The sequence below is a fragment of the Stenella coeruleoalba genome, assembly GCF_951394435.1.
Source record: "Stenella coeruleoalba genome assembly, chromosome: 14".
NCBI lineage: Eukaryota > Metazoa > Chordata > Mammalia > Artiodactyla > Delphinidae > Stenella > Stenella coeruleoalba.
The window spans coordinates 22,811,737-22,883,825 of NC_137160.1; the positions used below are offsets into that span (position 1 = coordinate 22,811,737).

Below are 72,089 nucleotides of genomic sequence, written 5' to 3' on the forward strand. Positions count from 1 at the left end.
GATGGGCACACTCAACGGTTATGATAATAAACAACGAAGGCTAAAGTCAGCTTCCAAACCTACACCATGTGTCTTCAGTATTGCAGCAGTAATACTGCTGTATACAGCAGTAATACTTTTGCCTTTTGTCTGAACCTCAAAATATTTAGTTTTATTATATATTAATTCTATTTTATTTAGTTTTGTCTAGGCTGTCAGTAACACTTACTAAGGGCTGCTTTACTATGCATGGCACTCTGCTAAACACCAAGGGGAATATAAAAGCAGCCAGGTTTGCCCAGGACACAATCAAGAGTCACCAGGTCAGTAAGTACTTGCTAAACCTAGATCAGACCCCTCCATCTCAATCCCTGGATCCCAGTGCCCCTGGACCTCTTCCTTCTGATCCTATGGGGTCCCACACAGGTTCATAAATGACCATGATCATTCTTCCTCCTACCTTATGGTGGCTCCAAATCTTTCATCATTTCATAAGGGCTCCTGCTTTCCCTGCTGCTACTGTCACACCTCCTGTCATCACCAGGTTGGGGTGGGCTTGATTGTAGCTACAAATTTATCATGTTCCAACTGAACAGCGGAATGCCCCCCCCCCACACACACACACACACACGCACACACGCACGCACCTGTAATATACTGTATTTCTAGGCCTCAAGATAACTATATCCCAGCCTCCATTTCTTAGACACCTCTAAAGATATAATTCTCTGCTCCACTTGCCTTTTTTTGTTTTTGTTTTTGTTTTTTGCGGTACGCGGGCCTCTCAATGTTGTGGCCTCTCCCGTTGTGGCCTCTCCCGTTGTGGAGCACAGGCTCCGGACGCGCAGGCTCAGCGGCCATGGCTCACGGGCCCAGCCACTCCACGGCATGTGGGATCTTCCCGGACCGGGGCACGAACCCGTGTCCCCTGCATCGGCAGGTGGACTCTCAACCACTGCGCTACCAGGGAAGCCCGCCACTTGCTTTTTTATGACAACCCTCCCACCAGTGACTCTGGCACAAGTCAATAGAAACTAACTTAACAATATAACACTGTTACTGTCTCTAGAGGCTGGTCCAAAAGACCTTGTGGAATCCTTCACCCATACCTTCCCTGAGCTCCTGCCCTTCCTGCCCCAGCTGTGGTCCTTGCACCAAGTTCCTGTGCACCCTCTCCCCACTCAGGTCTGTTGTTTCCCTTTCTGGTGTTCACTCTAAGTTGGCTCCTGGTTCCCCTAGTTGTTCAGAAGTCCTGGGCCTGGAGTTGGGGTAGAGAGGGCTGAGCCCCTCAGAGGGACCCACCCCTGTGTGAATTCACAGAGGGCAAACAACTTAAGCCTCTGCCCCTGAGGCTGCCTCTACACACAAACAGTTTATGGTCAATTGTTTGGAACTCAAAGCCATTTTCCTAAGGAAACAACCTTAAAGTAGTAGGCAGATGCCCAGAAGAATTCACACAAGTCCATTTGACTCACAGACCTCATCTGGAGTTCTAAGTGTACTCTAGAACACACCTAACAGTACACCTCGGTTTCTATGGCTTCTGCGGTTAAACGAGTTCTGAGTTCCAGCCACGAACATACCTCTGCCTCTGCCATCAGCAGGAACAACCCGGCTTTCACCTTCTGCAGCCTGCCAACCCTAAGGTAGGGAAATGCCGGAAGTCTAGAGAGCTTTAGTTTCAAGAAAGTGGAGTAGGAAGGGTGTGACTCTGGGAGGTGAAACCAGGCTGTATAGGGAGGAGAGTTCAGAGGGGCTGGGGTACAAGAGCCAAGCTGCCTCCGGGTTTCGGGGTCCTCCAGAGATCAGGCTGCTCCCCTGAACTTCAACCCAGCAGACAGGCCTGGTCTACAGCATTGCTGCTGCTGAGGGCAACGGAGTTGGGGGTTCTAGTAGAAGGGGGGTGGGGTCTAAAGAAAATGTGTCATGGGTTTCAATTTGGGGTCCAATATGGAGTTACAAAAAAAAAAAACAACTTTAAAAAACGAAAGTAGATCAGTATTGTGATCAGTGCTATGTTTGTTAATGAGGTCAAATCAAATCTAATACTCTATATCATGGCTTCTGAAATACTCAGCCCACAGAAACATTGTGTGTGTCAGTCCCACTGGACATAGCCGTTTGGTAGATTTGAGAGAAAACTTGACCTTAGTCTATGTCCAATCTCCCTCTCTTTTTTGCACTTTAATTAACCCTTGGCTTGTGTTGAGTCAGGGTAAATTTACCTACAAATAAAATATGTGTGGAGAAAACAAGTAGGAACCTCTATTTTTTTTCCCTTGGATCTGTTCAAAAAGGTCAAGAGAATAGTGTTTTCCTAGGTGGTCAAGTAGGGAAACAGGGAGAAAAGTTTTCTGTATTTTTAGTAACTATTGTTAGGAGGCTCAAAAAAGTAATTTTAAAATGACAACAGTAATATGAAAGTACGAATTCATTTTAAGTTTCAAATACAAGTACGAATGGATTTAAATAAGGGTTGTTTTATCTAAGTTCACTCTCTTACTCTACATTTTAGATATTAGATGTCAAATTACTTTCACATGACCACATACCACAAATGAAAAGAAAGAAAGATTTAGAAAGTTTACATCATTCGGGAAAGAAACGAATGGGCTATTTTAAATACCAGAATCATAGTAGTTCTGGTAATGAATTAACAGATTAGTTTTGTGATAACTACTTAAATTCAATCAATTCCACAATATTTTCTGAGATGATTATGTGCTAAACAATGTAGTATGTGATATGGGATATACACACAAAAATATACCGCATGGTCCCATCACTTGTAGAATTTGTAAGTCTTTGGGTAAATTCAATTTATATGTTCAGCAAAGTAAAGAATTCTGTTTAACTTGTAACCAACCTCCAAACCAAGTGCCTCTTGCCTCCTGAAATGAATGAAAGGGTGGGAACTGAGGTGTGCTCCAGGAAACAGTTATAATCTGAATACACTGAAAGGTCAGTTTGGATGTTGGAAATTGACTAGAGCCCAAGAAGGGTTCAGCTTAGCCTACTGTAAAGAAACTGCCCTACTGTAAAGAGACTGTAAAGAAATTGTCCTTGATTGAAGCTGGGGGTTGTTTTGGAACAGTCAGGAAGCAATGGAAGAATCCAAAGAGGAGAACATGTTTAGAGATGATGGTTCCATCAGTGGTGTGGATGTTGACAGGAGGAAAATACATCAATTATGAGGTCACTGCAGTCTTCTAAGGTGGAGGAGGAAGGCTCAGCACTAGCTGGTGGCATGAAAATGAAAAGAGGGAGAGATATAAAGGCATTTCAACAGAAATACAGTTATAACGTGCTCATTAGACTAAGTAGGAGATAATTCATTTCCCTTTTAAAATTTTGATCTTGGTTCTTCTCTTTTCTCTTGAGCCATTTCCTCTCCATCTTTCTTTTATTGATATATGTCTTTTATTATTCTTATAAAAGTGTACATGTTTTATTTTGGAAAATTTGAAAAATATAGAAACAAATATAAAGAAAGCATTAAAAAGCACCTGTACTCTCACCACTCGGAGATGATTTCAGATAACATTTTGGTGTGGTTTTTTTCCAACATTGATGGATGCGTTTAGGAGTGATGAGTAAACAGGACGGGCAAGACGGAGCACAAAGATGAAGGGGCTTGACTTTTTTTTCTGACCATTGCCATCCAGTTTGCTTCATCAGTTCTCCATTCTCTTCCCTTAGCCATGATCCAGAAGGAGCCCATAGCTTTCCTTTCACCTTCAGAGAGTGAAACTGTTTTGTGTGCAGGAAGGAAAAAGTCCCATTCGATCTAGATCAAGTCAATGTTTCTCTCTTCCCTGAGCCCAGGCCTTTCTGTACTTCGGGGACTTGGAGCACAAAAGGAGGCAATGAATGATCTGGTATTTCATTCTCCTTGTCCCACCCCACTCACCACATGGAAAAATCCACATACCCTTACCCCAACGGTGAAAGGAAGGCCTGTGTCCCACTGCTACCCCTTCTCTTAGCCTACTATTGCAGACTGCTCCAGCCAACTTCTCACCTTTGGATACCTCCACGGCAGTATCAGGCACAAGGGTCTATGCTGAAAAGCACATTCTGTCCCCCAAAATTCACCTCAAATAATCCTTTCTGAGAAATCTCATAGACTGTGCCTGGTAGGAACAGTGACGACTACACTTTTTCCTTTTTGCTTTTGTTTTTTAATTTAAATACTGTGAGACTGTGTCTAACTCCTTTCTTGAGAATGTAAGGATACTTATCAATTACTCAGCTTTGGGCTTTGGCCAAAAGTTCCAGACAACAGAAAAAGTCCCATTTCACATCCTAAAATATAAATACATATACACATACATAGAATAATAATAATTGGGACCATATCACATTATTTTACATCCTACTTGATCCATTAACATTATACAGTGAGCATTTCCCATGTCAAGGAGTATTTTCCAAAAATGGGATTTATATTGACTCATAATTTTTCATCATATGACTACCCATTCCTCATTATTTATTCAACCATCATGCAATTAGACACTTACAATTAGGCTAATATAAATATCACTGCAATAAACAACCCTGGATATATATCTTTGTGCACATCTTTGATTATATCCTTAGGATCATTCCTAGAGGAATATTTCAAGGGTTATGAACATTTTTAAGGCTCTTGATACATAAGCAGAAGAGCCCTTAAGAAAACTAGAATGATACAAACACCCACATTGTATCCAAGCATTTTTACCATATTTTTCACCTTGAAATTTGATTGGTGAAGTTGCATACTTTCCTGTTTTGATTTATATTTCTGTGATTGTTATTTAGGCAGATTCTTTTTTTATTATTATTTTTGGCTGCGTTGGGTCTTCGTTGCTGCTCACGGGCCTTCTCTAGCTGCGGCGAGCGGGGGCTACTCTTTGTGTGTTGCACGGGGTTCTCATGTTGCGGAGCATGGGCTCTAGGCACACCGGCTTCAGTAGTTGTGGCTTGCAGGCTGTAGAGTGCAGGCTCAGTAGTTGTGGAGCACAGGCTTAGTTGCTCTGCAACATGTGGGATCTTCTCTGACCAGGGCTCAAACCCATGTCCCTTGCACTGGCAGATTCTTGCACTGGCAGATTCTTAACCACTGTGCCAACCAGGGAAGCCAGAGGTAGATTCTTACTTGTTGACTGTATTTCTTCTTCTGCAAATGGTTTGTTCATGGCCTCTGCTCATTTTTTTCTTGGAATGATAATATTTTCTTATTGATATATAAACTCTCTCCGTGCAATAAGAATAGTTACGTTTTCTGATGTATTGTATCTGTTGCAAATGTTTCCTAGTTTATTTGACTTGATTTTGTTTATAATATTTTGTCTTGCAGAAACTTTATCATCTATCATTGTTTCTTTTGCATAACCTAGCTTAAACAGAAAGGGATTTGTTAGAAGGACCGTAGTTCACAGAAATTTAAAAAGAGATCCTACAGAAATCAGGGCAACTCTGTGGATCTTGGGAAATGAAACTAATATCAACATCACCAAACCTCCAAATCACGACTTCTGCTTCTCCTCTAATCTCCTGTGCTCTCCATTTGACTTCATATACTCCTACCATCAGCTCTCTCTAGATACCCTTCTAGCTTCTGCACCCAGAGAGGTCAAGAGTCTTTATCTTCACGTAGAAAACTCCTGGGGAAGGACTCTGACTGGCCCAGCCTTATGACATGCTCACCTCCAGACCAATCACTGTGCCAAGACAATAAATGGCTCTGATTTGCCAGATAAAGACATGTGTTCAAAGGGAGAAGAGAGCAGCTAACCAAAAGGAAAGAGTAGGATAAGGTACTGGGCAGACAAAGCAAAACAAAGCAGAAACAAACCAAATACAAACATCCATTAGAAGTTTTCAAACCTTGATACTTTCTTCTACTAGTTTGATACCTTTGTTTTCATCCCCAAATCAATTTTTCTTCTGGATTTCAGTTTTACATTTGGCTCTATTTTCACCAAATCCTTTCATTTCTCCCTTCTGACAATCACTTCATCATTTCTACCGGCTTTTCCATAGCCAGTATGTCTAGTTAGGACCTTGTGTCTTTGTGTTCGATCTACTAAGCTTGATTTCCTGGCTCCCCTCATCTCCAACACACACATGCTCCCCTTCTTCAGTTCACCGTGCACACCATCACAAAACCAGTATTTCCCAAACGCTACATTCAACCCTTTAATGATGTCATTTTCCTCTTCACAAGCACTTACTGTAGCCTCCCCGCCCTGCCCATTTACTAGGGAGGAGATAACAGCTAATGTGACAATGAAATGTTTTATTTCACACAGCCCTCCCAACTCTGCTTGGTAGACATAATCTCCATTGGATAGAGGGCAAATTGAGGTTCAGAGAAGTTAAATCACTAAGTAACATATTGTTCATATGTGGTGGAGCTGGGACTTAATCTCTATTCTGCCTGAATCCTTACACAAGTAACCAACCTACCCACAGCAGATGGGCCTCAGAGTAGAGTCTAAATGCCTTTGCCTTTTTCATATTACCAAGTTTTGCTTCCTCTCATTGCCAAAGATCTATCCCTCACTTTAATCAAACTTGTCTACTCACCTCCCAATCCTACCACCACTACTCCCAAGCCTGCAAGCTTCTCTTTTGACTTCATGTGGAGTATTTCTCACCAATACGCTGCCACACCCTCCTTTTCACCTCTTGAGAATTCACCTCCCCTGAATCTCTGGCTAATTCCACTTCTTCCATAAAGTCTCTTTTGATTAGCTCACAAAAATATTTCCTTTCAAAATGCCTAAAATATGCTTCTCTGATATCCATTTAATTTTTAGATTGTCTTCTCTGCCCATGTACGTTTTAACTTTTGACCACCCTGCCAACTAGATTATGAGCCTCTTGAGGTCAAGTCCATGATTTATGTTTCTTTGTATTTCCCCATGCTTAGTCTAAGGCCTTGTATGAAGAAATTAGTCGGGACTTCCCTGGAGGTCCAGTGGTTAGGACTCTGCGCTTCCACTGCAGGAGGTGCAGGTTCCATCCCTGGCTGGGGAACTAAGATCCCACAAGCTGTGCAGCAGCCAATAAAAATTTTTTAAAATAAGTTTTTAAAAAAGAAGAAATTAGTCAATACTTGTTGATCCATGTCTGTCTCCTCCAACCTGCTGTGTTAGGACATTTAAATAATGATTCTTAAAGAGTTTCCCCCTCTTGTCAAAATACCCATTTGACTTTAAAACTTTCAAATCTTTGGACTTTCCTGTTAGGATCAGTGATTTTCAGGAGTGAAGATAATAGCAATTGTAAAATTCTGAGATAAATAGATAAATATATTGGGTAATTTTCACTAGCATACATGTAGTTTACCTCCTAATAAACATGCAGAGGGAACTTATTATTACATTCCAGCATATGGAAGGTGTTATTGATATAATAATAGCTTATAGCATCTAGAGAGACAGGAAATCAATTTTAGAGGACATTACATTAAACTTTTTATCCATTACTCATCACTTTCTAGTAGATTTGACAATAGTATTTGATATAATAAATAGAAGTTACAGAGAGCAAAATGTTTTTGGAGACTATGCAGAAATCATCTAAAGATTGTTTTATTTTGGGGGTTTAGAGCATCTGTTTCAACTGACACTGCTTTGAAAACTGTATGAAACTTTGAGATGATAAATGTTTATAATTTGCATCTACATTGTTACTAACACAATAGCCTGTTAAATCCCTTGCCATGAATATGAACAGACTGTAGGCCATCCACATTATTTAGCAAGGGGGAAACAGACATTAGTCACAAATTTTAATTGCTCCTTTGGCACCAACAGGCTGAAAATGAAACATAAAAATGTAGCCTTGGGGAGGTTTTGCTGTGCAATGACTTTAGTGCAAACTTGACCATGGGGACCAATGACTCTATCACAATTACACAGGGACCTGACTAAAATAAGTTCATGGTTTCAACCCAGGTCCTAGTGGACAGCTGGCATATTTCAAAATTCATTCTGTCCACTGTAAACTCAACAACTCCTACACATGACCTACAATAAAGAGGTCAGGGATTCGATTGATAGAGAAAGCATATATTTTGTGCTCATCCTTAAGAGGAATATTTCCTGGTCACGGTTCAAATATTCTGCTAAAAACTGGAAGAAGAAATGCTTCCATATTCTCCTTACCTACAGAAATTAACCCTCTAGTACTGCAAAATGAGCATCAAATTCCCTTCTAAAAGTTAAAGTATTGTAAAATATAATTTTAAGAAAAAACATTTTTTTAATTAATCTTATGAAAAAAATTTACGGAAAAAATTGAAAGTATTAGTAGGGCTTGTTTGCTTTTTGTTTTTTTTCCCCCAACTAGGAGTCATTCACATCCCCTCTAGGACCAGTGTCCGGAGGGAGGATGTTTAGCAGAGAGATTTACAATTAAGCACTAAAGGAAGAGGAGCCAGCCAATAGGCTGCCTGGAAAACTAGGCTGTTCCTCCTCCTTAAAGCTAAGACTTCGAAGGTTGCAAAGCTGAAGAGGAGAACTGGCAGTAAGGATCATGAGAAACATCAAAACATAGAACAGGCCTTTGGACTCAAGCCACAACGGAGGCCACCAAGGTCGGTCAAGATCTCGGAGTCAGCTGGCACCATCTTCAAAAATATGTCCTGAATCCTACAGTTCCTCATGACTCCACTCCTATTCATGCCTCCTACAGTAAAGATTCTCCACACCTTTGAAAATATCACTTCTTTGCTGACAATTCACCAATGGCTTCGCATTTCACATAGAGTAAAACTAAAGCCTATTATATAAAACAGCCTACAAAGCCCTGCATGATCTGCTCCCAACTTAGACCTCTGCTCTAGATGTGACACTCTTCCTAGAAGGCACTGCTCCCAGATTTCCAATTGGCTAACTGCTTAACCTCTAAGTCTTTGCTCAGACATCACCTTCTCAACTGACCTACCCTGACCACCTTATTTAAAACTGCACTGTGCCCCAGTGGGTTAGAACTTAGTGGTAGAGATGCTGAATTCTGAACTGATGAACCTTGGAAGTTAGAAAAACCACCATTTCAGAATGATTAAATTTTGAAAACAGGTAGATAATCAGAAGCAGAGACTGCAGGAGAGTAAAGAATCCTAAGTTATGTTGATGTCATCCAAAATAAGGGCAGAAATTTAAGAAAAAAGAATGTAATTACTTATGTGTTTATTAATCAAATTTCTTTCTTTCTTGTTTTTTTTTTTTGTGTGTGGTACGCGGGCCTCTCACTGTTGTGGCCTCTCCCGTTGCGGAGCACAGGCTCTGGACGCGCAGGCTCAGCGGCCATGGCTCACGGGCCCAGCCGCTCCGTGGCACGTGGGATCCTCCCGGACCAGGGCACAAACCCGTGTCCCCTGCATCGGCAGGTGGACTCTCAACCACTGTGCCACCAGGGAAGCCCTAATCAAATTTCTTTACAGTTTATTATTTATTAAACATAAACTTAAGATGTATTCAAATCATGTTGTTTATTTGCAATGTATTATCAGATTTCCTTTTTAATCTTATAAAGAGATTTTCCTTGGCTTCTCTATCAGCTTTTATTTACTGATTCCAGATTCATTTCATTATTTTTCTCTTTCCCTGTTTTCTACAACTTGTATTTCATTTTCTTCTTTAGTTTTTCTAGTTTTCCTTTTTTAATCAATTATTACTGTTTCACATATTTTGTGTGGTATATGCCATAGCTTATCTTTCTGTTTCAGTGGGCTTAACTCTTTATTTAGCCAATTAGATTTTTTTCTACCTTTCTCAACTTTTTGGTGCCTATATGTTGCTTTTCTTTTTCTTTCTTTTTTTCAGTTCTCTTTTTTTATGTTGCTTTTCTTGACTGTACTTTTTTGTGATAACTACTCCTTTACACTGAGCTTTTTAGAATCAGTTCCATATAATTTGGGGGTCAATTCTGGTGATCTTTCTCCTTTTAGTTTGAAACTTGAAATTTTTCACTGAAATTGCCTTCCAGTGGGGAAGATGGCAGAAGAGTAAGACGTGGAGATCACCTTCCTCCCCACAGATACACCAGAAATACATCGACACGTGGAAAAACTCCTACAGAACACCTACTGAATGCTGGAAGAAGACCTCAGACCTCCCAAAAGGCAAGAAAGTCCCCAAGTACCTGGATAGGACAAAAGAAAAAAGAATAAACAGAGACAAAAGGATAGGGACGGGACCTGCACCAGTGGGAGGGAGCCATGAAGGAGGAAAGGTTTCCACACACTAGAAGCCCCTTCGCGAGCGAAGACTGGGGGTGGCGGAGGGGGAAAGCTTCAGAGCCGCAGAGGAGAGCACAGCAACAGGGGTGCGAGGGGCAAAGCGGAGAGATTCCCGCACAGAGGATCGGTGCCAACCGGCATTCACCAGCCTGAGAGGCTTGTCTGCTCACCCGCCGGGGTGGGCGGGGCTGGGAGCTGAGGCTCGGGCTTCGGTCGGACCGCAGGGAGAGGACTGGGGTTGGTGGCGTGAACACAGCCTGCAGGGGGTTAGTGCACCACAGCTAGCCGGGAGGGAGTCCGGGGAATAGTCTGGACCTGCCAAAGAGGCAAGAGACTTTTTCTTCCCTCTTTGTTTCCTGGTGCGCGAGGAGAGGGGATTAAGAGCGCTGCTTAAAGGAGCTCCAGAGACGGGCGCGAGCCGCGGCTAAAAGCGCGGACCCCGCAGACGGGCATGAGACACTAAGGTTGCTGCTGCCGCCACCAAGAAGTCTGTGTGCGAGCACACGTCACTATCCCACATCCCCTTCCGGGGAGCCTGTGCAGCCCGCCGCTGCCGGGGTCCCGTGATCCAGGGACAACTTCCCCGGGACACAGCGTGCCTCAGTCTGGTGCAACGTCACACCAGCCACTGTCGCCGCAGGCTCGCCCCGCGCTCTGTACCCCTCCCTCCCCTCAGCCTGAGTGAGCCAGAGCCCCCGAATCAGCTGCTTCTTTAACCCCGTGCTGTCTGAGCAAAGAACAGACGCCCTCAGGCGAATTACATGCAGAGGCGGGGCCAAATCCAAGGCTGAACCCCAGGAACTGTGTGAACAAAGAAGAGAAAGGGAAATCTCTCCCAGCAGCCTCAGAAGCAGCGGATTAAAGCGCCACAATCAACTTGATGTACCTGCATCTGTGGAATACCTGAACAGACAACGAATCATCCCAAATTGAGGAGGTGGACTTTGAGAGCAAGATTTATTATTTTTTCCCCTTTCCTCTTTTTGTGAGTGTGTATGTGATGCTTCTGTGTGAGATTTTGTCTGTATAGCTTTGCTTCCACCATTTGTCCTAGGGTTCTATCCATCTGGCTTTTTTTTTTTTTTTCCTTTAAAATTTTTTTTTCTTAATAATTATTTTTTATTTTAATAACTTCATTTTATTTTATCTTCTTTCTTTCTTTATTTCCTTCCTTCCCTCCTTCCTTCCTCCCTCCCTCCCTTCTTCCTTTCTTTCTTTCATTCTTTCTTTCTTTCCTTCTACTTTTTCTCCCTTTTATTCTGAGCCGTGTGGATGAAAGGCTCTTGGTGCTGCAGCCAGGAGTCAGTGCTGTGCCTCTGAGGTGGGAGAGCCAACTTCAGGACACTGGTCCACAAGAGACCTCCCAGCTCCACATAATATCAAATGGCAAAAATCTCCCAGAGATCTCCATCTCAACACCAGCAGCCAGCTTCACTCAACGACCAGGAAGCTACAGTGCTGGACACCCTATGCCAAACAACTAGTAAGACAGGAACACAACCCCACCCATTACCAGAGAGGCTGCCTAAAATCATAATAAGTCCACAGACACCCCAAAACACACCACCAGACGTGGACCTGCCCACCAGAAAGACAAGATCAAGCCTCATCCACCAGAACACAGGCACTAGTCCCCTCCACCAGGAAACCTACACAACCCACTGAATCAACTTTAGCCACTGGGAACAGACACCAAAAACAACGGGAACTATGAACCTGCAGCCTGCAAAAAGGAGACCCCAAATACAGTAAGATAAGCAAAATGAGAAGACAGAAAAACACACAGCAGATAAAGGAACAAGATAAAAACCCACCAGAGCTAACAAACAAAGAGGAAATAGGCAGTCTACCTGAAAAAATATTCAGAATAATGATAGTAAAGATGATCCAAAATCTTGGAAATAGAATAGACAAAATGCAAGAAACATTTAACAAGGACCTAGAAGAACTAAAGATGAAACAAGCAATGACGAACAACACAATAAATGAAATTAAAAATACTCTAGATGGGATCAATAGCAGAATAACTGAGGCAGAAGAACGGATAAGTGACCTGGAAGATAAAATAGTGGAAATAACTACTGCAGAGCAGAATAAAGAAAAAAGAATGAAAAGAACTGAGAACAATCTCAGAGACCTCTGGGACAACATTAAACGCACCAACGTTCGAATTATAGGGGTTCCAGAAGAAGAAGAGAAAAAGAAAGGGACTGAGAAAATATTTGAAGAGATTATAGATGAAAACTTCCCTAATAAGGAAAAGGAAAGAGTTAATCAAGTCCAGGAAGCACAGAGAGTCCCATACAGGATAAATCCAAGGAGAAATATGCCGAGACACATATTAATCAAACTGTCAAAAATTAAACATAATGAAAATATTAAAGAAACACAAAGAAAATATATTAAAAGCAGCAAGGGAAAACAAACAAATAACACACAAGGGAATCCCCATAAGGTTAACAGCTGATCTTTCAGCAGAAACTCTGAAAGCCAGAAGGAACTGGCAGGACATATTTAAAGTGATGAAGGAAAAAAACCTGCAACCAAGATTACTCTACCCAGCAAGGATCTCATTCAGATTTGATGGAGAAATTAAAACCTTTACAGACAAGCAAAAGCTGAGAGAGTTCAGCACCACTAAACCAGCTTTATAACAAATGCTAAAGGAACTTCTCTAGGCAAGCAACACAAGAGAAGGAAAAGACCTACAATAACGAACACAAAACAATTAAGAAAATGGGAATAGGAACATACATATCGATAATTACCTTAAATGTAAATGGACTAAATGCTCCCAGCAAAAGACACAGATAGGCTGAATGGATACAAAAATGAGACCCATATGTATGCTGTCTACAAGAGACCCATTTCAGACCTAGAGACACATACAGACTGAAAGTAAGGGGTTGGAAAAAGACATTTCATGCAAATGGAAACCAAAAGAAAGCTGGAGTAGCAATTCTCATATCAAACAAAATAGACGTTAAAATAAACACTATTAGAAGAGACAAAGAAGGACACTACATAATGATCAAGGGATCGATCCAAGAAAAAGATATAACAATTGTAAATATTTATGCACCCAACATAGGAGCACCTCAATACATAAGGCAAATACTAACAGCCATAAAAGGGGAAATCGACAGTAACACATTCATAGTTGAGGACTTTAACACTCCACTTTCACCAATGGACAGATCATCCAAAATGAAAATAAATAAGGAAACACAAGCTTTAAATGATACATTAAACAAGATGGACTTAATTGATATTTATAGGACACTCCATCCAAAAACAACAGAATACACATTTTTCTCAAGTGCTCATGGAACATTCTCCAGGATAGATCATATCCTGGGTCACAAATCAAGCCCTGGTAAATTTAAGAAAATTGAAATTTTTTCAACTATCTTTCCTGACAACAACGCTATGAGACTAGATATCAATTACAGGAAAAGATCTGTAAAAAATACAAACACATGGAGGCTAAACAATACACTACTTAATAACGAAGTGATCACTGAAGAAATCAAAGAGGAACTCAAAAAATACCTAGAAACAAATGACAATGGAGACACGACGACCCAAAACCTATGGGATGCAGCAAAAGCAGTTCTAAGAGGGAAGTTTATAGCAATACAATCCTACCTTAAGAAACAGGAAACATCTCGAATAAACAACCTAACCTTGCACCTAAAGTAATTAGAAGAACAAAAAACCGCCAAAGTTAGCAGAAGGACGGAAATCATAAAAATCAGATCAGAAATGAAGGAAACGATAGCAAAGATCAATAACACTAAAAGCTGGTTCTTTGAGAAGATAAACAAAATTGATAAACCATTAGCCAGACTCATCAAGAAAAAAAGGGAGAAGACTCAAATCAATAGAATTAGAAATGAAAAAGGAGAAGTAACAACTGACACTGCAGAAATACAAAAGATCATGAGAGATTACTGCAAGCAACTCTATGCCACTAAAATGGACAACCTGGAAGAAATGGACAAATTCTTAGAAATGCACAACCTGCCAAGACTGAATCAGGAAGAAATAGAAAATATGAACAGACCAATCACAAGCACTGAAATTGAAGCTGTGATTAAAAATCTTCCAACAAACAAAAGCCCAGTACCAGATGGCTTCACAGGTGAATTCTATCAAACATTTAGAGAAGAGCTAACACTTCTCAAACTCTTCCAAAATATAGCAGAGGGAGGAACACTCCCAAACTCATTCTACAAGGCCACAATCACTCTGATACCAAAACCAGACAAGGATGTCACAAAGAAAGAAAACTATAGGCCAATATCACTGCTGAACATAGATGCAAAAATCCTCATCAAAATACTAGCAAACAGAATCCAACAGCACATTAAAAGGATCATACACCATGATCAAGTGGGGTTTATTCCAGGAATGCAAGGATTCTTCAATATACACAAATCAATCAACATAATACACCATATTAACAAACTGAAGGAGAAAAACAATATGATCATCTCAATAGATGCAGTGAAAGCTTTTGACAAAATTCAACACCCATTTATGATAACAACCCTGCAGAAAGTAGGCATAGAGGGAACTTTTCTCAACATAATAAAGGCCATATATGACAAACCCACAGCCAACATCATCCTCAATGGTGAAAAACTGAAAGCATTTCCACTAAGATCAGGAAAAAGACAAGGTTGCCCACTCTCACCACTCTTATTCAACATAGTTTTGGAAGTTTTAGCCACAGAAATCAGAGAAGAAAAGGAAATAAAAGGAATCCAAATCAGAAAAGAAGAAGTAAAGCTGTCACTGTTTGCAGATGACATGATACTATACATAGAGAATCCTAAAGATGCTACCAGAAAACTACTAGAGCTAATCAATGAATTTGGTAAAGTAGCAGGATACAAAATTAATGTACAGAAATCTCTGGCATTCCTATACACTAATGATGAAAAATCTGAAAGTGAAATCAAGAAAACACTCCCATTTACCATTGCAACAAAAAGAATAAAATATCTAGGAATAAACCTACCTAAGGAGACAAAAGACCTGTATGCAGAAAATTATAAGACATGGATGAAAGAAATTAAAGATGATACAAATAGATGGTGAGATATACCACGTTCTTGGATTGGAAAAATCAACATTGTGAAAATGACTCTACTACTAAAAGCAATCTACAGATTCAATGCAATCCCTATCAAACTACCACTGGCATTTTTCACAGGACTATAACAAAAAATTTCACAATTTGTATGGAAACACAAAAGACCCTGAATAGCCAAAGCAATCTTGAGAACGAAAAACGGAGCTGGAGGAATCAGGCTCCCTGACTTCAGACTATACTACAAAGCTACAGTAATCAAGACAGTATGGTACTGGCACAAACACAGAAAGATAGATCAATGGAACAGTATAGAAAGCCCAGAGATAAACCCAACGCACATATGGTCACCTTATCTTTGATAAAGGAAGCAGGAGTGTACAGTGGAGAAAAGACAGCCTCTTCAATAAGTGGTGCTGGGAAACTGGACAGGTACATATAGAAGTATGAGATTAGATCACTCCCTAACACCATACACAAAAATAAGCTCAAAATGGATTAAAGACCTAAACGTAAGGCCAGAAACTATCAAACTCTTAGGAAAACATAGGCAGAACACTCTATGGCATAAATCACAGCAAGATCCTTTTTGACCCACCTCCTAGAGAAATGGAAACAAAAATAAACAAATGGGACCTAATGAATCTTCAAAGCTTTTGCACAGCAAAGGAAACCATAAATAAGACCAAAAGACAACCCTCAGAATGGAAGAAAATATTTGCAAGTGAAGCAACTGACAAAGGATTAATCTCCCAAATTTATAAGCAGCTCATGCAGCTCAATAACAAAAAAACAAACAACCCAATCCAAAAATGGGCAGAAGACCTAAATAGACATTTCTCCAAAGAAGATATACAGACTGCCAACAAACACATGAAAGAATGCTCAACATCATTAATAATTAGAAAAATGCAAATCAAAACTACAGTGAGGTATCACCTCACACCAGACAGAATGGCCATCATCAAAAAATCTAGAAACAATAAATGCTGGAGAGGGTGTGGAGAAAAGGGAACACTCTTGCACTGCTGGTGGGAATGTGAACTGGTACAGCCACTATGGAGAACAGTATGGAGGTTCCTTAAAAAACTACAAATAGAACTACCATATGACCCAGCAATCCCACTACTGGGCATATACCCTGAGAAAACCATAATTCAAAAAGAGTCATGTACCAAAACGTTCATTGCAGCTCTATTTACAATAGCCCGGAGATGGAAACAATCTAAATGTCTATCATCAGGTGAATGGATAAAGAAGATGTGGCACATATTTACAATGGAATATTACTCAGCCATAAAAAGAAACGAAATTGAGTTATTTGTAGTGAGGTGGAGGGACCTAGAGTCTGTCATACAGAGTGAAGTAAGTCAGAAAGAGAAAGACAAATACCATATGCTAACACATATATATGGAATTTAAGGAAAAAAAATGTCATGAAGAACCTAGGGGTAAGAGAGGAATAAAGACAGAGACCTACTAGAGAATGGACTTGAGGATATGGGGAGAGGGAAGGGTAAGCTGTGACAAAGCGAGAGAGATGCATGGACATATATACACTACCAAACGTAAGGTAGATAGCTAGTGGGAAGCAGCTCCATAGCACAGGGAGATTAGCTCAGTGCTTTGTGACCGCCTGGAGGGGTGGGATAGGGAGGGTGGGAGGGAGGGAGATGCAAGAGGGAAGAGATATGGGAACATATGTATATGTGTAACTGATTCACTTTGTTATAAAGCAGAAACTAACACACCATTGTAAAGCAATTATACTCCAATAAAGATGTAAAAAAAAAAAAAGAAATTGCCTTCCACTGTTTGTTTATATTTGATAATTCAAATATGTAAGTAAATATTATTTCCTTTCCAATCTGTGTATCTTTTATCTCTTCTTCTTGCTTTATTCCTCTAGTTAAAACTCCTAGTACTATTGTCAAATAAGAGTGGTAAGAGTGAACATCTTTGCCTTGTTCTTGATTTTAGGGGAAAAGTATTCAGTCTTTTACTATTAATTATGATAGTAAAGGTTTTTTGTAGATTTTATCAAGGTGAGGAAGTTCCCCTTTATTCTTCATTTTCTGAGAGTTTTTATCATGAATGGGTATGGGATTTTGTGACATATTTCTCTGCATCAATTGATAGGATAATATTATTTTTCTTTAGACTGTTGATATGGTAGATTATATTGATTGGCTTTTTAAGATATAATTAGCATACAATATAATTTACACATTTAAAGTATATAATTCCATGGTTTGTAATACATTTACAAAGTTTCAAACCATCACCATTAATCCCAGAACATTTTAATTACTCCAAAAATAATTCCATACTCTTCAACACTCACTCCCTTTCTCCTCACTCCCTAGTCCCTGGCAGCCACTAATCTGCTTTGTGATTTTTTGTATTTGCCTATTCTGAATATTTATATAAATAGAATTATACAATATGTGGCCTTTTGTGACTTACTTCTTTAAATTAACATAACGTTTTCAAGGTTCATCTGTGTTGTAGCATATCTCAGTACTTCATTCTTTTTATGGCTGAATAATATTCCATTATATGGATATACCACATTTTGTTTATCCATCCATCAGTTGAGAATATTTGGGTTGTCTCCACTATTTGGCCATTGTGAATAATGCTGCAATGAAGATTCCTGTCCAAGGTTTTGTGTGAACATATGTTTACCACTGATGGACTATTAAATACTAGAACAGCCTTAAATATATAAAAGAAATGCCACTTGGTGGTGGTGTATGATTCTTATTATGTGTTGCTAGATTTGATTTGATTATATTTTGTTGAGATTTTTGTGTCTATGTTCATGAGAGATTTTGTCTGTAGGTTTGTTTTCTTTGTATTGTCTTTGTCTGGTTTTAGCATCTTTACTGACCTCATAAAATGATTGCAAAGTATTCCCTCCTCTTCTATTTTCTGGAGGACACTGTATAACACTGGTCTTAAACTCCTCTTTAAATATTTAGTAGAATTCACCAGTGAATCCATCAGGTCCTGGAGATTTCCTTTTCAGGAGCTTTTCCTTATCTTTTCACGAGTTCAATTTTCTTAATCATTATGGGACTATTCAGATTGTCTTGGTTGAATTTTGATAGTTTGTGGGTTTTGAGGAATTGGCCCACTTCTTCCAAGTTGTCAAATTTATGAATGTAAAATTGTTTGTAGTATTCTCCTTTTATCCTTTTAATTGCTGCAGGATCTGTAGTGCTATACTCTCTGTTTCATTGCTGATATTGGTGATTTGTGTCTTCTCTCATATTTGTCACTCTTGTTAAAGATTTATCAATGTTATTGATTTGTTTTAGAAGAATCAGTTTCTTGCATTGATTTTCTCTACTGTTTTCCTATTTTCAATGTAACTGATTTCTGCTATTTATTAGTTCCTTCCTTCTGCTTTTTTGGGTTTATTTTGCACTTCTTTTTTTTTTCCTTTAAGATAGGAACTTAGATTATTGATTTGAGACCTTTCCTCTTTTCTCTCTTTTTTTTTTTTAACATTTTTATAATGTTTTTATTTATTTATTTATTTTTATTTATTTGGTCATGCCGGGTCTTAGTTGCAGCAGTTGGGCTCCTTAGTTGCAGTTCGTGGGCTCCTTAGATGCAGCTTTTCAGCTCCTTAGTTGAGGCTTTTGGGCTCCTTTTAGTTGCAGCAGTCAGGCTCCTTAGTTGTGGCTTATGGGTTCCTTAGTTGTGACTCACAGGCTCCTTAGTTGCAGCTCGGCAGCTTCTTAGTTGAGGCTTGGAGGCTCCTTAGTTGCGGCTCGCTGGCTCCTCAGTTGTGGCATGCGAACTCTTAGTTGTGGCATGCATGTGGGATCTAGTTCCAAGGCCAGGGATCGAAACTGGGCCCCCTGCATTGGGAGCGCAGAGTCTTAACCACTGCACCACCTCTTTTCTAATATAAACATTTAGTGCCATAAATTACTCTGTCAGCTTTGCTTTAGCTGTGTCCCACAAATTTTGGTATGTTGTATTTTCATTTTCATTCAGTTCAATGTATTTTTTTATTTCCCTTGAGACTTCCTCATTGACCTCATGAATTTTTTTTTCTTTCCTTTTTTTTGGCCATGCCCCACAGCATGTGAGATCTTAGTTCCCTGATCAGGGATCAAACCAACACCCCCCACATTAGAAGCGCAGAGTCTTAACCACTGGACCACCAGGGAAGTCCCAACCCATGAATTATTTAGAAGTGTATAATTTCCAGGTATTTAGATACTTTCTTGTTTTATTTCTGCTATTGATTTCTAGTTTGATTCTATTATTGTCAGAGAGCATACGGTATATGATTTCAATTCTTCTAGATCTACTTACAGCCTAGGTGTACGTATGTGAATGCTGCATGGGCACTTGAAAACAATATGTATTGTGCTGTTGTATGCAGCAATCTATAAATATCAATTAGATTCTGTTGGCTGACGCTGTTACTCTGTCCCTCTATGTTTTTGCTGATTTTCTAACAGCTAACAGCTCTATCAATTGCTGGAAAGGGATGTTGAAGGCCCCAACTACAATTGCGAATTTGTCTATTTCTCCTTTCAGCTTTATCAGGTTTTTTGGTTTTGTTTATTCATTTGTTTTCCATGTATTTTGAAGCTGTGTTGTTTAGTACACACACATTTAGGATTGCTATTTCACCTTGGTGGAGTGACAATAAATACTATCAGGCTCTACGCTACAAATTGGGAGAGTCCCAGGCAGTCTGTGATCAGAGCAAATAAGTAGTACAAACTACATGTCATAAATGTGTAAAACATTTATATGTTTTTGTGTATTTTTTTTCCTAAGTTAGAATTAGTTTTAGGGTCACAGCAAAACTGAGCAAAAAGTACAAAGAGTTCCATACATGCCCTGGCTTCAAATGACATAGCCTCCCCACCATCAACAACCTATACCAGAATGTACATTTGTTACAATCTACAGCCTACATTGATACACATTAACACCCAAAGCCAATAGTTCATGATAGTCTTCTTTCTTGGTACTGGGTATTTTATGAGTTTTGCCAAAAGTATTATGACATGTATCCATCATTATAATTGCATACAGAATAGTTTCACTGCCTTGAAAATCCTCAGTGCACCACCTATTTATCCCCCCTTCCCCCTTAACCACTGATCATTTTACTTTTTCCTTACAAACCAGAGGTTTGTTTTTGGTTTTTTTTTTGCAGTACGCGGGCCTCTCACTGTTGTGGCCTCTCCCATTGCGGAGCACAGGCTCCGGACGCACAGCCTCAGCGGCCATGGCTCACGGGCCCAGCTGCTCCGCGTCATGTGGGATCTTCCCGGACCGGGGCACGAACCCATGTCCCCTGCATCGGCAAGTGGACCCTCAACCACTGCGCCACCAGGGAAGCCCCAAACCAGAGGTTTTTAACCCAGCATTTTTTTTTAATTTTTATTTTATATTGGAGTACAGTTGATTAACAATGGCGTGTTAGTTACAGGTGTACAGCAAAGTGATTCAGTTATACCCATACAAGTAGCCATTCTTTTTCAGATTCTTTTCCCATTTAGGTTATTATGGAATATTGAGCCAAATTCCCTGTTAACCCAGCATTTTATATTAGTTAAGATATGTTAACTGCTGTAACAAATGTACACAAAAATATATAATACTTCAAACTCAATAAAAATATGTTTTTCTTTCACATAAAGTCTGATAAAACACCTATATCTAATTGGAGGGCACCTTTCTTCCATGTGGTGATGCACCTTTCATCTTGTGGCTCTGCCATTTTTAACATGTGGTCATCATACTCATCTACATCACAGATGGGAAAAGAATGTGGAAGATAATGTGTGAGGGATTTTTCAGGTCTAGATCTGTAATTGGTATACACTTGGTAAAACTCAGTCTATGGCTGCTCGCAACTGCAATAGTGGCCAGGAAATATAGTCTGGCTGTGTGCTCAGGAAGAAGAGGAAGTGAGTTAGTGAACATCTAGCCAGTCTGAGTCAGAGGTTTATGGAACCCGAAAAGATCCGTGGATAGACTTCTAAAGGGAGCTGTTTAAGCATTCAGAAGATACATACAAAATGTTGCCTTCGTGTGCATTTTCCTGGGGAGAGGGAGGGAAGGACTAGCCCTGATTGTACTGATTAGGAAAATATGTTGAAAGAAGTCAACTTTTTAAGCTGGGGCCTTAAAACAGGTAGAGATGGGGAGGGTAGGGATAAAAGGTGAGAGCAACCTGGGCAGAAAAATAGCACAAGAAAAGGCCCAAATATGGGAGACTACAATGCATGTTTGAAAAATGGTCAAAAGCTCAGACCAGCTGAAGTATTAAGTTTATTTGGAAGAATATTGAATTAGTCAGTAAGTACATACTGGCCTCTCTTAACCTGCCAGGGACTATGTAGGTACTGTCTTCATTGGAATGAAAATAGAAGAGAGACAATTAAACAAGGTATGTAGCTTGTGGCTAGGGACATGCAGGATGCAATTGGCTCCTACTACAAGGCCACGTAACCTTACCTAGAAGGTTAGGGAGGACATCCTAGAGGAAGTGATACATAAACTGAGCTCTGAAAGACAAGTAGGAGTTAGCTTAGCTAAGCTAAGAGTGGGCAAAGGAGAGCCATATTCCAAGCCTAGAGGCAGAATAGGAGTATGTAGAATACATGAATGGCTCCTAGAATGTCTCTATGGCTGAGGCCAAGAATGCAAGAGGAAGAATGGCATGAAATGAGGTTAAAGAGGTAAACGGCCCAGATGTAGAAGACCTTCTAAGTGATGTTAAGAAACTGGGATGTTACCCTAAGGACAACAACAAAGGTTTCAAGCAGGGAAGTGGGTGGAGTAAATTTGAATTAAAATCATTCCAGCTGCAGCATGGAAAATGAATTGGAGGAAAGCAAGGCTGGATGTAAGAATATTGTTTGGGGGACTACTGTAATAGATCATGGTCTAAATGATAGTGGCCTAGACCATGGTAATAGTGGTAAAAATGGACAAAGACAGATGGATTTGACAGTTGAGAGGTATGAGTCACAGGATTTGGCCTTGACTGGCTATGGAGGTTGAAGGAAAAGTCAAGAATGGCCACCAGGCTCAAGGCCAGAGGAACTGAATAGATAGTGGTGCTATCTAATACTAAGCTAAAAAGCATTTTAACTGAGATTTCGGTTTGGGAAGTTGAGGTTGAATTTTAATTGCCAAGTGGAGACATCCGTAGAACAGTGGATTTCTGGGTCTGGCGCTCATTGGAGAGATCAGGAATGACAATATAGGTCTGGAACTTGTCAACAAGGTAGCAGAAATCTTAGGAAAGGATAAGATGTTTAGGTGGAGAGTACGGAGTAAGCAGAAAGCAGGCCCAAGACAAATCCTAGATAAATAACCCAAGAGTGATAGGAACACTAAGCCTGCGAAGGAGACTGAGGCAGGACTATGGAATAGGAAAGAAAGCAGAATGAAGGCAAAGGAAGACAGTGCTTTGAGGAGCAGTCATTAGTGTCAGTCCTGCCATGGAAAGGCTAAGCGGAATAAGTATAAAAAGTGCTCATTGGATACAAGGACGAGATGAAGATCATTTCAGTGACGCGACAAGAGCCTGCAGGCACTCTGCAGTGTGCGGCAAAGGAGAGCAGGCAGCTGTTGGAGAAGTTGATTTGGAGTAGAGAAGAGTGGCCCCAAGAGGTGGATGTAGCATCAAGGAAGAGTTCCTATTTGTTAATATAGGAGAGATTTGAGTGTGTTTATGTAACAGTTTCGAGCACTTGGAAGAATGTCCCAGAGTGTGGAAGGCCTGGAATTCCAGGTAGGAAACTTTATTCCTAGACAACTGGGAGCCATTGCAAGCAGGAGGATGACATGTTCATTGAGGAAGACTTATGGAGCTGGGTATTGCTGTTCCCAAGGGACATTCTACCATAAAGAAACCCATCCTGCCTTAAAACAAAGCAGATGTTTCTTTTGGGGTTCTAGGTGAGGGTGTCAGCCAAATCTTTCACCATGCTTTTGTGGCTGTCTTTACAGCATTGCTTCAAAGTTAGTATCTAATTTTCTCGGTTTTCTTACTAGGACAAACATCTTTGTTAATGTCCGTTTAGGTTGCAAGTGGTCCAACCTTAATATCATTACAGTTCCAGTTTTAAACTAGCCTTAAGGCTAGTTTAGCAGTCAGCCTGCTAGTTGTTAAAATGTAGCCACTTCCGTAGTTTCCTTTTTGTCCTAAGATCTTCAAAGCAACTGTTCTACAGCAGTGTTATCAACCTATGTCATAACAGCATAGGAATGAAAGAGAAAACTAATTCAGGTGCAAATTAATATGCTGTGTGGTTGGGGGAGGGTGAAGGGGATTACTGTGTTTAATGGATTTAAATGAAAGAATCCCAGTCATATATTTAGAGCAAAAGAAAATCTTAAATTTGCTTCATAAGCAAGATTTAATACAAGACAATAAATTTAGACCCAAACGGGAAGGTCTCCAAGCTTCAATAACTCCTAGGTTGTTCATAAATCACAGTATTGATCAAATCTAAATTAATGCATGAATGTATACATTTGTGTATGGGAACTTATGAAACCTCATTTACTATATGAGAATGAAGCAGAAAGCAATTTTTATATTATGAACACATAAATTAAACCACTTGGCATTTTAAAAAATCTTAGCCAAATGGACCTTATCTACAGGAATCCATTCTTTACATCTCTCCCTCTCAAAAGGAAAATGTATGGGGAACTATCACTCCTGCTACAGCTTTTGCTTTGAGTCCTTGGGAAGAGAACATAAGACCAGGGGTGAGCATTAAATGACAACTCATGAAAAGAGGTAGAGAAAGGAACATCTGAGTTTCATTTGTAATTCTGCTATGCATTTCCTCCTGACAAAAATATCCTGGGAGTGCCGCTTTGTGTTTTAGTTTACTTTCTCCCTTGAAATGAGATTTGCTTTGCTAGAGAAATCTACCCTTCAAATAATGATTATTGTTTAAACAGAAATATCAGACGGCAAGCATATTTGCATATTATATAAGTAAATGTCTAGTTATACAAGCTATTCACTGGTAAATATAAAAAAAAATCAGTACCTTTATTAAGCTGCCATGAAACATTATGTCCTTGGGGTATATCACGAAAGGGATGTAGATATAGTAAATCAGTGAAAATTGTACCTAATTGGGAAGGTAGGGGAAAAAAAGATCACTTTTCAGTAAATAGCAAGATTACTCCTGTAAACCCCAAAACTCACACCCTGGATCAGTGTTCTCAACTCTGGGTGAGCTTCAGAACAGCCTGTGTAGTTCTCTAAAAACATGTCCAGGTTCCCACTCTAGATCCAGTTAATCCCAACATCCAGGGTTTGCTTCTTCCTGCTCTGCATTTACCATTTTTAAAAGCTCTTCTTGACTTTGTTGTACAGCCAGGGTTGAAATCACTGCTCCAGAGGCTACTGCTACAAATGAGTTGTTAGAAAAGCAACATACAGGGTTATAGAAGGACTAGGGAAACAGTGGAGTAACAGGAAAGGTTAATGTTAGCTAAATTCTCTATGCCTTTGGAGGGGTGGATAAACTGAAGTGGAATTGTGCACATGGCCATAAGGGCACAAAACTGAGAAATAGAAGGCATAGTTTCAGCCTTCTCTTGGACTCTCTCAGGGTGTCTTTGTAACACCCTAGACAATTTAGAAAAGTCGGTGCTCATTCAAGCTCACACATAAGAAACGATTTTGAGGGAGAAAGATATAATAAATCCAAAATAGAAAGGATCTCAATTTATAATTCAAAAATCAAGGTCTAGAGCTACTAGTACTCAGTACTTGAAACATGGCTAGTGTGAGGCGAACATACATTGAGATATCCTAGTGTAAAATACACACCATTTTCAAAGACTTAGCGCGAAAAAACTATAAAATATATCAATAATTTTATATCGATTGCATGTTGAAATGATAATGTTTAATATACAGAGCTCAGTATATTTATTAAAACTGTTTCCTCTTACTTTTTATAATGGGGACACTAGAAACCTTAAAATTACATTATGTTGTTCACATTCTACCTCTGTAAGACAACGCAGGTGATTAAGACTAACCTGGGGAGACCACCTGGTACTAAAGGGGCGGAGGTAAAGGGGAGCGGGGTGGGGCGGGCGGACGGTCAGAGCCTAAGGTGAAGTAAGGTAATAAGATTTGTTTTTAACACGCCATTTAAAAATAAACCCCTATAAAAGGCAGCCACTGTGTGGGATCACCCGGACAATACTGTGGGAAGAACGTCTTGGAGGAGGAAAAGATTATTTAATTTCCTTGAAAAGCCCCGAAGAACTCAAGTCCAGCATTTAAGGTTCCTGATGTAACCAACCGGCCTCGTATTGGAAGCCGGGCCAGCTGGGCGTGGGAGGGCCCTGCCCGGCGGGAGGAGCATTCCGGAGTGGTGCAGGGAAGGCCCAGGAGCCACGCGGCTCAGGAAACCACCCCCGCGGCTGGATAGGAGAACACTTCACTGGCCCCTCCTTTGATGACTCTCCCTAGGCCCTTACCCTGCAAGTGGGAAATCACTTCTTCAACAACGCCCTCTGGGCCCATGCCTACGCCACGCTCCAAGGCCGCTCTCACTGTGGGCTAAAAGACCCCACCCAGGTGGGCCAGAGGGATGCGGGGAACCGAGAAAACCCAGATGCCTGCTTCGACTGCACGCGCCTGCGCGAAAACCCCTACTGGCTCCTAGTTTCAGCCTCTGCTGCCTTGCCGTCGTCCCGCCTCCCTTTCCCCGCCTCCACCTGGTACGTCACAAAGAGTGACGTGTAAAGCGAACAACCACAGTCCCTCTCCTCGACAGCCAGTAGGGAAAGGGGAGGGAGGAGTGGGGGGAGGGCAGAGGACGGAAGGAGAAGGCTTGGCGGGGCTGGCTCATCTCGGTCACCCAATCAGAGCTCTGGGGAGGGGCGGGGCGGGGCACGAGAAGAGGGTGGGGGTGGGGCTAGGGCTAGGAGTTAGAAGGCTGCGGGGAGGAGAGGGCGGGCTCCCAGCAATTAAAAGCGGCCAATCAGGGCGTGCCGGCTTCATTCGGAGAGCGGCGTGGGGCGTCGCTGCCGCCGCCGCGCGCGCCGGGGGCTGGCTGAGGCCATGAAACAAAAGAAACCCTGAGAGGGGAGCCGCTGCCACCTCCACCAGCCCGCCCCGCTGCCGTCCCCACCCACCCACCTAGTTACCTACCTCTGCCACCTTCCCCTGCTCCTCCACCCCGCCCTCTCCGGTCTCCGGGCGGCCCTGGCGCTGCTCGGCCCGGGCCGCCAGCCCCGCCGCCTCCCCAGAGGAAAGGTGTTTGCGCGCTGAGCAGGGCCGGAGCCCTGTCCGCCATGGGGCTCGCCGCCTGCCGCGCCTGACCCGGCCGCCGCCGCCGCCGCCGCCGCCATTGACAGCGCGCCGCCGCGATGCCGAGCGGCAGCTCCGCGGCCCTGGCCCTGGCGGCGGCCCCGGCCCCCCTGCCGCAGCCGCCCCCGCCGCCCCCGCCGCCGCCGCTGCCACCGCCCGCGGGTGGCCCGGAGCTCGAGGGGGACGGGCTCCTGCTGAGGGAGCGCCTGGCCGCGCTAGGCCTCGACGACCCCAGCCCGGCAGAGTCCGGCGCCCCGGCGCTCCGGGCTGCGGCGGCGCAGGGCCAGGCCCGGCGGGCGGCGGGGCTGTCTCCGGAGGAGCGGACTCCTTCTGGCCGGCCCGGGGTCTCGGAGGCGGCCGAGCTGGAACTGGAGGAGGACGAGGAGGAGGGGGAGGAAGCGGAGCTGGACGGAGACCTGCTGGAGGAGGAGGAGCTGGAGGAGGCAGAGGAAGAGGACCGGCCGTCTCTGCTGCTGCTGTCGCCGCCAGCGGCCGCCGCCTCTCAGACCCAGCCGATCCCGGGCGGGTCCCTGGGGTCGGTCCTGCTGCCCGCCGCCGGCTTCGATGCCCGGGAGGCGGCCGCGGCGGCGGGGGTGCTATACGGAGGGGACGATGCCCAGGGCATGATGGCGGCGATGCTGTCCCACGCCTACGGCCCAGGCGGCTGCGGGGCGGCGGCGGCCGCCCTGAACGGGGAGCAGGCGGCCTTGCTCCGGAGGAAGAGCGTCAACACCACCGAGTGCGTCCCGGTGCCCAGCTCCGAGCATGTCGCCGAGATTGTCGGTCGCCAGGGTGAGTGCGGGTGTGGGGGGTGTCCAGCTGGGCTTGGCCCCCGGGCGTGGGTGGGGAGACGAAAGAAAGGAGCTTGGGGCAGAAAAGGCGAACCCGGAGAGTCCTCCAGGTCCACCGGGAAGGGGTCTGGGAGGAGCTGAGGGTCGACGAGATGAGAAGATGGGTCACCTTGCGAATACCCCACGGTGTTCCTCTCATCTTGCGTGATAAAAGGAGCTAAGTTTCTCGGGCCACCCTATCCGGCGGTGTTCACTTTACTCGGGCTGTATTCCTGGAACACCCAGCTGGCGTGGCACCAAAAACCTCAGTGAGGTGGTAAAAGGTCGGGTCGGTTGTGGATTCGGTGTTGTGCATGGAAAGCTTTGAGATTGCAAGTTTGCGCAGCCGACCGTCTTTGTAAAAGCGCTCAGCTTGCCTTAGGACGGCTTGTTGGGAAGAAGAAATGGAGGCTTGTAGAAAGAGCTCGTTCGAGAGGGACGGGGATGTTCAAGTGGTCGTTCTTACCGCCCGCCCCTTCGCTGTTCAAAAACTTAGGTTTTTTGCTAACTCTCTGTTGATCTTACTGTATTCGTTTCGATACATTTTAACTCTCGAAAAGGCACATTGGGTACCTTTTAGAGCACTTTAGGGTGCACGATGAAGAAAAATTGGACAGTAAAGTAATTGAGTTAAGGAACTTCATGCGTTTATACAGTTTTCAGTAAATTCTCTTCACTTGCCAGCACACCAGTACTGCAGACAGACTCCTCCCACATTGCTCAGACAAAGGACCTAGGTCTCAGATTCCAGGAGTAGATTTGTGGAGGTGGGGGAAGGGATGCCCAGAGTACCTCTGTATCCGACATTTTTAGGGAAGGTCTTATGCTCTTTAGCGTAGCTCTTTTCCCCTTTATTGAAGGAGTAAATACTACCTGCCGCTGCCTTATTACAGTATGATTTAACCTGGTTGATGCATGTCTTTCTCCTGTTAGGTTGAGAGCATTGTCGGGGTCAAATAAAGAGAAGTGATGGCGCTGCTGCTTAAATGATCTCATCTTTCCCAAGTGGTCTAGAGTACATAAATAAGAGGTCTGTCGAAATGGTGGTTTCAAGTATCAGAGTTGGCTCATCTCTTACCTCTAGGATTTTAATAAGAAAAATCCATCTGAAGTCTGGTTAGAGGAAATAGCGTATTTCAGACTGCCTGGTGACTGGTACTTAAAGGCAGTGTTCAAAGCTGATGCCCTTCAATTAAGAGTTTATTTCCGTAGTTTGGTAGATAAATTTTGCATGCCTTTTTTTGTTTTTTGGTTTGTTTGTGTTGTTTCGTTTTTGCAATACTGAAGATACTAATCCAGGAAAGAACTGTTTCACCTCACATAGAATAAAATTATAACATCTCAAATTATAGACTCAGAATGAGTTGGTTATTCGGATAACAACATCGGGGAATTGCTATGTATCAGGTTTGTATTTTGCCAGGCCTTGAGTTTATGGCAGTTGGGAATGTGAGGTTAATTCAGACTAACTCGGCTGCCCTTAAGAAGCTAACAGTCTAATAAACAGTGGAATGGCGCTAATCTAATCTGTAGTTAATGGCATTAACTATAGTGTGTGACAAAGTGGTACGTATAAGAACATCAACCCTGGAGGGCCTTGGAGAACGGATAGGACTTTAACAAATGGAGATGGAAGAAAGAATGAGGGACAGTGTGAGGAAAGGTGTGGAGAAATAATCTCTAGGTATGGTTGGAAAGTTGCTGCTGGGGGGGAGGGGAAGTTTTTTTTTTGATACTTAGGGTCTGATACTTAGGAGAGTGGTGAAAAGGGGCTGGGAAGGTGTCTGTTCAGGCCCTACTACAGTGACACTTCCTCAGCACAAGTTGCTTCAGTGTGCTTATGGTGACAGTTTAGGATAATGAAGGAAAAGCACACTTACAGGACAGTTTTACTAGGGGACAAGATTCTGATACCTTTTGTATATTTAGTTTAATACAAATTTTTGTCTTCTGTATTATACCCTTTAAAGCATGATTAAATGTTCCTTAATTATGCAGACTGTTACCTTTATGCAGATCCATTATTTAAAAGTAAACTGAATTCATCCCAAGTTTGTATTTTGTACCAAGTTATAGCAATGAAATGGTCTTTAGTTTTTCTTTTTTAGGGCCGAGCTTACTGGTTAATAAGGAAATGTGAATCTATTTATGTCTTAGAGCATGGAGACAAATTGCTGACTATTCCTTTTACGCTTAATATTTTCCCAGAGTTGACAGCACTGTTAAAAGTATGTCATCATCCTCTATCTTATCTTAAGAACAAAAAGTCTTATCCTTTTCCTGTTCTGAACCATTCAACTAGTGGATCATTGACTCCCTTTGCCACGAACACCTCTCAGCAGCACCATGATAAAACCTGTAAAGTTATTGTCGCACTCCTGCAGGCAACTTCTATTGTTTGCGTCCTTTTACAGTGTGATAATTTCCCCTTCCCTTAAGTGAATAAACAGGGCAAATCATTTAGTTTACTTTTTGCTTTGAATGAACAAAATTTTCCTCCTTAAGAATTATTCCTTCCTGCCATTTTATTCATTACCTGAAGTCATAATTTTCTGTTTGACATCTCTTAATTGGTTTTGGAAATAATTATGTCACAGATGGAGACATCTGTGACCAGCTCTGAAGCAAAGAGTAGGACAAATTGAATTCTGAGTCATATAGACTAGCAACTCATGTAGATGGCCTCTGGCTCCATTGTCTTTCAGAAAAACAAACCGCTGCTTTTGATTGTGATGAAAGTTTGCAGAGCGTTGACCTCATATTTATACTCCCCAGCAGCATATGGTCATTTGTGAATGTTCAATTGGCCCCCTTTTTTAAGTGTGCATCTCATTTTGAAACCAACAACACTGTACAACAAAGCCAGGAACTGAAAAGAGGCTAAAGACTTGTAATCCAAGGTTTTATATTACTGTTTAAGATTAATGTACTTCTTCAACTATTTACATTAGTTATTTACTTGATGGTCTATGTGTGTTCTCTAGCCTCCTAGTCAAGAAGGGCTATTTCTGGCTTTTTTTAATTGTATACTGTCAAAAAACATTTAAACTAATACTCTCAGTATCTGGATATTTATGAATAATACATATGCTGATATACTGTACATTATAAAACATGTAAACAATTTTAAAAGGATGAGGTAAAGATGGAAATTGGAGTGTTTTGATTTTTTTTTTTTTCTGCACTCCAGTGAATTTTCTTGCACCCTACTTTGGCTATCACTGAGCTAGACCTTCTTAGAAATTTTTTTCTTCTTTATTGAGCTGCTCTCTCTCCACTGATCCCCAGTGATTGTGTATATTGTCACTTTTTAAACAGTTAATATGTTACATTGCTTGAAGTTGTCTTAAATACACCCTTGTGAAAAAATTTTCCCAGTTTCCTAGGGTGGAACCACTCTTCCAAGTTCTAAAAAGAGAAAGCTTGGTCTTGTACATAAATTCCCCGTTTAAGAAAAAATATACATTTCATGAGGAGAAGTAGTTTCAGAATAATGCTAAAGCCCGGTGTCTCTTTTGTGGAAGAGGGGGGATTGTTGGCATTCTCTCTGCCAGTTCCTATATTACATGCCGTTTAACTCTGCTAGGTGTTTATCCCCATTTTAGACATAGAAACTGAGGTGCTGATAGGTATCTTGCTCAGATAGTGGAACTTGGGGTTAGACCAGTTTGTTTGCTAGTAAAGATAAAGTTCTCATTCTACATTGCTGCCTCAGTATTGAAGCATCTTGCTCAGAAAGGCTAGTAATATTTTGGGTTAATTTCTGCCCTAATCATGGGTTGGGGTACTGTATTTCTAATATGCACAACTTAAAATATCACTGTCCAAATTAATTTACTTAATAAAATTTTGGTGTCTACTACACAGAAGGCACAGGTCATTCTAACATTCTAGTTCTAATGTGTCTAACTAGAAATTCACTCTCATTTATAATTCAGAAAGTTAATTTGTGTGTATATATATGCTAGCTTTAAAAATTAAATGTTGTGATTATTCTAGGCTTTAAAATCTAAATAATAGTTTGTATTAGCTCTGGGACCACTGGGGAAGGTTCGATTATTATAATTGTTTTGCAAATGGGTGGGGAATCTACTGCCTTTTCTTCCTGCCTTACTCAGCTAATGAACTATTTGATTCACTAGGGAGGAAATGGAAAATAAAGTGGTAATTCAAGGATGTATTTTCTGCCCCCTGTTAGAAATGCCAGTGGCCAAAATGATCCAGGGAATCAAGTATTTGAGAACTATTAATCTGTTAGAGATTTCCATTGAGGAAAATTTCCAACAATGTCTGTGGGTTGGAATTCTAGATAGTTCTTACATTTTAAGTTTTCAAGGAAAGGTGGAATTTAGTTATAAGACAGTGCTTAATATTTTATGGATTTGGTTTTGAATGAATTTAATATTTGTACAGATTGAAGAATTTATTGCTTTTGTCTTAAACTGAATACAAAAAATGTTTTAGAATGTATGTTTTAATATAAAAATATTTGTTGCAAATTGTCCCAATTTGCCTTTAACAGTCTCTGCTCAGCTGTGATATATTGGAAAGAGCCAGCAATCAGAAATTAAAATTCCTAAATTCTGATTACTCTGTGCCAGTAACTCACTTTGTGGTCTTGGACAAATCACTTAAACTTCCTAGGCTTCAGATTCTTCTTCAGCTGGGTATAATCATATCTACAACACCTCTGGGGACTATGAATTGTACACAAATAAATTGACATATATGAAACTGTAAGTGATAAGCACATACTACTTGTGTTAAGTTAAATCTGAAATTAATTCGAACCACTCTGTTAATCTCGTTCACCTTTCCTCAGCTTGAGCAGACAGTTTTCACACATTACTATATTCGTCTAAGGTGATAGAACTAGAATGAACTGATGTCTAAATGCCTGTTAGGCAAATGGCACCTCTCTCCAGATAGGCTTAAATGATGCTGTGATAACAAAGAACTCCAGCATCTCAGTATTGAAACAACAGTGGTTTATTTCTTATTCACAGGGACTGTGCTCATTTTAGTCATTCAGAGTCTTAGACCAGTGAAGCAGCCACCATCTCAAGTGTTAGCTGGTCTTCCCCTGTGCCAGAAGGATGAGAGACAGTGGCACAGCACACCCTGGTCTTTAAATGTTAAACCCAGAAGTACTAATGATCACATCCACTCATATTTCATTAATCAGAGCAAGTCATCTGGACACACCTAACTTCAAGTGGGCGAGTAATTACATTACAATCATGTGCCTACAGGAGAGAGCCAAAATATTCATGATGTTTACCACAGTATTATTTTAAAATCTATGGGATTGTGACAATTTTTTAAATGTAATTTATGCCCTATAGGATTTGTAATTTAAACTCAAAATGAAAAAATTATAGATAAAAGTGGTCATAACGGGAATAAAGACACAGACCTACTAGAGAATGAACTTGAGGATATGGGGAGGGGGAAGGGTAAGCTGTGACAAAGTGAGAGAGTGGCATGGACATATATACACTACCAAACGTAAAATAGATAGCTAGTGGGAAGCAGCCGCATAGCACAGGGAGATCAGCTCGGTGCTTTGTGACCACCTAGAGGGGTGGGAGGGAGAGAGATGCAAGAGGGAAGAGATATGGGAACATATGTATATGTATAACTGATTCACTGTTATAAAGCAGAAACTAACACACCATTGTAAAGCAATTATACTCCAATAAAGATGTTAAAAAAAAAAGTGGCCATAAGATACTAAATAGGAAAGTGTATTCGCAGTTTAAAAACTCCTTTAGGGACTTTCCTGGCAGTCCAGTGGTTAAGACTGCAGGGGGCAAGATTCGATCCCTGGTCGATCAGGGAGCTAAGATCCCACATGTTGCGCAGCGCAGGCAAAAAGAAAAAAAAAAACTCCTTTAGGAAACTCCAAACAGATTATGGATAATCTGTTTTAAAATCCCATTGATCTTCAGGTGATTCTAAAGTGATATATTTATTAAACTGCATCTTAATCCTTCTCAAATGGCTTATATACCATAATGCATGTTTACTTTTAACTTTTTCCCCGTACTACCATTAGGTACCATATAGACATTTATAAGGATTACATCTGATATTTAAGCTTTTAAAATGATATTCTAATACTAGTGATACCAAGCCAAACTATGCTAAATTGAATATGCACAGCATAATGTTATTTGAATACTTTGAGGCTTTATTCCATGACTGATTTTGAGAATTTTAAGTTACGCTGCATAATTATAGCACCTCTTTCATGCCAGTGTTCGAGATTTAAGAACAATTCGTGTGGGCATGGTTTGTTGCCTGTGTCCAGTAAGCAAAAACTGCAGTTCATTGTGTGCAGGGGAGCCTGATTTGACCACAAGTAAAGTGGTATCGTGAAATGAGACTAGGCCTTAAAATAATAAAATTTTTTCATGAGCTGCAGATGTAGTTGAAGGTAAGCATAAAGTAGTTTCATCTTAAACGTAGTTAGAGGAGAGTGGGGAGGTAATAGTTCCAAACTACTAGAAGGTTACCAGTGTAAAATGTTTGCCCTTTGGGCTGACCTTTTTATTACTGTCCCCCTTTCTATACCACTCTCCCCTCCCCTTTGGCTTATCTTCTACCTTTCCAGCAGTACCTGCAGGAAAGGACATTGAACTTGGAGTTAGGAGACTTGTTAGAGAGCTGGCTTTACCATGGACAAATCGCTTAACCTCACTGAGTCTCGGTTTCCTCTGCTGGGGGGAAGCTAGTCCATCCAGCTGTTCTTCCCAGCCCTCCCCCACCCGCTCTCCGTTGTGAGGATCAGGTATGAGAAGATGTCATTAGTACAGATTCACTGTACAGTGGAAAGTATAAAGGTAATAAATTATATATGAGGCAGGGTAAAGTTTATAATTTTTTTTACTGCTAGATTTGTACGCTGAGCAAATGCTAGTTGAAACCAAAAATTGTCATTTTAGTAAGTTTTTCATAGGACATATATACCACTAGTTAGTGATATATATTATATTTTTTAAAGTTTACAGTGTCTTAAAATTTTATTTAAAATCAGCACTTTTGAAATGTATTTCCTGGTAAAGACCTAAGCTAGTCTATAGTCTGGAAGAGAATCATTTACGAATGAATCTGATTCCATTATATGATTCCCATACAGAGGTAATTCTCAGCTTTCTATTAACATCCTCCAAAGGGCATGAATGTAATTTTAAAATCCCCAGTTAGGTAAAGTGTTCTGCCTTTCATCTCTAATTTACACCCTCTTCTGGGTGTCACAGCTTTTGTGAAAGGCCAAATATGAGCCCTTCTTTTGTTAAGTATGTCGATCCTCTTGTCTAAACTACGTGAAAAAGGAGGGGGTTTTTAAATTTAGTTTAACCTCTGTTTTTAAAAATACCTTTATGTATGCAGGGAATTCTCCACTTCTAAGAATCAAGTAGGAAAATAAGTCAGGTTGAGAGAATGGTGTATTTAGGGAATTGGGAATTTTAGGAATCATTAGTTTATAACTTTGGGCAATTCTCAGCTTCAGTTTTCTTCACATATGAGATTGAACTAGATTATCTCTTGTAGCTCTTATATTCTTATTTTTTTCCAAAAAGAGTTCCTAAAATCATGTAAAAGTAAACCAGGTTTCAAATTACCAATTAGATTGACTTCAACATATCTCCTCCCAGTTTTGTAAAGTTTATAATACCTTAACATGCTTTTCACAATCTAAATATAAGTTTTATCTTCAGGATTTAAATTTTTTTAATGTTTTTAAACTTTCAATAGAAAATTGATTCATCTGATTTAAAAAAAATAATAACAAACATTTAAATGTGTCAGGTAGTATATCATCTCATTTGATCCATTCTTATTTCCACCATACAGATAAGGAAACAGATCTATGGGGATACAAATAACTTACTCAGGGTCTCAAGCTAATAGAATTAGAGACTTGAACACTCCAACTCAGTAAGTGGTAGAACAAGCAGACAAAGCAGCGAGGATATAAAAGGCTTGAACACCACCAGTAGCCAACAGTATAAGAAAAGAAAATGACAGATCAATATCTGTACTTGAACACATGTAGACACCAAATCCTTTTGGTGCTTGAAGTTTGGTACAAGTCAGTGAGGGCAGAACTGAATCTCAGTCATCTTAATGTCAGTTAAAGTACCTGAAACATAGCAGATACTTGCTGTTTATTTTATTGAACTGAATAGTTGGATTAGAAACTTGCCATTTTATTATTTATCATTTTAGTTTTCATGTTGTGGCGTTTTCTTCCCTCTTGCCTTTACTTGAGGAGCCAGTCAACCTAAAGTTGTTTGGATCTGTTTGTTTTAGATGCTACTTGATTTAGGGCATTAGATGTCCATATGAATACTGGTAATCAAAACTAAGATCACATAAATGAAGCCGTTTGAAGTGTTGACATAGTGATGTCTAAAGTGAAACAGTATTCTTAACAGAAAATTTCAGAAAATTTTGACTAGAGCTACAAGAAGGGCCCGTGAACCCAGGAAAGGAAAGCTGTTTCTATATTGTGCGTTTAGGAATCCATTGCATTGCTAATCTAAACAATTTATTTAAATGTTGGATTAAGTTGTGTGCATAAGAAACACTCTCTTACTGGGATTTAGCTGATGTTCATCAGTCTGTGAAGCTCTTAATACTGAAAAATTGAGTCCTTGTAAAATTATAGGTGTTTTGAATAGTCTTGTCTAGACTCTTCCAAGAGGAAAGGGATCTTATTTATATATAAAATCATTAAAGAATATGATCCCCTCATTAATTCTAATATATCATGAAATGTACATATAAAATAACATGTTTCTCTAATGCTTTTAGAGAAAAATAGTATGGAGTAGTGAGAGGAGTATGGAATTATTAAGGCAACTTGTGTTTGAGATCTGACTTTCCAGCTGGGAGATGTCTCTAAGCTCTTTCAGTTTAGTTCTTTCCTATCCCTATCCTTCCTAAAGCTATTAAGCCAATCATTACTCTGTTATGATTAAATGAAAATATAGGAGAGTTTGGAAAACTGAAAAGTGCTACGAATTTTACTATTTCAAAGCCAAGCCTATTGGCCCAGTTTACTCATGAAATACTTGAAATGGTGGGGGGGAGGGGGGTTAGGTAGCCTAAAAAAGCTGTCCTTTACTGAACACAGGCATTGTAATAAGTATTTTTAATACATTATTTCATTTAGTCCTTGCAACAACCAAATGAGAGAAGTAACTTTAATTATAGTTCCTCACCCATGAAGGGAGAGATAGAGGTTTGGTGGCCTGTTAGAGCTCCCAAAGATGGTTTGTGATGGTCTGTTCAAAGTCTTATGTTCCCAGGTATAATTCAACCTACTTTTCTTGAGGAAAGGAAGAATAGATGTACGCATGCGGGATATGGTAGTATCTGATTTCCCAAGTGCTTTTTAGACTTCAGAAGTGATTTTGTATTTCCTAGGAGAAAAGGGACTAGGTCAAAAGATAAAAGCATTGGAAAGGAGCTAGAGGTTGAATGACCTAACATTAAAACCACAAGCAAACTCTGGTGGTAGATTAGAACCCAGTCCTGCAGATAATCAGGTTTTTTTCCTTACATTATTTCCTTTAAACTAGACCTCGGAATAGTATTAGTAAGTGGTAGCTGTGATAAAGTCATATCTATATTTGTATTATTCTTGAGTTCATAGAGCCTTTCACACAGTCTTCATCTTTTCCAAATGACTGTGTTTATTACTCAGAAGAGTTTGTTACTCAGAATATTTGGGGGGGGGCGGGGAGGGGAAGTACTAGGAGGGTTTTCCAGGTTATTTAGGGAAATATCTGGGTAGAGATAAGGAAGAATAAGGCATGTTTAGGAGATGATAAAATCTGGGAGAAGGTAAGTCATGGCCACTTAATTAGGAGATGGATGGGGTGGGAGCTGGGGGTAATTTAAATATCAAGCCCAGAGTTCTAATTTTCGTGAAGGTAAAAAGAACTACTCAAGGAGTTTCACTCCCCCTCTTCATTGTTATTAAAGTGTGTTTCTGTATGTGTGTGTATACTGATTTCCCTTTTAAAATAAAACCTCTTGGAGAGAATTTCTGAAGAAAGATATACCCCAAGGATGACCCAAAGTGAAAATACTCGCAGTTTTGGTGTGTGTTTATAAGGGTTTTAGCTTTCTTAATCACCTTATATTTGTAGCTGATTGATGAAATGAATGGGAAATACAGTGAATTTAATTTCTGGAAAACAAAATCCTCTGTCGAAAATCTGCAACACTTCACATAACCTTTGGGACTTCTTTAAAAAAAAACAAAAGTTCTTTGCACCTACAAGATAGACTTTAAACTCCCTTGCCTCATGTTAAAGACTGAATCATCCCCCATCTGACCTGCTCTCCTGCCATTCTACCCTCCAGTCACTTAAAGCTCCCACAACACTGAGCCAGGTGTGGCCATCTTGTGCTCTTGATTCCTGCTTTGGCACTTGCAGTTCCCTCTACTTTGCTTCCCACCTGGCAGAACTACTTTCTTCAAGCTTAAGTTCAAATGCCTTTGAAGTCTTCTTTCATTTTCTGTAAGCAACAAAGCCCTCTCCTTTTCTGTGCTCCCACTGCTTTGTATGCCTGTTTTCATTAAAGCAGTTATCTTATATCAGTATTATCTTATATATCAGTATTATATCCATATTGTTCTCATTACTGAGCTCCTTTCCTTTCTATACTGTGAGCTCCTTGAGAGCAGAAATTATGGTAGTTCCTGTATATCACCTGGAATTAGCACCAGCACCTTTATAGGGAACTTAATATTTGAATGGGTAAGTTTAAGCATCAGGCTTGTGAATGTTTTGGGCCAAAGAAGGAGTGGTTTAGCTAGGAACACCTAGCTAAATCCCTTAGGACAAGTGGAGGCCAGGTTTTACTTGTGCATCTCTTACCAAATCACTTATGTCTCAACATAAACACCCTGTCTTTGTCAGCACCCTGGCTTATCTATTTCTTTTCTACCTATTTTGATTTTTATCAATAGTTTATCCCTTCACACTACTCCAGTGCCTGTGATCCCCAGACTTTTCTTGTATTTATATCTAGCTACTTATATCTGGCGACTGCCCTGGACATTGGGTCTCTCTTCTTGGGTTAGGGTTTAAATTTTTTCTGAACCAAATACTTTCCTTTGTTCAAAAGTCAGGGACCTGGAAGAATGGAGGAAATAATTGGAGAAAGGGAAAAATGGTAATGCAGTAGGCAGAATAAACCCCCTTTCCCTGAAGATGCCTACACCCTACATCCCTGGAAACTCTGAATATGTATATGGAGTATGGACCTTGAGATGGAGAGGTTGTCTGAGATCATCTGGGTGGGCCCAGTGTAAACACAGGAGTCCTTAAAAGCAGAAGAACTTTCCCATCTGGGTCAGATACAAGAAGAGGAGAGATCTTAAATATGAGAAGGATTCAACCTCCATTGCTGGTTCTGAAGATGGAGAGACAGGGCCACAAGCCATGTCGGTGGCCTCTAGAAGCTGGGAATGGCCTTCAGCAGACAGTCGGCAAGAAAGCAGGGAGCTCAGTCCTATGATGGTAAGCAACTAAATTCTGCCAATAACCTGAATGAGCAAGGAAATAGATTCTTCCCTGGAGCTTCCAGAAACACAGCCCTGCAAACACGTTGATTTTAGCCCTGTTGAGACCCATGTCAGACTTCTGACCTACAGAATTGTAAACTAAAAAATTTGTGACATTGAAGCCACTATGTGGGGTAACACTAAAAAACTAAAGCAGGTAATAAGCAAAATTAAAGGACAGGGCTTCCCGGTGGCGCAGTGGTTGGGAGTCCGCCTGCCGATGCAGGGGACACGGGTTTGTGCCCCGGTCGGGAAAGATCCCACATGCCGCGGAGCGGCTGGTCCCGTGAGCCATGGCCGCTGAGCCTGCGCGTCCGGGTGCTCCGCAACGGGAGAGGCCACAACAGTGAGAGGCCCGCATACCACAAAAAAAAAAAAAAAAAAAAAAGGACAGAACAAGATTTCTGGATTGAGGCCTCCATTTTCCTTCTAGCTCTCAGCTCCTACAGGCCACCTGTAGTTCCTTGCCACGAGGTCTCCATGGGCAGATCAAGCACAGATAGTCTGCTTGCTTCCAGGCTAGCCAGAGCACAGCTGACTACTTCTGAAGCCAGCTGGAGAAAACTCTTTTAAAGGACTCGTGATTAGGTCAGGGCCACCCATGTAATCTGGATAATCTTCCTATTTTAAGGTGAATTAATTTGGACTGGAATCATATCTACATTACAGACTGTAATTCTACATCTGGTTCTTCTAAGTATGTCATTCCACGTGTTTCATGGAATTAAAAAGTGGCCTTAAAGATCTAGTCTGGTGCTTTTAAGCTTTTCTGACTGTGACCCGTCCCCCCACACCCCCCCACCCCTTGCAAAGGAACATTTTATGTTGCAGCCCATTGTACACATATTTACTGAAACATTTGGAACCTATTCAGTTGATATGGCAAACCATGGTTTCATCAACACTGAAGATATCATTTCAATTCCATTTCTTCAACTCCTCTCCCAGCAACAGAGGACCTCTCCCTCTTAACTGCTCAGGCAGCTGGTGGAAGAGGCTCTCTTTACCCTGGAGAAGCAAGACCCAATCTTTGCTACTCTACCAGGGAGTGAGAGGACCAGAATTCTGGCTGCAGCTGAAGAGTTTTAAGGTGAAGCACAGTCCCAGCCACAGTGATAGAGAAAGGGGAAATGGGTTCCTACAGGAGGGAGGTAAGTTGGAGACTTTCTCTTGGGAGAATTTACTTCCAAATCAAAATAAAATTGCAGCTATGCAAGTCATTAGTGCTATTCTAGTTCTTAATCTCTACGCAGTCTGGTATAGAGCTTGCCATATGTCGGATTTTATTTGTAGCTGTAAGAAAACAATTATTAGTCCTTACTTCTTGGACTTATTCAGCTTCGAGGTTATGAAATCGTTTACTCTGCTGTTCATACATTTTTTTTTAAATCTCAGAACTAGCCAAAAGCCTGATTGATATGCTTAGTGTAATAAAACGTATCATTTCTTCATAACTAATTTAAATTTTTTTCTAATTTAATATTTCTTTGGAAAAAAAACTAATGCATTTGTATGGTTCAAATTTTGTAAGAAATAAAAGTGTACAAGGAAAATTGTCACCCTCCTACCCTGTCTCCCTAAGTCAACCAGTTTTATGACAGCAGAGTATTCCCTTATATGGCTATACCAGCCTCACACTAATACAAACAGTAATATAATGCAAAGGTCATTTGCTCCTGTGCAAGTATTCCTACAGACTCAATTCTATGAGTGGGATTGTAGGGGCAAAAGGATACTTGACTTGTAATATTGATGGATATTGCAAACTGCCCTTGAGGAGTTTATACTCTCAGCAGCTAAATATGAGGGGGTTTTTTTCCCATTCTTACTAGCACTGTTTATTTGTTTTTGATATTTGACAGTCTTATAGATGGAAAATGATACCTCAGTTCACATGAAAATGGGAATTTTCATGTTTGGAGCCATTTATATATTTCCTTTTCTGTGAGCTATTTCTTTCACCTATTTTTTCTGTTGGGTTTTGGTGTTTTGATATATAAGGGTAGGTATATGGGTACCTGTGTAAGAGAGAAATTAGCCATTTGTGATGTGAGTTGTAAATAATTTTTTTACGTTGTATTTGGTGAGTTTTGCCATGCAGCAATTTTTTTTAAAGTGCAGTCTAATTTTTCAGTACCTTTATGGCTTATGAGTTTTGTGACACTCTGAGATTATAAACTTTTCAATGGTTTTTAAAAATATCATTGCACTTTCAAATAGAAACTCAATCTAAAATACTCCAAAAAGCTTTTTTACCATCTCTACCTGCAAAATAGTAAAACAAATTGGTTTTTTCTCCTTAGTCTGTGCCATCTGTTTAGAGCTCTGCCTATTCAAATTGTCCCAAACTTTATAACGTGTATATATATTCTAGAAACCATGTGGTGGTTGTTGGGAGCTCAGAATATGCATGTTCTCATAGAAACAATAATGTGATTGATGAGGTTTCCTATGGGTTTCCTGATCTGAGTTAAGGCTACTGTGTTAAAACTGTCTTATAAAATTTAGGAGCGAAAAGAAATACTTCTGTTTCTCTTGGCAGTGGCGTATAAGGGATTGGCTTTGCTATCTTTCTGTTCCCTCTTTCCCCTGATGTGCAAAACCTAAGCACGTGACCCTTTTGGGCAGGGTAGGCCTATCTTACGGCCCTATCTGAGAGATGGTCCACACTCCAACCATCTGTCTTCTCTGTCTTCCTAATGAGCCATGTATTAAACATCTATTTATTTGTACCATCCATAGGCCCAATAGTGTCTGTGTACCTTTAGGCATATTTTCTTAGTTAATATACCTACTAGGTATTAAAGTATTCTACTAAGGTGCACCTGACAGTTGCTTATAGTCTCAGAAGCATTTAGAGAAGTTTCTTAATGCAGCTTTCTAATGTTCACTACAGTAAGGGTTGAGAGGGGCCAACCCTAGACTCTCAAGCTAACTCTCCCTTTGTCCTTAATAGAAGTGTCCCAGTGTTTTTCTGCAAGATGATCAGGACCCTCTTTGTTAGAAATGTGTGATTCTAGCAGACTGTCTTCTTGTTGAGTTGTAGCTCAGAGAAGAAACTCATGTGTCCAGGTAATGATATTAACTCCCGTGCGTGTGTAGTATGAAGAATTAGGCGTTCATTCCACCCTTTCAGACTTTCTTAGGCATCTCTCCATCAGTCACGTATTGGCCAATGGAAAATGATTGCAGTTCTCAACCTCAAGCAGCACCTACTGTGCTGACTGAGGGAGTTTCCTAGAGATTTAGCCTGTATAAATGATAAGTAGACGTAGAAGTTTTATTGTTCTGATCTTCCAGTTCACTTTCTTTTGTGGAGCAAAAGCAGATATATTTTCCTATGCTCAGAAGTTACACTATCAAATTAACCTTGTAGTTCATTGTCAATATAAACTTACAGCAGCACTCTATAATAAAAACTTTCATGTTTTACAGTAGTGTAAATTAGACTGATTGCACTCGGCCCTTCTTACCTCCTCCAGTTAATGCACTAAGTGCTTTCTTTGCAATTTTGCTTTTAGCTACACCACCCATCCACCCCCACCCCCTAGTCTTGAATATAACCTTCAAGTTAGAGAAAACCTGACTCTGAAAGTGTTTTCATGATAGGTACCTAAGATCCAGCAGTGAGAAAGTGGCCGTTTCTAAGTTCTACAATTTGTTGGAAGGAGAAACAGGATCTTCATTTGTGGTTCAGATCCAAAAGTTCAGTGCTAGGTTGAGTGAAGTTGTTATTGAATAACATATTCAGTAGCTTCATAGCATAAAGTTAGCATAATCAACTCCCTTCAACAGGGTTGGACTAGCATTATGGGGCCAGAATATGAAAGGCCGGGAAAGTGCAACAAAAATGCTTAGATGCAAAGCAATGTGTATAAGAAGGGCCCAGTGTTCTTATATAGAAAAATGATCTTTGTTTCAACAAATGTTATATGGCCACCCTGTGGCATATACTTATAGCCAACCACCCAGTGCTTTGAGAATGCTTAGGGAGCGCACACAAACCAGTCCTGAGGGAGAGGAAGCTCCATAGAGGATGAGGCATCTAAACTAAAATCTGAAGGGCTACCAGGAGTTAAGCAGAGCTGGTAGTAAAGGGGCAAGAATAAAGGAACATTCTGATCATGGAAGCAAGGGAGCATGCATAGGAGCTTAATATGGTGGAAGCACACCCACAGAGTTTAAGAAGTGAGGAGGGGGAAAGGAGAGGGGTACAGAGATAAGGCTAGAGAGAAGTAATCAGGTACCAGGTACAGAGGAACTTTGTGTGTGCCATACTATTGACTTTATCCTTATGGTAAACAGAAGCCATTGAAGCACTTTATGCAAAGAAGTGAGCATGTGATAGGTGCTTTGTTTAGAAGGCATCATCTGCCTAAAGTGACTATAGAGAATGGATGGGAGTGAGGCAAGAATGGAGGCAAGGAGATCTATTTGGTCGGGGGTGGAGGGTACTTCTGGCAAGCTTCACGTTAAGACCTTTGAAAAGTATAACCCCAGAGTTTTATGCCTTAGTTGTATATTTGACATCTTTGTTACCGTTCGAAACCCTCTAATCTTATGCAGTTGGCACTGGTAATGGGTGATTACTCCAAAAAGTAATCATGGGTAGTTATGCATAGGTGTCTTAGATATTTTACTTATTTAACTTAAACATACTCAGGATTTAGGGCCAAAGCCTTTTATTTGAGAATGGGGCTGCCAACCAGCATAGTCCTTTGATAAAACCACATTCAATGACCATATTCCATACAATTTCCAATATGTTTCTTTTGAATTTAGCAAAGTTATTCTGTGTTAGTTTTTTTACCCCAGGATTTTACAGTTGTCTCACCCATAGTTCAACAACATCTTTTTTTTTTCTTTAAGGTACTCGTCTTTATTGAAATTTTAAAAAATAATCAATTTTCATACAAGTTCAGCATCTTCTCACATTTATATGTTACTGCTTTATGTAATTGTTAATTTAGTTAATGCATGAGTGCAGCTAGTATAAACAGATTGGAATCAAAACAACTGATTCTTAGTGAAGCCTGAAATCCAACTGATGGAACAGAAAAGAGATGATGTACTAGCCTTGAGCATTTTGCCATTGTCATCAGTTGACTTTTACAGAGGAAAGAGTAATGTTAAGGTAAAATAATAAGACAGTTAAATGGATGTCAGTTGAAGAGTTTTTATCGCAGTATAGTTGTGTGGAATTTGAAGTTCTGGGAAGAGCAAAAAGACTATATAGATTATGAAGTCAGACTAGGTTTAACTCTGGCTCTGCCTCTTACTTGCTGTGTGAACTTGGACATGTTATACAATTTTTCTGTGGTTTATATTCCTTAGGAATAAAAGGAGTATAATAGTCTCATCCTTAGGGTTGTTATGTAGATTAAATAAGATGATAGATGTTAAATGTCTCACATGTACATTAATGGTTTTTCTTTGCCACCAACACCCTGCACGGTAGTAAACTATTAGTGTTCTGAAAGTCAGACCCATTTATAGTGTAGCTGGCCTATTTCATGCATCATTTGCAATGACTGATAACAAGAGGAAGAGACGATAAGCCTGACCTCTGAGTTAAAGACCTCCAATAGAGGTGTCACCTCCTCCCTGAGAATGAGAGATCACCAGGAAAGTATGCCTCAGGATCTAGGAATTAGGAAAGCTTTATCATCATCTAGTGATAAGTTTTTGTGATAAAGAAAAAACTCTAAAACTTAAAGAGGGAAGAAAAACTGCCCAGACGCAGACTTTTAGCTTGAAAGGAGCTTTCTGTGATTTGTCTTTATCAATATTATTGAAGCAGATGTTGATACTTACGAAATATTTCTTTCTAACAGGTTGTAAAATTAAAGCGCTGAGAGCCAAGACGAACACGTATATCAAGACACCTGTTCGTGGTGAAGAGCCCATTTTTGTTGTCACTGGACGGAAAGAAGATGTTGCCATGGCCAAAAGAGAAATCCTCTCAGCTGCAGAGCACTTCTCCATGATTCGTGCATCTCGAAACAAAAATGGCCCTGCCCTGGGAGGGTTGTCGTGCAGTCCTAATCTGCCTGGTCAGACCACCGTTCAAGTCAGGGTCCCCTATCGTGTGGTAGGATTAGTTGTTGGACCCAAAGGAGCAACAATTAAAAGAATTCAGCAGCAGACCCACACATACATAGTAACTCCAAGCAGAGATAAGGAGCCCGTCTTTGAAGTGACAGGGATGCCCGAGAATGTTGACCGAGCACGAGAAGAAATAGAAATGCATATTGCCATGCGTACAGGAAACTACATTGAGCTCAATGAAGAGAATGATTTCCATTACAACGGTACTGATGTAAGCTTTGAAGGTGGCACGCTCGGCTCTGCGTGGCTCTCCTCCAATCCAGTTCCTCCTAGCCGTGCCAGAATGATCTCCAATTATCGAAATGATAGTTCCAGTTCTCTGGGAAGTGGTTCCACAGATTCCTACTTTGGAAGCAATAGGCTGGCAGACTTTAGTCCAACAAGCCCTTTTAGCACAGGAAACTTTTGGTTTGGAGATACACTACCTTCTGTAGGCTCAGAAGATCTTGCGGTTGATTCTCCTGCCTTTGACTCTTTACCAACATCCGCTCAAACTATCTGGACTCCGTTTGAACCAGTTAACCCGCTCTCTGGCTTTGGGAGTGATCCTCCTGCTAACATGAAGACTCAGCGCAGAGGAAGTCAGCCGTCTACTCCTCGTCTGTCTCCTACATTTCCGGAGAGCATTGAACACCCACTTGCTCGGAGGGTTAGGAGCGACCCACCTAGTACAGGCAGCCATGTTGGCCTTCCAATATACATCCCTGCTTTTTCTAATGGTACCAATAGTTACTCCTCTTCCAATGGTGGTTCCACCTCTAGCTCACCACCAGAATCAAGACGAAAGCACGACTGTGTGATTTGCTTTGAGAATGAAGTTATTGCTGCCCTAGTTCCATGTGGACACAACCTCTTCTGCATGGAATGTGCCAACAAGATCTGTGAAAAGAGAACGCCATCATGTCCAGTTTGCCAGACAGCTGTTACTCAGGCAATCCAAATTCACTCTTAACTATATATATATATACATAAATACTATATCTCTATATGGACTCATAAAGGCATGGGTATAATGGTACCCCCAGTAAACTTCCTAATGAATTCTTATGACTGTTATCAGGCTTTATTGGGATTAGGCTAAAGTTGTTAGTAAACTTATAAAAGGCTGCTGTGGTAACACTAAACCTAAGTGGTCTCTTGTCTATTAGTTTGGTTTGAATTATTAATACTATCCTGTAGACTCAGAGACATAGCTTGTGTAAGAATTGCTAAAGCTGACGTTCAACTCGGCTGAGTGAAGATAATCATAGGTTGTGTGAACCTATGAGAAAAGCGTATACGTCTAAGATTTCAAAACGATGGGTCCCAAAGCCTAACCACATTAAGAGTTTATGGAGGGTACTTGGCATTACAGATGATTGAGACACTTCCAGTGCTGCCTTCTTTACACTGCCAGTTTTCACAAAATAGGTTTGTTTGTTTTTTATTTCACAACAACTTATGCCTAATTCTGCAGGATTGCAAGTAACTTTCTAATGCATTGTGATGACTTACTGGTAATGATAGGGGCTGATGGCGCTTTACTCGATCACTGGTTATAATTTGGGACAAAAACTGCTACATTGACCTTCATCTCGCCCAGAGTGCTCACGGCTGGTATGATCAGTGGATCAGGAATGCATTTGTGTCGATTGTGAATTCATACCCATTGCCTCCCTTGGTGAGTGTGGAAACGGCCACCTGGGTTTTTCCATTTCAGGAAGGGCTTTGGGATGCACCTATATTGGCTAATAATTGAGGATACGAACATTCCATTCATTAGTCTGATCAAGCTATTGATTAATTTTTAGACTATAGATCAAAATGTGAAACATTTTATGTTCAATCCATATTCGTCTTGCACATTATAAATATATTTTTATTTTTTAGTAATTTAGGGGAGGGGGGAGGGAGAGAGGGATAATAACACCCTTAGCATAATTCACAAAAGCAGCTGTGATGACCTCCAATCAGTTTACTTCATTTCAAAACTTATTTCCAATCAAAAGGAAAGATTTCTTTAAGATACACTTTTTACATTTCACCTGTGGATGTCTGTGACTTCATCCTCAGTATGTTCCCAAACCTGTGCTGGCATTGAACGGACAGAACATTATACTGGTGGGGTTTTCTACTAATTATTTTTTGAAGCGTTATTTTCCCAACACAAAGAGCTTTTTTTCTCAGTATAACAAAAATTGAAATCCTATGTGTATTGAATAGTAAATAGACAAAATTTTATTTTTTATTTCCACTTGAAGAGTTACATTTCGTATAAAAGTTTACAAATAACGGTTTTTATTTTGATTTTTTCAGTATAAAAAACTGCCTTGATGGCATATTATGATGTAATGCTGATTGCTTGTAGGATAGTTATATGTCAGTATTGAAACCTAATCTTTAGCTGCCGTCTTGTAGATACAAACGAATGTTCACCAAGCATGTATTTTGTATTTTGTTGCATTGTACACTGCAACTAATAAGCCAAGGAATCGACATATATTAGGTGCGTGTACTGTTTCTAAAAACCACAAACTAAGAATGATAAATTATCAATATAGTTTAGTATTTGCTAATTTTACTACACTCTTTTGTTATGTATATGTAGGGAAGTCATAGGGATTATAAATTCAATTTGAGTAAAGTTTAAAACCATATATTTTATGATAAAGGGCCTTTAACTTAAGATGGCCAAAGCACTGATATTATATATTTGCTGTAAAGAGAATTATAAGAGTTTTATTTTTCTGATATTAAAAGTTACTTAATAAAGACTTGTTTCCATTAACTTGAATGTATTCTCCTTGGTGTTTTTCATGTGATCATTAGTTTAGACTGGGAGACTGCTGTTTGCCAGAATTGAAAATTTCCTTTTACAGTGTTTCCCCTCCTCAGCCAGTGACCCTGTTGCTTATGCTCCTATCCGAATTTAGCTTTTTTCTTTAAATAAGTGTCACATTAGGTAAAACTAGAGATTTGGCTAGTGTCAGATTGTATAGCTAGTTGCATGTTTATATAGTTGACCACAAATAACCACTATTAACCTAATTGTAAATAAAATAGTGAATGATTTATACATATTAATGTTAACTAAAATCCTGAACCCAACTTAGACTTTACTGTTTCAATCCTTTGTTACAGATTTTTGTCTTTCTATCACTAAAACTATAAAACTAATGTTTTTCTAATATGAAGGTACAAGTTTTTAATTTTTAGTTCCTAAGTACCTTCGGAAAGGTTTTGCGGTTGATAAAAATATTACTCCGTTCATGAAATTGACTTGATGCTGACTGGAATAAATTGTTGCCGTTTGTTAAAAAGCAAGAATAAAGGCAGTTCTAGATTATTTTAATAAAACCAAAATTCTGTTCTTAATACTTAGAGGTGTTAGCCACAGGAAGTCTTTTCATCATAAGTTTTGGACAAATTCTCAGGCTGTGCTAGACGACTCTGGAATATATAGATTTGATGGGCAGGATCGTTGCCCTGTAGAATCATTTTACTAGTTTTAGGATTAGCCTTCAGAAGTTTGAAAGTTAAATTATTTGAGTGTGTTTTAGTATTTATACAATTCCAGCATAGATTGAATGAACGGTGAATATGAATTTAACCTTTACCTAATATAAGGTCAGAATCTTTGAGGGGACCTTGAAAAACAATCTACTTTGGAGGCTTTCCTTGCCAGAAGCCAAAACTTTGTCTGAAAGTAATGTTAGCAAAACTGATAAGCACTTATCCAAGGTCTCCGTCTGAATCTGCCTTTCCTCACATGCCCACATTCATTTTCTTGTTTAAGGACATACTGTGGGAGAGGCTCCAGGAACCCCATGGACCTGTGTTACCAGGGAATTGCTGCACCACACTGGATAATCTGCAGTGTGGATAATCCAGAATTGGACAGACCTATTGAGAAGAACTTGACATTCCATTCACACAAACTTGGAGGCTAGATGCTAAACTGAAAACATTTGGATCAGCTAGCAGCTTAGTTACTATAATGATACGTGATTCTTTCTGTAAAGGATTTTATCAAAAGAATCCCCTTGCAAAGTAGGTTTTTAGCAAGAGTGAAAAAGGCTAGAATAATTAGGTTTAGAAAATAGATACAGAATATTGCTCAGCCATAAAAAGGAACAAAATTGTGCCATTTGCAGAGACGTGGATGGACCTAGATAGAGACTGTCATACAGAATGAAGTAAAGTCAGAAAAAGAAAAATATCATATTAATGCCTATATGTGGAATCTAGAACAATGGTATAGATGAACTTACTTGCAAAGGAGAAATAGAGACAGACATAGAGAACAAACGTATGGATACCAAGGGGTGAAGGGGGGGTGGGATAGATTGGGATTGACATATATACACTACTGTGTATAAAACAGATAACTAATGAGAACCGACTGTATAGCACAGGGAACTCTACTCACTGCTCTGTAGCGACCTAAATGGAAAGGAAATCCAAGGAAGAGGGAACGTATGTATACGTGTAGCTGATTCACTTTGCTGTACAGCAGAAACTAACACGTTATAAAGCAACTATCCTCCGATGTAAAAAAAAAAAAAAAAAAAAGGTACAGGAATGTTATTATACTTCAGATTATTCTTACCAGTGGATGTGTTAGCATAAAAACAAGACACTGGTTCTCACTCTGCTACCAACCTCCCCTCCCTTAAATTTCTGCTTTTCTCATTCCAAAACTTTTTATAAATAATGCAGGTTAGGAATATTTATAATACAGGCATACCTCGGAAATGTGAGTTCAGTTCAAGACCACCACATATAAGTTATGTTTACACTGTACTGTTGTCTGTTAAGTGTGCAATAGCATTGTGTCAAAGAAACAATGTACATACCTTAATTTTAAAATACTTCATTGCTAAAAAATGCTAATCATCATCTGAGCCTTCAGTGGGTCCTAATCTTTTTGCTGGTGCTGGAGGGTCTTGCCTCTATGTTGATGGCTGCTGACTGATCAAGGTGGTGGTTACTGAAGATTGGGGCAGCTGTGGCAATTTCTTAAAATAACAGAGTTTGCCACATCAATTGACTCTTCCTTTCAGGCAAGATTTCTCTGTAGCGTGCAATGCTGTATGATAGCATTTTACCCACAGTAGGACTTCATTCAGATTTGGAGTCAGTCCTCTCAAACCCCATGCTGCTTTATCAACTAAGTTTATGTCATATTCTAAATCCTTTGTTGTCATTTCAGCAGTCTTCACAACATCTTCACCAGGAGTAGATTCCATCTCAAGAGACCTTTTTATTTGCTCATCCGTAAGAAGCAACTGCAACATCACAGTTTTATCATGAGATGGCAGCCATTCAGTCACATCTTCAGGCTCCACTTCTAATTCTACCTCTCTTGCTCTTTCCACCACGTCTGCAGGTGCTTCCTCCGCTAAAGTCTTGAACCCCTCAGAGTCATCCGTGAGGGTTGGAATCAACTTCTTCCAGACTCTTGTTAATGTTGGTATTTTGACCTCTTCCCATGAATCATGAATGTTTTTAATGGCATCTAGAACCCTTTCCAGGTTTTCAATCGACTTTGCCCAGATCCATCAGAGGAACCACTATCCATGGCAGCTATAGCCTTAACAAAATGTTTATTAAAACATAAGACTTGAAAGTTGAAACTACTTGATCCATGGGCTGCAGAAAGAATGTTGTGTTGAACTCATTATACATCTCCATCAGAGCTCCTGGGTGGCCAAGTGCATTGTCAATGAGCAGTAATATTTTGAAAGGAATCTTTTTTTTTTTTTTTTTCCTGAGCTGTAGATCTCAATGGTGGGCTTAAAATATTCAGTAAACCATGCTGTAAATAGATGTGCTACCATCCAAGCTCTGTTCTGTTTAAAGAGCACAGGCAGAATAGATTTAGCATAATTCTTAAGGGCCCTAGGATTTTTGGAATGGTAAATGAGCATTGCTTTCAACTTAAGGTCACTGGCTGCCATTAGCCCCTAGCAAGAGAGTCAGCTTGTCCTTTGAAACTTTGAGGCCAGGCATTGACTTCTCTTTAGCTATGAAAGTCCTAGATGACATCTTCCAATATAGGGCTGTTTCATCTACAGTGAAAATCTGTGTTTAATATAGCCACCCACATTCGTTACCTTAGCTAGATCTTCTGGATAATCTGCTGCAGCTTCTACATCAGCACTTGCTGCCTCACCTTGCACTTTGATGTTATGGAGACAGCTTCTTCCCTTAAACCTCATGGACCAACCTCTGCTAGCTTCAAACTTTTCTTCTGCTGCTTCCTCACCTCTCTCAGCCTTCATAGAATTGAAGAGAGTTAGGGCCTTGCTCTGGATTAGGCTTTGGCTTAAGGGAATGTTGTGGCTGGTTGGATTTCCTTCAAGAACTCTTCCCTCGAATTCACAACTTGGCTAACTGGACAAGAGGACCAGCTTTCGGCCTGTTTCTGCTTTTGACATGCCTTCCTCACTAAATGGCATTTCTAGCTTTTGATTTCAAGTGAGAGACATGTGACTTCCTTTCACTTGAACACTTAGAGGTTATTAATTGGTCCAATTTCAAAATTGTTGGGTCTCAGGGAATAGGGAGGCCCAAGGAGTGGGAGAGATGGAAGAACAGCCCATTGGTGGAGCGGTCAGAACACACAACATTTATGAATTTAAGTTTGCCATCGTATATGGGCGCGGCTCATGGCACCCCAAAACAATTACAACAGTAACATCAAGGATCACAGATCACTATAACAAAATAATGAAAAAGTTACAAGTACTGCGAGAACTACCAAAATGTGACACACAAAGTAAGCAAATTCTATTGGAAAAATTGCACTGATAGACTTGTTCCATGCAGGGTCGCCACCAACCCTGAATTTGTAAAAGTGTGCAATAGAGCAAAGCGCAATAAAACAAGGTATGCCTGATACATTGTGAGCATCTTTTCCAGGTCAGTATACTTCCACAGTATGATTCAGTGGTTGCAGTAATAATCTGCTTTATGGCTCTTCCATACCTTAGCCATTTTCTATTAGTGGTTAAGTAACTAGGCAGTGGAGCATTGATGGAATAGGGAAGGACATTGAGAAACGTAATAAGGAGATTCCATTTAATAAAGATTAAGAAGAGCTGTTCTCTTTAAGCTGCCATACCTTCTGACTTGAGTGTCTGAGTAATTATTCCTAGTAAGTGTCTTCAGCTGACCATGTGAAATAATTGAAAGTTATGAATGTTAAATTTTCTTGCCATTTGGGGATTTTCTATGCTGTATCCATATTCATGTTTATCTGGTTTTATAAGTATCATTTGTACAGCAGGGCAAGAGAGCTTCCACAGGGAGAAGTGGTTAGATATCTTAAACAGAAAATAGAGTTCAGTGATCAGAGATGGGGATTGGAAGGCAAAAGAGGAAAATAGCTGAAGAGAAACCACATTTCTAGGCCCTCGGGGTGTTTTTTAGAGGGCTTGTGGGAAATGGCGATGTTTGTCACCTGACACCTAAATGAGTTCCTGCTGCCTTTGTGTTTAAAATGATAAATCTTCAATCTTTGTAAGAGCGTATGGAAAAATACCCTTTTAAGTGTGAAAGTCTTAGGAAGGAGCTACAACATTCAGCTGAATGCACAACAATAAAAAACTGAAAAGAATTAGCTTAGTAATAAGAAGCTTGCTCATTTAAGAAGAAAGTAAATTAACATAATAAATCAAGTATACTTCAATAAAATAAATTTTTAAAAAAAGAACAGTCAATGAAGGCCAAGATTATATAAATCTGTTTAATGCCTACCAGCAACATCTCAATGTTCACCTAAAGCCTCTAGCAGTGTCATGCATAATTTACTGCATATATTAATTTTGAACACCAAGATGGGAAAAATCAGTCCCACCAACTTAAAGCCTGTATAAAACCTCAAAATATAGAGATGACCTATGCCAGAGACAGTCAGATGGAGTTCTGTTAAAGTGGAATGTTCTTGGATAAGTCAACAATAGTTAGCCTCTATTCAAAATGAAAATTGGAGGGGTTTTTTAAAATGTGATCCTGGAACTATAAGAATGTAATGATTATTTAAAATGAAATTAATTATACGTATTTCTCTATTTTAAAGCACCGAGGTTCATATCTATTCCGTGACATTACAGTGGAATTTTTTACACGATCTGGTGCTGCAAATTCAAGGAAATTACCAAGGCATTTTAACAAGAGACTTGAATGGGGTAGTGGTTTCAAGTCTACTTGAGTCATAGGTGTGAAATGCTAAACTATGGAAATTAGGCATTGTACTTTAAAGATAAATCTAAAACTAGAAAGATAAGATTTCCACAAGGAATGCGGGAATACTTGATAGCTTATGGATTTCGCTAATGCTAAATATTTGTAAGTTACCTAGATTGAAAGTCTCTGACGTTCACTATTAGATGACAATTTTTTTTTTTTTTTTTGCGGTACGCGGGCCTCTCACTGCTGTGGCCTCTCCCGTTGCAGAGCACAGGCTCCAGACGCACAGGCTCAGCGGCCATGGCTCACGGGCCCAGCCGCTCGGTGGCATGTGGGATATTCTCGGACCGGGGCACGAACCCGCGTCCCCTGCATCGGCAGGCGGACTCCCAACCACTACGCCACCAGGGAAGCCCTAGGTGACAATTTTTAAAACATCGATGTGTTAATAAGAAATAGCCAAACCTACTACTATTAAGAAATTGTTATTGGAATTTTTCGTAAAGTAAGATTTTCTGAAAGTAAGACCACAGAGGAAAACTGGAGAGATGGGCTAGTGCATTTCTTCCACATTGGTGGAGGCTACAAGAACTTGTTGGACATTTTTTTTTTTTTTTTTTTTTTTTTTTTTTTTTTTTTTTTGCGGTACGTGGGCCTCTCACTGTTGTGGCCTCTACCGTTGCAGAGCACAGGCTCCAGACGCGCAGGCTCAGCGGCCATGGCTCACGGGCCCAGCCGCTCCGCGGCATGTGGGATCTTCCCAGATCGGGGCACGAACCCGTGTCCCCTGCATCGGCAGGCGGACTCTCAACAACTGCACCACCAGGGAAGCCCTGTTGGACATTTTAAGAATTGTACATGTGTAAAAGTAATTGCGTGGGTTTCTCTTAAAGCTACTTTCTTAAAACAGTCTGTGCTACCTCCGTTAAGGAGGTTTTTTCCCCCTCTATCGATAAGAACCAAGAATGGACTGTTGGATTAAGTAGCAACCTTCCTTTGTTTTCTGTACATTTGCTGAATTTGAACTTCTTGGAAACTGCACATTTATTGTCACCCAATGATATTGTTGAGGATGTTTCTTTTTAATTCTGGTAGTTCCAGTTATCTAGAGGCTGGATATATCTTCCTAAGTTTGTCTTTTCATTGCACGGATGAAGGTTCTCAGAATTCATATTCTGAGAGCCACCATCTCATTGGAAATTAAAAGAACAAACTCTAAACATGTCTAATTTTCCTGGCCTGTTCCCAGTGGCTTTTCTTGAGCAACTTGAAAACCACTGAGATCTTATTCTCATGTGCTTGTGGTGAGGACTCTTGCCTCAGGATCATGCTTTATGATTTTTTTCTCTTCCCAAGCAAGTGATGCCTAGTACTTTTTGGAAAATATACCCTCATATCAAAGATTCTATTTGTGGTCAAGGATTACAGAAATGGTTCCTTTACTTTTACCTTCTTTACTAGTAGACAAGTCTTTCTACATGTTCTATTCCATTTCCTCAACCTTTTCAGTAACCTCCCTTCAACTCCCGCCCCTAGCTTTTTTAACTTTCCCCAGGAATAGCAGCATTCTCTGTGATCCCTTCCACCGTACCACCATTTGGGCACCTGTAGGTAAACCCTTCCAGGTAAATCATGGACTCAGCTGGACTCCAAGTCTCTCTCTGAGGTCTTTAAACCCACTTAAAGCACTGAAGGGAATTGGGGGCCACCTTTTAGAGCACATCTGATTTTCAGTCGTTTCCCATGCTTTCCTGGTCATTTGGAAACTGCTCCTGGGCTAGGCCGACAAAAGCTTATTTTCTAGCTTTGGACTCTATTTCAGTTCAAGTTCCCTTATTTTCTGGTTTCAGTAAAGGGCATCTAATGCCATGCTTTGCAGATTATGTTCTTTGAATATCATTTTCCTTATCTGTAAATGAAAATGATTACCTACATGAAATTCAAGTAAGAAACTAAGACCTAGAGATACTGTGAAATAATTTGCCCTCCTTGGCAGCCTCCCTCTTGTTCTGACTTTTTGTAAAACCCAGCATGACCCTGAAAGAAAATGTTGAGGTGCTGCTGAGAGCAATGTGAAGTAAAAGTAAAAAGCCTTCGGATTTTAGAGCTCTACCTTTAGTCGGGTGACCCAGTTTGTACAAAGTGAACTCAGGTAAGTAAGCTTATTTAATCTTTACCACAGCCCTACAGGTGTAGGGACTATTACCTCCATTTTGCAGAGAAAAAAAAAAAAAGCTGAGGCTTAAGAGTCCAAGTAGCTGGCTTAAGGTAAAGATAAAAATCCCCAAATCTAAAGCATTTTCAGGAGGATTTCGTGCAAAATGTTTCATGAGTTGCTGACAACTGTGGTGTGAGCATTTTTCATTTAACGCAGTGGTCCTCTAATTCCTGGGCATGCCAATCAAAAGATTTCAGCAGCATTTCCTAATATAATACAGTTCATTTTTATTCTCGAACTGTCATGACCATGAAGGAATTGGGCTAGATTAAGGCACCATGTCTTCTTTCAAAATTGATTTGTGGGGCTCCCCTGGTGGCGCAGTAGTTGAGAGTCTGCCTGCCAATGCAGGGTACACGGGTTCGTGCCCCAGTCTGGGAGGATCCCACGTGCCGCGGAGCGGCTGGGCCCGTGAGCCATGGCTGCTGAGCCTGCACGTCCGGAGCCTGTGCTCTGCAACGGGAGAGGCCACAACAGTGAGAGGCCCGCGTACCACCAAAAAAAAAAAAAAAAATTGATTTGTGGACTCAAATTGGGCACCAAAGTGCTCTGACCAGCAAATGGAACGTCAGAGTTGGCTGAAACTGTGGTTGAACCAGGAGTTTTACTTAGGTTTTTACTTTCTTCTTTGAGACCAAGCATGAGCAGATATTGGCCCAGCCAGACTACCGTTGACTTTCTGAGGAATTAGTCTTTCCAGAATCATGGAAACTTTCCTCTACTTGTAGTCTCTTAGTATGTAATTTGCTTTATCCTAGAAAGAAAATAAAAAATGGGAGACAGGCCTCATCTATTTTATTACTATGTGATGCCCTTTCTTTTTCCTGGACCACATTTCAGCCCCCAGCTGCTTTCCCGTTCTGACCCTCTAATTTCTATTGCTTTTTCGCATCTTACCAAAAAAACTATTTAAATCAGTCCACTGACCTTATGAGTCTTAACTCTGAATCCAGTTTCTGTAACTTAACCCTGTGAGTGATAACTGCTAAAGGTATCCTAATTGAGAAGAGGGTTGCTCTTCCAGGGATGTGTGCAGGAAATTTCATTTGCTGCCAGATCCCAGACCTGGGGATCCCATTTGCGTCTCCACCTCCCCTCGTCTGAGTGGGCTCACCTCAGCTTCTCCCTTTACATCAGGGACTTTCAGCCTCAGCACTGTTGACATTTGGGGCTGAATAACCGGGGCGGGGGGGGGGCACTGTCCTGTGCATTGTCTCTGTGCTCCGCCTACCGGACACAGTTGTACACATACACACACACACACATATTTGTGACAATCCAAAATGCCTTGACACATTGCCAATTGTACCCTGGGGGGCAAAATTGCCTGTGATTGAGAACCACTGCTTTTTTTTTAATAACATTTTTTTTATTCAAACAAAGTCACAAAAATTATAATCATCCTCATCAGTTCACTCAGTCCCATGTAATTAATTTTTTTTATCTTGATCTTTTGTTAGCACTTTTGTGAATTCATCAGTTTTCCATTAGAGTTCTGAAAATGCTTATTCATTCAGTTCAGCAGTATAGTCAGTTACCAGAAACCTGTACTTGTCAGAGTCTTTTCCATGAATTCCTTGAAGATGAAACCCTTTTACAGGAACATTTTTGCAAAAGCATCAGAGTACACCCAGAACTGTCTGTAAAGGACAAAAGACTTAAAAATGACCACGGTTAAAGATTTGATGAATGTTCATAATAATGCAATTGACAAGGAAATTTAGTTATTTCTGAGATATACATTTTAAAGTAATAACTAGAATTATGACTTATAACATTATACCAGAACATATAAGATTTTTAGGAATTTCATGTAATGTCTGAAACATTTATATTAACTTATTTCCATACAAATAACCCAAAGAAACTTTAGTATTAGTTTTTTGGAGAACCACTGCTTTTGTAAAAATATTTTAATTTTACTGTAGTATAGTTGATTTACAATGTGTTAGTTTCAGGTGTACAACAAAGTGAGAACCACCGCTTTAGAAGAACATTTGAGTTTATTAGATAAACATTAGACCAAGCCCTCACTTAGCCAGTCGACTTGAGCAAGTTGGACATACTAGACATTCTATGGGCAAGTGACAGAAAAACACTTTTAAATGGCTGAAATAACCGTCTATGAGTACTCGAGTTAAGCATGCTACTAAATGTTTTACCTACAGTCGCATTTAATACTTAAACCTCTGTGGGAGAAGTAGCACCCCGTCTCACAGGTAAGAAGACCACCTCGGATGAATGAACTTGCCGAGGTCACACAGTGAGGGGCAGAACTGGCATTCAGCCCAGTTGGTGGGATTCTGACACCTACGTTCTTCACCCCTGCTCTGTACTGATTCCTTGCCCACCGGTAGCTTACATTCTAACTGAGACGCCACAGTCAGTATTCCTGAGCCTCAGGCCTCCTTCTTAAAAAGCTGTCTCTCGGGGCTTCCCTGGTGGCGCAGTGGTTGAGAGTCCGCCTGCCGATGCAGGGGACGCGGGTTCGTGCCCCAGTCTGGGAGGATCCCACATGCCGCGGAGCGGCTGGGCCCGTGAGCCGTGGCCGCTGAGCCTGCGCGTCCAGAGCCTGTGCTCTGCGGCAGGAGAGGCCACAACAGTGAGAGGACCGCATACCACGGGAAAAAAAAAAAAAAAAAAAAAAATCTGTCTCTCACACTTTCCAGGTCCTCTAGAGGTCTCTCTGCTGCCAGGCCCCAGAACACTCTTCTCCAAGGACAGGCTTTATAGCTATCCAGGCCCTCCCTCTACTGCACTTGCCACCAAGGACACACTGTCCATAAACCTGGCAGCTCCACCAAGTTGCCTCAGAATCTATCTGGTGAAAGATACTATGTTGTTTGTGGAACAAGCAATGCAGAAGTAAGCTGCCTAAGAATCCATGTTCCGGGTGCCAAGAATTTCTCTGAAGACTTAGGACATCTGCAGCCCTCTGGGAAGTGTCATTTTTCTGTGGTTTTCCCATCTGACCCCGGTTCCATGAAGGAAGCCTCACGTGCAGGCCTCAGGAGGGGTTGGAGGATGCTGTCTTACCTTTACAGGGCTTTGAGAGACATCCTTAGATGCATTTGCTCCCCATCATCAAAAGATGGAAAAAGCCACCTAAGTGTGAGACCTTGTTCCTCTGGCAGATCTGCACCCAGCCTCTTGGGCACGCTGTGCAGTGCCGAGGTCATCTGGAGCTCACGCTGAGACATCTTCATGCTCTAGGGCATGATATTAACACTGGTTTGATCCAGCAAAGCTCTCCAATAGATTTGTCACTGTATCACTTAGACCTTGAAGAAATCACTAGCTCATCTACGAAGAGACCAGAAACCATCGATGAGGGAGTGCCTTCCAGACCTTTCCACCTAAGAGCGAACACCCTTGAGCTGGCACTGCTAATTCTACCTGAACATGAGAGTTGCCTGGGAGCCTTTTTAGACGCAGGTGCTGGACCTCACCCTTGAGGTCCTGATTCAGCTGGTGAGGATGGGCCAGGCGAGGCTGTGTGGAGGAGGTGAGGATGAGGGCATTACACTCTCCCAAGCTGGCCTTGTTAAGCCGCAATCCCGAAATTTCTTTGAAGCCTTGTGGTTAATCTTTTTTTTTAAAAAAAAAAATTTGTTTATTTGGCTGTGCCGGGTCTTAGTTGCGGCATGTGGGATCTAGCTCCCTGACCAGGGATCAGACCCAGGCCCCCCGGCACTGGGAGCGCGGCGTCTTACCCACTGGACCCCCAGGGAAGTCCCTTTGTGTTTACTCTTGATTCATGAAAAATCTGCATTTTCCAAACATCCATATAGGATATTAAAATACCTTAAATTAGGGCTTCCCTGGTGGCGCAGTGGTTGAGAGTCCACCTGCCGATGCAGGGGACACGGGTTTGTGCCCCGGTCCGGGAAGATCCCACATGCCGTGGAGCGGCTGGGCCCGTAAGCCATGGCCACTGAGCCTGCACGTCCGGAGCCTGTGCTCCGCAACGGGAGAGGCCACAGCAGTGAGAGCCCCGTGTACCGCAAAAAAAAAAAAAAATACCTTAAATTACTAAAGTTCCCCCATACACTTCCAAGAGTAAAATCGATGAGCCTGGAAGCTATTTATCACATCTCACATACTTTCATTTGAGGCAGGTGGCATCCAGGTCTTTGAGACCCCTTCAACGCGCTCACTGTCTGCAAAGCCATGTCATGAGAGAGATTTACAGCTGTTGGCCACCTTCCTTGGGCTTCTGGGAACCCCTTCCTCATTTGAAAGTGCCTGGACTTCCCCCCGGCTAGGTTCTTGAGGGCTTCATAGGCTGCACAGGTAAAAGAGGAACAAGAAGTTCTGCTTGAGTAACAAACATCATATTTTGACCAGGAAAGATGACACAAATGGGGGAAACCTTGACAGCACAGCCGGGGATGCTGAGGCCGGAACCAGGGAGAGAGGCCTCTTGCTCTCAGAGTCCGCACATCCGGGGGCTTCTGATGCCTCACTTAAATGCCTCACTTTCTTTCCAATAATATACGAACAAGTTCCTTATATTTTTATCTTTGACCCTTCTGCCAGTCCCAGAGGCAGGGCAGTGACCCCGTTTTGCAGAGGAGGGGGAAATGGGACTCAGCAAGGCTTCCAGAACTGGAAACCAGGAGGCTCTGAGGCGAGGGCAACGCTCGGGGAAGCTGAGCCCAGGCTGCCCATTTGGTTGGAACAACCTCCCACGGTGCCGACCCGAAGCCTTCCTTCCCTCAGTTTGCAGCATCTAAAGCTGGCTGGCTGGATTCACAGCCAGCTTTAATTATCGTGAAACAGAGTCCCTGGGTGGGAAATATTTTATTCATAAAAAGTACCTCTCTATTCCACGGCGTTCATAGCAAGCAGACTCTCCTGGACATCTGTGCATCCGTTATTCCATGTCACCAAGCATGTGCGGGCCCTGCAGGGAGAGGTGGGTCACACACGGCGTCCTGTCGCCTGCAGGGCCCCCCTTGGCAGGTACGAGCAGCGTGGGGCCTCTCTTAGGGTGGACTCCATCCTACACCACTGCCCTCCCACCATCCCCAGAGACACCCTGTGTTTTCACATCCTGGAGGCCTTACACGGGCCTGGAGGGGACCCCCATCCTGCCTAGGACACGGCAGGACGGGCCTGAGGACGGCCCTGTTCAGGGTTGCGAGGGGGGCTCGGCAGAGTCCTCAGCTCCCAAAACGAAGCCGGGCAGGGGGCTGGCCACGTGGAGGCATCAGCACACAGGGAGCCCAGCCAGCCTGCGCAAACCCTGAGGGAGTCCAGAGTGGGATCCATGTGCCATTTCACAAAAGGGGGAGGTGACGGGGAGAGAAAAAACTGAGGCTCACCAGGCAGAGACGTCAGAGAAAAAGATGACCTTTGGCCCAGCAGTCCAGATACTTGACTGGAGGGTCAAATAAAGAGAGCAGCTAGGTTCCATCGGGTTTCTGGCCCGGGCTGGGGCTTCTGGTGAGGGCAGGGGGATGACTGGTCTCACCTGCAGCCCATTCTGCCTGGGCCCATTGGACCTGTCCAGGCAGAGGGATGAGGCTTGCGAGGGTGGCAGCTGAAAACCCTGGGCCAGGATGAATCCTCAGGAAAAGTGCTTCCACTCCCTTCCCTTGCCCACGCCCCTCCCACTAACATGTGTCAGCTGGGCCCAGCTACTGGCCTGGGGAAAAAAGACAGAAAACAGGTTCTGTCCTGCTAGCCAGGTCTTCCCCTCCCACTCAGATCTCCCCTAGAGTTTAGGAAACAGGACTTCAGTGCATTCTTCTAATGCTGGCTAAATTCCTTCCTCTGGGCAGCCAAGGGCACAAACGAGAAAAGGAGTAGGAAGGGTTTAATATAGCACACAACTGGCCAACTTGCACTGCCAACATAGGCTAGCTATTACACACCAAAAAATCCAGGTGGTGCAATTTGTTGCAACTGTCTTTGGCGCGGACTCGGGTGTGGTGCGTATTTGTAAGAGCACACATGTTCCCTGGGTGGAACGGAAATAAACCCGGTGCAAACTCTGCTGCAGGCGCTGGGACCATTGCAGGGTATGGTTGCAATTCAGACCGCAACGCGCTTTGGTGTCCAAGTAAAATGTGGTTTTCATCCACTCCTGGCCTCACGCCCCCTCAGGTGATGTGGAGTCATCGGGTGCTGTTGGAATCAGCTGTTTCTAGGAACCAGAACCTAAGACGACCATAAAAGGAAGCCACTTCCTGGGGCTGTTCTTCAAGGCATGTTGGACGGATTCTGGAGATGGCTGTCACAGGCCAGTCTCCTGACTGCAAATAAACACTTTACTGGAGACCCACGTCCCTCATGCACAGTCTCTCCTGAGACTTTCGAGAGGGCCAATGTCATGAATTCAGAGCACTTATTTACAAAGGACGTTTTTAATCACTTAATTAGTTACTATGTCTGTTACAACAAGAGAACAGTGAGCCATCTTGGATGAGGGTGCTGGACCATCCACTAGATTCACTCAGTAGCAAGTGAGTAACGCAGGTCTGTGCCCCTACGAAATGGAAAATACACCCGTCAAGGACCTTCTGGGAATGGCTAAAATGCCAATTGTACAAATGCCAAGGATCTATAATAGTCTTGTCCTCAAACCAAGGGTCTTGATTTGGGCTGAGAACAGAGTGGCTACACCGGCAGACACCTTCTTTTCCTTTGCCTTGGAAGGAAGAAATGTACCTTCTAGGGAGGCACTGGAATCGGCCGATCTTTGTGTTGGAGTGATGCTTTGGGTATCAAAACACTTCACAGCTATTACCTTCCTGTTTGAGGTCAAGAAGGCAGATCTTGGATGGATGAGAAAAGCACCAGGATGTGAAAAGACATTTTGCTCAAAATCACATAATTATTAGTTAGCTGAAGTTGGGATTAGAAACTCCAGTCTTCAACATCCTGCTTCCTCTGCCTCTGCCTCTTTGTTACCTGGCTCTATTCCACCACCACCCCCACACTCGACACCCTCCCCTGGATAGTTCAGTCAAAGAAAGCCACCTATCCTAGATAGATGCCTAAATTCCACCATTAGAGCTTCATCTCTTTTGCTTAAGACATGAGTGTGAATTAAAGTGCAAATGCTCCCGGGAGCATTTGTGGCGGGAGAGGCCACAACGGTGAGAGGCACGCGTACCGCAAAAAAAAAAAAAAAAAAAAAGTAGAGCCAGACCCTTGCTCTAAGTTGTCCCCAGTCAGGGCTGTGCTTGGTGGGTCAAGGCTCTGCAGAAAGGAGGAGCGGGGGCGGAAAGAGTGAGCAAGCGACCACCTAGTGCCCCAGGCAGTGAGTGGGGAATGCAGACAGGTCGCCGCTGTCTGCAGTCTGGCCATTGCAGTCTCGGCACCGTCCCTTGGGCCCGTCTAGAAGGGGGCAGCTGCCCACCGGGCTGACAGAGCAGCCTCTGCATCTGGATCACCGCTGGAGCCATTGGGACCTCATGAGAACTGTGACTTTAATGCCGGTGTTTGCTGGCCAGTGAGGGGGAGGTGACTGTTCCCCTTTCTGGCGCACAGTTACACCGATATTCAGATTTTTCTTCTCCCCACATCCATCTGTAGGCTCCATGCCCCACCATGAGGAGGTTGAAAGGTCAGATTGCTCCATGCTGCTGTTACCTTTGAGGGCTTTTGTTATTGCTTTGTTGTTCTTTAAATATAAAAGCCCAACGGAGGAGGAGATCGCTGCTATGGGCTGACACTTTGATCTGCCATGTGGTAGACATGGGGTATATGCTGCTGTCATCCTGAAAGCGCTTCCTCTTACCGTCTCATTTGGTTCTCCTGAGTGGAGTGAATAAGGAGATATAATTATCACCATTTTACAGATGGAAAAACTGAGGCTCAGAGCACTAAACTGACTTTCCCCAGGCAGAGCAGGGGAGCAGGGTTTGCATCCAGGTCTGAGTCCAAAACCCTGACTAGGTTTCCAGGCTGACTCCAGGAGGGATGTGTGCAGACCAGCAGCCTCTCACCCCCACCCAGAGCAAGGAAGAGACTGGACCAGCCCCTCCAGCCTCGGCCTCCCTCTGTCTCACTTGGGCCCTTAGGCCTGGCAACCCCTCTGTGGCTCTTCCGCTCTTTGCCTGGGGGTGGAAATAGGCTTCCATCTACCTACAGTGCCCACTATGTACTCCGTCCTCACCCCACCCAGCAGTGCAGTCTCCATGGAGACCCACGGGAGCCCCAAGGCCCTACTGCATGAATAGCCCTTCCAGAGAAGCTTTTATCACCATTTCTTCTTATATGTTTATTAGTTTATTGTCCAACATGCAATCGGCACTCTGATATTTATTTGTGCGTGGATGAGTGAATGAGTTAATGCCTCTTACCTTCAGATGCCCCCAGGAACACCAGGATAGGGTTCTCTGTGATTACCTCTCAGTGGAATGGCCCACAGGGGTTTTCTGGAATTTAGTCACATTGGGTCAGCACATGATAAGGATACAAGGGAGCAGCCAATTTCCGGCACTTCACACACATTCGCTTCATCCTCGTGACCATCTGCACTGAGCACCCTCATCACCCCATTTCACGGATCAGGGAACTGAGGCTCAGTGCAGGGCCCAAGGATCTGGACCCAGGTCCCCCTGGCTGTCTCCACACCGGTCCCTTCTGGGCACCAAGTTGTAGGTAAAGGAGGCTCCTTAATTCACCCTAAACCTCGGGCCCCTCGAGGAAGAGGGCTAGAGAAGGAAGGAGCCCAGGGCTACCATTTCCCCCACCAGGGCAGCACCAGCCCAGGTGCACCAGGGGCTGGGAAGGAGCCCAGGGCAGCCTGTTCCCTTCTCCCTGTAGGCTGCATGCTTGGGGCTGGAATCTTAATACTTTTCACTGGCAGCCAATGTAGGCAGGTGCGGAAAAGCGATAGTACAGTGGACCTTCCCTCAGAAGCACACAGCCTGTATGTACGTGGATGTGACTGGGGTCCAATATAAGACACTGACTCTTTATGGCCCAGCCTGTGCTAGAAATCCTGCCATTGAAACTGCATCCCTTGATGTGTTACTGCTTCCGGATTTCAAGCATCCCCTAGAAAAATAGGTGTGAAAAAAAAAAGCTGGATGTGACTATGTGTGGGAGGGAGCCTCGGGGCAGAGGGAGCAGGCTTGCCAGCAGATGTGGGTGCTGGATTCAGCCTCCAGCCCCTGCCCTTAATGCTGAGGGGGTGGAGGGGACAGAGGAGCAGCGTGCGGCCTGCCCCCCCCACCCAGCGCTCCCAGCTCCCTTCTCGAATCTCCCCTGCACTGGCCACAGCTTCCTCCACCCTCCCTCTCCCAGCACCCTCCTAGCCGCTCAGCTCCTGCCACGGCCCCCCTCCTGTCGCAGGTCAGCTCAGCCCCTCCACCCTCACGGACCCACCGCTTCACTGACCCGGCAGCAAGAGCCTTCACCCAGCAAGACACACCCTTCTTAGAAGACAGCAGGAGAAGGAGAAATCGTAAGTCCTGTTGCACCTATATTATCTTCTGGAAGACTTGAGGTCAAAAGCTAGTGTGTGGCCACGCAGGCAATCCATCAGATCTCTCAGCCATCAGAGCCTGAGCTACCCACTCCCGTGTCCTCAGGGCGAAGCCAGTAGACAGGCTACAGGGCCCTGCTTCCCGCTTCCCGCTTCCCGCCCCCCCGCCCCAGGCAGCCAGGCGGTCCTGAGTGCTGTTTCCAGATCCTCCCTTTCTAGAGGTGCTTGCGAAACCTCAGGCAAAGGAATCCACCGCTGAGGGCGGCGTCAGGGCAGCGTGGCAGGCTGGGGGTGTCACTGGCGTTCACGGGGACACTTGTCTTCACTGCGAGGAAGGTGACATGGCAGAGATGGGCCTCACTCACCTTCAGAGTGCGTTCCCTCAGGCTGTGGTCATTTTTACAGTCCAGAGCCTCCCCAGACCAGCAGCATCAGCTTGGAACCTGCAAATTCTCACATCCCATCCCAGACCTCCTGAGCCAGAGCCCCTGGGGTGGACCCAGCGCCCTGTGCCTTTACAAGCCGCCCGTGATTCTGAGGCTCGTGAAGCCTGAGGTCAGCCATCCTCGAGCTTCTGTGCGACCCACGCTTCCCCGGGGGCCAAAAAGCTGTTCACACTTCCACACAAGTTCTGATGATCTTGTTTTATCTAGGTACTATTATCATATTATGTACAAAAAATCATATTATGTACAAAGTAAAGCATCCAAAAAAGAAGATTCTGAAGGACAAGATAAAGATGAAATTAAGAATATTTTTGAATGTCTTCTTGTTCTCTCATGGCACAGTATCCACTGGAGGCAACATTCACCATGAATGACTAAGGATGTAAAGTCGTGTAGGTTTCTGGACAATTTCAATTCTGACCAACTCTCTGTCAGATATGTTTAAAGCACATGGCTGACAGCGAGCTCCTACCAGGGCTCGGGGAAGGGCCAGCTGTGCCACCTGGGGCCGCTCACCGTGATTTCCATGTTAGTGTCAGCTCCGGTCCAAGGTTCCTTTCAACGATTTTTTTTTTTTTTTTTTGCGGTACGCCGGTCTCTCACCGCTGTGGCCTCTCCCGCTGCGGAGCACAGGCTCCGGACGCACAGGCTCAGCGGCCATGGCTCACGGGCCCAGCCGCTCCGCGGCATGTGGGATCCTCCCGCACCGGGGCATGAACCCGCGTCCCCTGCCTCGGCAGGCGGACCCCCAACCACTGCGCCACCAGGGAAGCCCCTCAACGATGTTTTATAGCCACTTTCCCTTCTCGCGAGAGTTCGTTTACCCCAAAAGAGGTAACAGAATCTCTCAGTTCCCCTCAGTGGGCACATGTAAATTACAATGTGCTAAGATATCCCCACCCCCCTCCACAATCCTCCTCCCTCCCCCAGGGGCCCCTTCCCACCCCCGCGACGCCCCCGCCCACGGGACAATCCAGGAGGCCAGAGTCTGTCGGCACTCAGCCTTAATAATGTTGCACAGCTTTCTCTTTCATTTTTGAAGTAAACCATTAATCTCGATAGATGGACTATTATTTTCTCTTCTCAACCCCGTGGATCATCTTCCACACTCTCTGGGGGTGCACGCACCCCACTTTGGAGACCCCAGACTGAACACAGCGCCCCTCCACTACCCCTAAAAGCCCCTAAAGAGGCGTCATCGGTCAAGAGGGCCTGCCAGGAGCTGCCCAGGCCAAGGGAGGGTCGGGCAGGGTGGCCTCAGGGTCCCTTCGGGACCAGCTCCCTGTTACCACCCTAGACCCAGGAGTCTCCCCAGGGCCAGCCCGGCAGGACCCACTGCTGGACAGCACCAGCCTGGGCAGCCACCACTTTCCCGGGGGACAGGCCCAGCTGACAGCCCAAAGCATGGGAGATACGAGGGAGGGGTGGCTGCCTCCCCCTGGCCTCATTGTTTCTGAAATCTTGTTTCCTGTCACCATTCGGAGGCAGGTGTTTCTGTTTTTAGATCCGTCTCCAGTTGCTATTCCAGTCGTGTGAGTGACTAGTTTTTTCCTGGGGGCGGGGGAGCAAACAACCTGGCAGGGTCAGTTGTGCGGCAGAGGCCCCTCCCAGAGACCTGGGGACATTCCAGGGACGGCTGGGGGCCCAGTGGAGCAGGAGCCCATTTCAGGGCAGTTAAAGAGCCATTTGTGTGTTGGTTGAATTGCAGATGTGCAGCACGCCTGGCTCTACCCAGGAAAGGTGAAACAGAAACAAGCCGGCCCTGCGCCTTAGGGGGAACCTGGGCCCACAGGGCATGAGAGTAGCTGGAGACAATAGTGAGAGAGCTTCTCACACGACATCCAGAACCTCAAACCCAGGAATTTAAAAACTGGGGTCTGCAAACACCCCGAGAAGCACCTGTCCCATTCAGGAGGTCCGTGACCCCCCATGAGAATTTTAACTTCCATTTGAATGAAAATCTTAAAAATTAATGTAAACATGTTCCATATCACATGAAAGATCATCTCATAGCTAAGTGTTTATGGAGATTTCAGAGCCAAATAGTATTTGTAAAAAGAATGGAGGAGAAGCTTTCATTCATGAACATCACGGGGTCCTATACAAGGGAAAGGTGTGCAGTTTCTCCAGTCGGGGGAAGACAGGGAGGAACCTGGTCATCACACCACTCGGGCGGTGTCACCAAGCACAACATTCAGTGTTTGGGTTCAGAAAAGTACCATGAGTTCCCATTAAAGTAAGTGAGCTAAGTGGAGTTTCAGCGACATCATAGGGATTTTCTGTATTTCAGTTGTACACTGGCTTGGGTTTTAGAGTCATGTAAGAGCTATTAAGGATACAGAGTTTAAATAATTTTGTGTCCAGACTTATTTAAGTAATATTATAAGTAAAATCATTTAAATCAGCCCTGGGGGGCATAAGACTTTTGGTTTCCTTTGTTTAAAAGAGGTTTGTACATGACTCAGATTTAAAAATCACCACTTTGGTGTTTGAATCAGATATCCAGAATTACCTTGAATGAGGGTTTATGCTGGGAGAATTACAGAACAGCCTCTTAGGGGCTTAGGACCAACCAAGAGAACCAGCCTGTGGGAGGTATGTTATCACTTGTATGTTTCCTGGGAGCTGAGTTTAAGCAGGGGCTGTTTATTACCAGCGTCATTACTCAGGCCTGAAATCTTAGTTTCTAGTGCTTTGTGGTCAATGAGTAAAAAGTGAATTTCATGTATGTGTTGTTGCCTAATGAAGCACATGAGATGCAATTTGAACACTCATGACCTCCCAAGAGCAGCTGCAGGCAGGTGTGGTCATCGCCCGAGGGTGAAGCCAGCACCTCGCCTCCTCCCCGGGGTCTGAAGCTTCAAGGGCTCATCCGCCTGCCCCGCCCACTGCTGGGTTGAGGGTCACTGGGTCAGGTCTGGGTTGTCACGGTCAGGGGGTAAGGGCCGCAGCTTTGTCCAGGTCATTCTCAGGCTTCCCAAGAGCCCCAGCGTCCACAAGAGCAAAACAAAAAACGCAGCGGCGCATGGGGGCGTAGAGTCCAAAACAGTAGTTTGTGAACGAGCCCACGAGGCAGCTAAGTGTCACTGCCCCTGCGGTGTGAGGACTCCGGGAGCAAGTCCAGCCAACGGTCCTGCTTGTACTCCCTGTATAGCCAGGAACTCAGGTGCTCTGTCCCCTGGGGACAGAAACCCCAGAAATCTGGGCTCTTGGCCTCTGAGACGGGAACCTGCTAGAATCTCCTCACTGGGAAGGGGCTGGTTGGTAAAGGAGGATGAAATAAGCCTGGCAAACAGACCCAGACACAAATAGAGGGAACGAAGCCTGATACATCTGGACCAGGTGGGGTGGGGGGTGTTTCCCAGGAGGACAGAGGTTCTCACCATCACCTTCCCATCAACCAAGAGAGGGTTTGACCCCAAGTGTACTCGTTTGCTAGGGCTGCCATATCAAAGTACCACAGACTGGGGGCTTAAACAACAGGACTTCATTTTCTCACAGTCCTGGAGGCTGGAAGTCCAAGATCAAGGTGTCAGCAGGTTTGGTTCTCCTGAGGCCCCTCTCCTTGGCTTGCAGGTGGCCGTCTGCTTGTGTGTCCTCACACAGCCTTTCCTCTGTGCATTTGCATCTCTGGTGTCTCTCCCTCTTCTTATAAGGACACCAGTCCCATTGGATTAGGGACCACCCATATGACCTCATTTACTTATTACTTCTTTAAAGGCTCTATCTCCAAATACAGTCACATTCTGAGGTATCAGGGGTTAGGGCTTCGATATATGAATTTTAGAGGGACACCATTCAATTCGTAACACCAAGAAAATGGCCTTGTGTGAGGTGTGGAGTCAGACCTGAGCTGTGCCCTTGCCAGTGAGGGTCATGAAGAGCCCCTACCTGCAATGGCAGCTTCATTCACAGTCACAGGAGGATGATGCATTAGCTCCAGGAATGGCCTGTCTCTCACCCTTCCTTGGCCCCTGGCAAGGATGGACTGATTCTGACCCAGGTCTTTGAACATGCACTGAGCACTTGCTGTATCCATCTTTGTGAAAGTGGAACGGAGTCTATTTTCATACTGACCTATAGACGTCTGGGAGACCCCTATGGCACCGGGCCCTGGGCACTGATCCCAAATCTGCTCAGGACAGCACAGGCCACCTCAGGTGCCCTGTTGGATTGTGTTTATTCAGGCAGATAAGAAATATGTGCAGCTCCTAGGACTGGCACAGCATCACCGGCTGGGTCTGTGAACCACCTTTCCCAGACACCACAGGTGCTAAAGAGCTCTGGGATTTAGACTGCCCTATTAGCAGCAATACTTGCCCCTATACCTACTCAGTGAATCTTCTTCAAGTAGAGTATAGCTAATACTCCACTGCCATTAATGACAGAATAGGTAAATCAGACCAATTGTTTCACCAAGGACAACTAGCAAAGCTGGACTAAATATAAAAATCACTGAAGGAAGAGCTAACATAAGAGTGAAAATTTACTGGGCCAAGACCTCACGGAGAGCAGAAACTCAGGTAGGTAAGGCAGGTGTCCAGAGCCTGGGTGCATTTGCTGAGCCACAGAGAGCAGCTGAGAGACTGAGCATAGCTTTTCAAAACTTACATGCTGCAGGGCAAGGATCCACAAAAATAGCTTATATATCAGAAATGGAATAAATGGAATTAAGGTTTTGTAAGGTACTCATATTGTCTAAGAAGAGGTAAAAGTACTAATTTCTTTTAGAATTTGGTAACTCAAAAAAAATTGTAATCTCTAAGTTTGACCACTAAAAATCATATTTAAAAAAAAAGGATAACTACCAAACTAAGAAAGGAAAAAAAATGAAATAATTTTAAAAGAACTAAAGAAGGCAAGAAAGAAAAAGGAAACATAGACTAATTGGGGCAAATAGAGAGCAAATAATAACATTTAAGTCCAAGTGAATCAGTAATTATATTAAATGTAAATGGACTAAATCCTCCAATTAAAAGATAGTCTGACTTGATAAAAACAAAACCTAGCTGTAAGTTGCATATAAGAAGCACACCTAAAGTAAAAAGATACAGAAACATTAAAAGTTAAGTATTGAAAAAGATATGGCAATCAAAAATCTAAAGAAAGTCAGAGTAAACATATTAATACTAGAAAAAATAGATTTAAAATTGAGAAACTTGGGCTTCCCTGGTGGCGCAGTGGTTGAAAGTCCGCCTGCCGATGCAGGGGATGTGGGTTCGTGCCCCGGTCCAGGAAGATCCCACATGCCGTGGAGCAGCTAGGCCCGTGAGCCATGGCCGCTGAGCCTGCGCATCCAGAGCCTGTGCTCCACAACGGGAGAGGCCACAGCAGCGAGAGGCCCGCGTACTGCAAAAAAAAAAAAAAAGAAAGAAAGAAAAAAATTGAGAAACTTTACTGGAAGTGGTGTTTCATAATAATGAAAGATCAATTCACCACAAATATCTAGCAAATCTAAATTTGTATGTGCATGATAAAATAGCCTCGAAATGTAGAGAGCAAAATGTTGACAGGTAAAAGAAAAAATAGGCAAATCCTAAACTATAACTATAGTTAGGAGGTAGTGACATATTTCTCCCAGAAATTTGGAGAAAACAAACAAAAAGTCTGAAAGGAATGAAAAGGATACACCACTTAATTGACCTTAAATAACCAATACGAAGACATATTCTAGTAAAATAGAATCTGCTAGACTTTTACGGACTTTAAAAATAAAAAGGAGAAAATAAAGCGGGAGTATAATATGTATTAACTATGTGCTCCATAAAAGAAGGGGAGGAGGTAGAATGGGGTGAGAATATACACACAAAGTCATCTTTTTAACTGTCTTCATTAACCAAATTTGGACAGTCGTGTTCCGTTTCCCAGCGCTTCAGGGAGCAATGTCTGGGACAAGAATTGTACATGATGAGCCTGGAGTATTTTGTCATACGGGATGGAAAAGAAGCTACAAAGGCTCAGGAGTCAAGCAGAACTCCAACTGGCCAAAGAGGAGACAATGTCCTTGTCAGCAAGTTGGCAAAGGAAGCTCTTGAGGCTTGCACTGCAGCTCTTGGTCATCAGGAAAGCATTATAGGCCTCTGCGTTAGGAGAGCCAAGTTTCAGAGCAGGCTGGTGGGGGGCAAGGGAGGGGGCAGAGACCAGGGAGACATAGCAAAGGCGGAGAAAAAAGGCAAAAGAACCCACAGGAGAACTCCAAGAAACCGGACAGGAGCAGGCAGGGCTTCCCACCTCTCCAAAGGGGACTTCTTACTGCCCTGGGCTCCCGTTGGCCATGCGGGGACAAGATGGTCTTGTGGCTGGCAAGTCACGCCCTTGCGCCACTCCACCCACCTCTCCACTTAGACCTTCCTCCGCCTTTAAGGAAGGAGGCCGCAATGAATTCTATATCCCTGGGATGGATCTAAGTACTCCACGAAAATTCCAGTTTAATTAGTCCTAAGTCATCATCCAGCCTGGCATTGTCTGCCTTTATTGAAATCTGGACCCAGAAGCCTGCCCATCCAGACGGATGCTTGCACAGTCTGATGAGTGCAGTTCTAACGCTGCCCTCATTTTCCAAGGTGACCGACAATAAAGGATTTTGTTTACTCATCAGCAAGAAGACCTGGGA

At 42.5% G+C, this 72,089-nt stretch overlaps 1 protein-coding gene across 1 annotated transcript; it reads left to right on the forward strand.

The window, feature by feature from the left end:
• The first annotated feature begins 26,344 nt into the window (after positions 1 to 26,344).
• On the forward strand, positions 26,345 to 47,962 carry MEX3C (mex-3 RNA binding family member C). The gene is made up of 2 exons (XM_079943247.1): positions 26,345 to 27,459; positions 44,922 to 47,962. Exons 1-2 carry the CDS (start codon positions 26,727 to 26,729, stop codon positions 46,145 to 46,147), a joined length of 1,959 nt encoding a protein of 652 aa, XP_079799373.1. The 5' UTR covers positions 26,345 to 26,726; the 3' UTR covers positions 46,148 to 47,962.
• The last annotated feature ends 24,127 nt before the right edge of the window (positions 47,963 to 72,089 follow it).

What these genes read in the sequence shown, in the direction of transcription:
- MEX3C (XM_079943247.1), top strand. Translation starts at nt 26,727, where the DNA reads ATGCCGAGCGGCAGCTCCGCGGCCCTGGCCCTGGCGGCGGCCCCGGCC. An exon ending in CGAGATTGTCGGTCGCCAGG is followed by an intron (nt 27,460 to 44,921) that starts GTGAGTGCGGGT and finishes TCTTTCTAACAG; the next exon opens with GTTGTAAAATTAAAGCGCTG.